This window comes from Apium graveolens, chromosome 2 (genome assembly GCF_009905375.1).
Source record: "Apium graveolens cultivar Ventura chromosome 2, ASM990537v1, whole genome shotgun sequence".
In the NCBI taxonomy this organism is placed as follows: Eukaryota; Viridiplantae; Streptophyta; class Magnoliopsida; order Apiales; family Apiaceae; genus Apium; species Apium graveolens.
The window spans coordinates 201,270,864-201,342,952 of record NC_133648.1 but is presented as its reverse complement, the minus strand read 5'-3'; the positions used below and the strand labels follow the sequence as shown (position 1 = coordinate 201,342,952).

The following is a 72,089-nucleotide window of genomic DNA, read 5'->3' as shown; positions in this document are numbered from 1 at the left end:
TGTATTACATGGTTAATCGAGTCTTACTTGCTTATATGTAATACATGAGTCAGTCATAAGCGCATGGGTAGATGTTAAGAACGGTTTGAAGTCGATTCAAGATGCAAATGAAGTACGACGTGACTTAACCAGTCTGTTTTGCCAACAGAAGCTAAGCCAGCCAGGCAAGTTGAGTCGGTAATAGTCCAAGGTGATAGACAGAAGTGATTCAATTGCAGTGAGTCGCGCAGAAGGCAAGTTTTTCCCCTATTCTAATTTCAGAATAGTGATATTGATTCAAATGCTTATCACATTTGCCTTCTCTTGCTTATTGTTCTTGATCACTGATATACACTTGCTATTCCTTTGTTCATATTTCATTTCGATTTTTGATTTCTCCGTTTCTTTGGATTCTTGATTCATATTCTATTGGTGACACATGGAGATTGATATATTCCAGTATTTGGAATATATCAAAGTATACCGATTATTCCGGTTGCTAAGTGATGGACTGGATAATGATATTTTTGGGATTGAGTGTGTCTTAATCCTGAGGACCGGGATGACTGGTGCCTCGACGTGGACTGTAGTGCCTGGGTACCCGACTGGATCTATATATTGAGATATGGATCTGCATTATATTCTGACTGATCAGCAGAATATCTGATCAGTAGAATATAGATGCGAACTTGTGTCCAGTTTAGTTCATTTGTACTCGCCAGTAATGGCCTTCTTGCTATTCTCGTGAGGTTATATCTTTGCAGATATACCTGGAATGACGAATTCATTTAAAATGCTTTAACACTGTTTATATTTTGTGGACTTGTTGAGCAATTTTTGGCTCACCCCTTTTATTGTTATTCATCTTATTGTTTTCAGTTAAGAAGGAATATGAAACCAATCAGGACTCGAGTGGTAAAGAAGCGGGTCAAGTCTCGGGATCCTCTTATACCCAAGGTGTTGATCCCAATCCAGGAAGAAAGCTTTGAATTGCCCGAGCAGGTGGAGTGTTAATAGATAGTGTGTGTGTTTGAACAAAAGTTGAACTTAGCTTCAAACGAATTAGACAATGGTTTGTAATAAAGAAAGTTTGTGAGATTTTGAATGTTTGGTTGTAATAAAAGTAGTTAGTGGTTCTTGTTTTCATACTTCAACCTAAAAAGATCCTGGTTAGTGTTAAAGGGGTTTAATTTCATTTCTTTATTAATTGTTAATCAGATTGTACAGGTTTGGTGATTAGCTAGTAACCCCCGGACTTATACCCCGGGTCTGGAGGGCGTTACACATTTACTCACCCTGTTTCAGCTTATCAAGTTCTAGCTGAACAGGACAATGTGGTTGCTGAAAGAATGCTCAACTTGGTGCACAATACTGCTTCAATGCAAAGAGCAAAGGATGTTATAACTGCCATTCCCTCCACAGCTGGTAATGACTTTGAATTGACTGAAGACTTATTTGGGGATAATGGTGAGGATGATGAAGATGAAAGCATGAGCATAGAGGGAGATGCAGAAACTGCATCATGGATGCTACACAAGGAATGCTCATATCAACATCTCCAATCCACAATATTCAAGCTTATTCATGACACCCAGACAACAATTCAAGCATCCACAAATGCTAGCACTAAAAGACTACTTTCAGCTCACCTGGTTACTCTACAATTGCATAAGATTCAAGCTCTCCAACAAAGTCAGAATATGGATGCCATCAAGCATGAAATTTCCGAAGTCAAACAAGACTTTGTAGCAAGGTTGGATGTCAGGCTTCCAGGAACCACCATGACTGAAATAGCTCAAAAGCTCATAAAGGAAGCTGATTTGAACAGGAAGGTTGATGCCATGAACTCTAGACTGACAAATATGAAGAAGTCAGTGGCCAAGATACTTGCAAATCAGGAAGCTCAAACAAGTCTGCTCCAACAGTTGGTGGCTGCACAACTCCCTACCTCTATTCAACTTGATGCTAACAAAAAGGGGGAGAAAGACTCTCGCATCCCAGTTAGCCAGGGGGAGTCAACAAGTGAGGGGGAGAAAATGCTTAAAATTCAAGTCAATAAAGTAATTGTGCCAGCAATTGCCTTCATTAAGCCACCAGCTATGGATAGCATTGATCTAATCAATCGAGCAGCAGCAAAACTGAAATCAAATGACAACCTGAAAAGGATTGATATAACAGTAGTTGAGAAAGAGCTGGATGATAAGTGGAAGAAGATTGATGAAGAAATTCAAAAGAAGTTTGGTCAAATTGAGAAGAAAGACAAGGTCTTTTCTCACTTCTCTCAATTAAGACAAATTTCAGCAAATGAAATGAGCCTAGGGAACTTAGAAAGGGGTCAACCCTCAACAATCAAGTCTCCAAAAGCCAGTGGGATTTTTAAGCCAAAAAGAAATTATCCAAGAACCTCAGACAAAAATCCACTGGACCTATCATATGAAACCCAAAGGCCAGATGAAAAGAAGCTGCTTGAAAGGTCCAAAGCTTTTTTCAAGGATACTAGAGACTCAATGCTAAAGAAAAGGATTGCTAAAATCTACAGAAATGGTAAATTGATCTGTTTAGTGGCTGGACATCCACAATTTACAGAGGACAAGAAAGAGGAAAAGGTGAGGCTCAAACAACAACAAAAGCAAGCTGCTTTAGAAGCCGAGAACCAAGCTAAGAAGCCTGTAGTCACAAAAACTGTTTTGCCAACTGAGAATCTGGGTGAAGGAAAGAAAGAAGAGCCAAAGCAGATAAAAAGGAAGTTTAGATACAAGATGCATGCAAAGAGGAAATAAATTTTGATGAAGACAAGGAAGACTACATGTCATTCCAATCTACAACCTCATGCCAATCAGCCATACCTACTGTGAAGGAAGCTAAATTCAAGGTTGATCATAACATCACCTTTCATGGCGATCCTATTGTTCCAAAGGATGAGCCTATAGATTGGGACAGCTTGCCTCTTCCTGATCTAAACCTTCCCATCTTTGCCAAACAAAGGAAGACAAAAGAAAGAGTAGTCAAAATAGTCAAGCCTACCAAGCTCAACTCCAAGCAAGTGACCAAACCCAAACCTACTGTCAACAAAGGAGATCAACTCTTCATATGTGACATCAAAGAGTTTTCAGACATAAATCTCTATCCGAATGAGCTTGAAGAAGTCAGGTCTATTGATGCCTACAAGCACCTTCTAAAGAGACTAGTCTTCAGGTACAAGGGCGGTACAGAAATTACTTGGCCACTTCACAGAATTCTCAATGAAGGCTATTCAACTTTAGTGACTGTCTTCTCCTCAATCAAGAAAAACTTTGGATTCAATATAGTAGCCAAGAAAATGGTACTAAACAAGATTGAGGAGATAAAAAATAGCTAGAGAGGATCAAATGTACTCCCAAGAGTATTGACTATTCCATTCATTGGAGATAGGGTGCATTTGAGGCCTTACTTGATTATGGAGTTCAAGGATGAAAAGAACATTTGAAGATTCTTCAGATTGGAAGATCAACTAAAGATTTCTAGCAATGAAACTCTCAAAGACATGCAAGAAAAGCTGGATCTAACAAATTAGGATGAATTAAATTTTTTCAGACAACTCCAATGTCAGATTGAAGAGAATGATGTGAAGCTGGGAAAGAAGTCAAGGCAATTAAGGAAATGATCTTAATTTGCTCAGTCTAGAGGAGCACCTTGAAAATGATCTGTAAGATACTCTACAAATCTTTCTTTGTGAAAATTTTCAATAAACTGCAGCACATGGAATTTTAATATACTTTATTTCATTCTGTATTCATAAAGTGTTTTGTTATCATCAAGTTTCTCTTAATTTATGGCTACAATTCTAGTAGACATAAATTGGGGGAGATTGTTAGGAATATATTGTGTACTTGATGATAACTTGAACAAGACACTTAGTAGATTTTAGTTAAGTGATTTTGTAACTCTCAACGGATGATCATTTTCAACATCCGTTGAAAGAGTAGCTTATGTAACAATAAGACTAGTGGCACATTTCTGCATACTTGGATAGCTTAGTGAACTAGATGTTGTAGATTGTCCAAGTTATGTTAACTACTAGATTGATATGCAAGATAGGATGGATAATTGTAAATATTAGATGTCTTGTAATCTTGTGTAAATGAAGTAGAGTTAACTATCAAGAAGACAGTCTCAACGGATGATTTACAAAGCCTCAACGGATGATCAACATAAGTCTCGATGGATGATCAACCTGAGTTTCAACGGATGATCAGACAAAGTTCCAACGGATGATCAATCTAAGTTCCAACGGATGTTCAAATTCAAAAGAGCAGTTGATAGTGACTTGATAGTCACATGCGTTGGTTGTATGTAAATGGAATGTGGCAGCCTATTTGAAGGTTTTAGAGAACAAAGAAGCATTTCCATCTCCATGCTAAATAGATGATATTCAAAGCTACTGGAAAGATAAGTGTAGCAGCATGAAGTTAGACTAGATACAGTTAGTCTTATTCTCTTGTCTTACTGTCATGTAACTTGGTGATATATAAACTAAGGGTAGCAAGTTGAAATTATTGATTCAATCCAAGTTAGCAGGAAAAACTAGAGAAATAGATAAAGCTAAATATGTAAAGAATTTCTTAGTAGTTCTTGTTGTTCAACTTGTAAGCAGTTGTGTACTATTTGTATCACAGAGTTCTCCACTTAATATTTATCTCTGGTGAAAAAGTTCAATCCACCAGAAAGTTTTTAAATACTTGTATTTAATTGCTTTGTGATTTGATTTCAGTTATATTTTTATTTCGCATCATTGCAAATCAAACACGATTATTTATTGGTAGAAGAATCATTCTTAAAATCCAAAAAGGATCTAGAATTACATTCAACCCCCCTTCTATAATTCTTGTTTAGATTTTTTGAGATAAAACCTCGGTTTAAATACTACTCATCTTTGTAGGAGACAGAGCTGCTGGGTTGACTTCAGAATCTTCCTTATGTGGTGCACTAAGGCACTTTCTCCCTCATGTTCATTCATACTTCATTTTAGTGGTAAGAGAGTGTTGGTTGGTTCTGTTTCTGTGTTTTTCTTTACAGTCTGGCATAGAAGTTGTGGGTTTTCAACCTCATGACTATCAAATGAAAGAAGGCCATTGGAGGCTGAACTTGCATCATAGAGCATATGGCAATATAGAGATAAAATGCACTTAAGATCTATAATGAATGAAAAATTATGCATTTAATCTTTTGAGAGAAATGATGTACAATAGTGATTTCAAAAATATTTTAATGAAATAAGCAATCACCACTATAAAAAGAAGTTTGATTTTTCTGTTAAAACTGTTTGAGTGCACAAGTCTGTTTATATGCATAAAAAGATAAATAATCATGTGTTTTAATGTGAAAAAGACGCAGACTCATGACCTAGCAGTATTAAGAAGAGAAAGAAAGATTTTTTCTTTCAATATGAATGAGGCTTTGTAAAAGCATTGATCAATTAGGGTAAAGTCTAAGCAATTTTCATATATGTCAAAAGCTCCATAATCTATCTTTATAAAATTATTACCAACAACATTGTTTATTGATAAATAATCTTAATAAGAATGAATATTCTGCTAATTTTAAATTATAGTGAATCTTTCAGATATAGCAACTCATATAGATTCACTAGAATTTAAAATCTCACAATTATCTGCAACAAATATTACCAATATATCATTTTTTGATACTTGTCAAGTACTTTAGATACCAATAATTATGTTGCATCCTACTTTAAAATAATTTAAATCATAAAACTGATTTGACATGGAATTGTCTAACATCATAATTCAAATATATTATAATAAGATATCAATGAATTAAATACCAACTATCTATTAAATAGACATTAGCATTCAATTTCATATACTATACAATTGTTAACTCCTAACAACTGTAATATCTCAAACAATATTGGTTCGATAAATAAAGCAACATTAACCAACATTGTCTTGTTTGCAATCTTAGAAAAACATTCTAAGTTCCATATACTTTGATCCATTGAGTATTGCAATTTTTTATCAAAGTGTTTAGGAATTGGCAAATAAGTATAAAAATTATTCTAAGTGGACAACATATGGTTACTTCTAATAAAGCATTATGTTAGGTCACACACACACTGTAGAGGGGGTGAATACAGTGTATAGTACACTCAAATCGAACTTTAAGAACTTAAGTAACAGAAAACAAACTTTATTGAAATAATAAACTCTGTTACAGTATGGAACTGTTACCTCTCAGTGATGAACAAATATCACGAGAGCTGCTAGGGTTACAATGAATAATCTTCTCTAATAATGATAACACTTATAGTGTAAACCCTATGTCTGTGTTTATATACTACACAGTTACAAGATAATCGCTAATTGATATGGAATATAATTCTGCTTCCTAAAATATATCAATCAGATATCTTTTCTTTCAAGTATTCCATTCTTTACAGAATTCCTTCTTCATGCATATCTCTTCTTATGTTTATCTTGATCTTCTTTCCTTTAATCAGCTACTGTCCTTATCTGATCGTCCTTCAGCACTTAAGTTCTGATATCTATCTTCTGATGATTATCTCCTGATAACATAAGTACTGATATCCTTAAGTCCTGACTTCCAGTATAAGTACTGATCAACAGTTAAGTACTGATTTATCCTGTTCAAGTAAGATCTGAAAGCTAAACATAAAACATATTAGCCATGACATTATCAAATATATCTAACAATCTCCCCCAACTTGTAAATTAACGTAATATACAAGTTTAACAGATATTTGATGATGTCAAAAACATTAAATACAAATGCATGAGAATTAGACTAGATAACTACAACTTACAGTCCTTAAAGCTTTTACCAATTTCAACTTCTGATAACAACTTCAGTCTGTATAAATATCAGAATTTAAGCAGTTGTAGATCTTCGACTTGGCTTCATCATTCTCTGATCTCTCTGATGTCAGGAGTTGTTCTGAGATAGTTCTTCAACAAACATTTCTCAGCATATCTGAGTTCATCAATCATTCTCCTTTTGACATCTTTAAGCTTTGCAGTATCTTCACCAGTTTGAAAGATTGCAGCTCTGAGATCATTGATCTTTGCTTTTCTCAACTCCTGATCTAGTCTTATGACATAAGCTTTGTCAGACTCTAGATTGAATTCAAGTCCCTTAATACCAAGATATGTTCTGATCTGTGCAGTATTAGGCTTCATATCAACAATATCACCATTGTGATCTCTGTACTTTGGAACATATATGCTGTCAGACTTAACAAAATAAAGCCTTTTCTGTCTCTGAATCTGTTCTTTTAAGTAGTTTGCAGCAGTCCCTGTTATTCTGTCATCCACTTGAAGTAAGAAAAGTACGTGCTCCAATTCTTCAAAATACTTCAATGGAATGGCATTTTGTCTTATATGATAAACCCTACCATCTGTCATGAACTACAACATGATGTATTCTTTCAAGTAGGTATGGTAAACCACCTGTATAGATTCCAGTTGATTCAATCTCTCAGGAGTTGCTCCAATACCTGGTTCACTCAAGGAAGTTGGATCATTGGTAGTGTTGTGTACTCTTCTTTCATCAGCACTTCCCAATCCAGTTTTATCTCTAGCTTCCTTTCCAGTAACTACTCTTGCTTCAAAACCACTTGTAGTAGTCTTCAAAGATTGAGTCTGTTTTGCTTTAGTGAATCCTGGTAGGAGTGTCTTTGATCTATTTTCTGATATCAAGTTAACTTGAGCTATGTCAGAGGTTACTTGCTTCTTCTGAATGTCAGAACTTACAATTTCTTGACTCTGGACAACTTGAGCCATGTCAGAGGTTGTTTTAAGAACTTTTCTTGAAGTCAGAGCAAGATCATCCTTTTCATCAGTAATTTCTTCTTCCTCAGGAGGTACATAAACCTTGATAGGTTCACCAACCTTTTCTTTACCCTTGGATCTTGGATCTATCTATGGTTGTGATCTAGCCAATGTTGCTTCAGTATGTGTCCTTTCTTTGATCACAATGCCTTTGAGTTTTGGAAGTGATTTTTTACCAGAAGCTTCAGATTTAGATGTGACTTTCTCTGATTTAAGTCTGGCTTCTTCTTCCTTTAAACTTTCCAAGTCCATTCCTGGATTTTCTTGAAGAAATAACTGTCTTGACATTTCCTCATCAAGATCTAGAAGTTCATCAGAACTTATCCTTTTACCAGCAGCAGGACTTATTCTTTTCCCAGTATCAGAACTTGTCATGTGACTAGCTTGTCTTGATGTATACCTTCTACCTTGACTATGACCGCTACCCATTCCAGAGTATCCTTGATCATCATTTCCATCATCCTTTCCTTGCAGTGTCTTGTTAGTTTTACATTTGGACTTAATTACCTTCTCCCCCTTTTTGGCATCAGCAGGTAGTAAAAGAGAGATAAGTAATTCCACTGAGGATTGGATTTCAGTAAGTTGCGATTGCTGAGAAGCTTGATTTGTCAGAATTTCATCAATCTGAGCTTGTTGTTTCTCTTGAGTTTTCTCAATATAAGCAATCCTGTCAATGGTAGGTTGAAAGAACTTTTTCTTATAAATTTTCCAAACTTGTTCCTGTTTGATAAAGTTCTCCTGAATCTTGTGTAGCTCTGCATGTGTAGTTGAATGAAGACCTTGTAGATGTTTAGTACTCAATGCAGTGACTCTAAGCTGGGTTTTAAAATCATCAGAATTTAACATTTCATCAGCTTTAGTCAAGTGCTCAGCAAGATGTTTTTCAGTTGGAACACATGAAACTGAGTTCCATTCCTTAGTCCACTCCTGACCTGCAGGAGTTTCACTCCAAGGTACTGGTGCTTCCCCGGTAACAAACTTCTTTACCAGTTCAGACTTAAGAAGAGTCTGTTGAGGAGTATGTCCTGAAGGACCTGCTTCATCAGCATCTACAGTTGGAGCAACATCACCAGTATCTCCAGCATTTGCAGCATCAGAACTTAAAGAATCAGTATCTTCTGATAAGACAACAGTGTGAGTAGCAATGGAGGCTTCAACATCCTCTAATTGCTGATCTGATACTAAGTTCTGATCAACAGCCATATCCTGATGCTCACCTAAAGTCTGATCATCAGCATCTTGATGCAGAGAAGGTGTTGTTGATAACTCTGGAGTTTGAACAGCATCAATAACAGGTGTTGTGGAAGGATTATTTGCTGTTGGAGCTTCTAAGAGAAATACTTTAGACACAACCAAGTGTTGAACATCAATATCAGCACTTGTGCCTGGATAAACAAGAGACACAGATGGTGAGTTAGCCTTGTTAGATATAGCTTCCTGAGATGGAGTTGATGGAGAAGAAGTGACTGGAGCAAATTCCTTGTCTTGTGAGATCAGAGATTCCTGATCCCCTTCCTTAGCTGCTTCCTCTTCATCATCTGAAAATGGCCTTTGTGCCCTCTGTTTCTTGTACTTCCTTGTTGATTTGGATTCCTTGGGAGTTTCAGGAACTGTCATTCATCTAAGCCTCTTGAGAAGCCTAGAACCCCCAATTTCAGAATCCTTCTGAGAAATCTCTTTCTCAGCTTCAGTTACAACAGGTTCTCTAGCAGGAACCGGTTCCTCAGAATCAGATTCATCTCTCAATGCAATCCTCCTTCTCTTTTGAGGTGTTTGAGGAACATTCTTTGTCCTCTTTGGCTTGGAAGATGAAGATTTCACAGTAGGTGCTGAAGATGAAGGTTGAGCAGTCTGTGAAGTGGAGAGATAGGATTTGAGATATGTTCTGAGGGTAGGTTGAGTAGAATGAGAGGTAGGTACTGAGGTTGATGGATTTTGGGTGTTTGGAGTTGGTTGGACATCAGAGTAAACAGATCTATAAGTATCAGGATCAGCATTTACTAGGATCTGTTTTACAGACTGAAGAATCTGTAATGGTCTAACCACTTTTTTCTTAGTATCAGCATTTACCAGGTCATTAAAGTATCGTTTTGCAACCTTAAAAGGTGGGGTTTGGGTGCTGACTAAATGAGGTTCATCAGTACAATAAGTGTAAATAAGTTGACAGAATCTAGCAAAATAAACAACATCTCGATCCTCTGTCATCCTATCCCCAATAAAACCAATTAAAGCAGTTGCAAAATCAAAATGAGTTTGATTGATAATTGCATACCCGATGTGCTGACTCATAATTGGAATAGCATCAAAATTCGAACATTTGTTCCCAAAAGCTTTGGTGATGCAATCAAAGAAGAAACTCCATTCTCTTCTGATATTAGCCCGTTTCAACTGTCCAAGTTTCGTCAGACTCTTTTCATATCCCAATTCAGCCATTAACTCCCGAAGGGCTGAGTCCTCTGGAATTGAGAAAGTACAATCTTCTGGAAGATGTAAAGCCCTGCGTACTGTACCAGGAGTGACTACAAAGGATGAATCACCCACTTGGAAGATAATACTGGGAGTTCCACGTTGACCACCATCATCAAAAAGTCCAGTCCTCCAAAACCTCAGAACTTGTTGGCTTGAAAAGAATTCAGGCTGTGTTAATGCATACCCAACCTCACTATGTGCAAGAAGATCTTGCACAAAGTGCAATTCAGATGGAGCTTCGGTGTGATCAAGAACTGCAGCATAGTTGTTGGGGACAAACTTAGCTCCATCAATGATTAAATCCTTTGGTGCCATGTGAAAAAAAAATTGAGATTCAAGTATGCCTGTTAGGTGTTTGATATAATGTCTGTATGAAAAACCAACGTGAGAAATAAAGAGAAAGAGAGTAAAAGTAAGGAGAGAGATAAAATATGAAGAAAATAAAAGATTAAAGAAATCTTCTCTCTGTTGTACTTATACTCTGAACAAAAATGTTATCGTTGGACACCTGTCAGACATGCAGTAATAACGGACAGTTACTGGGCTCGAGAAAACAGGAATCATTACTTACCCATTTGCCTAGTTTCAAGGAAAAACCGTTCCATTTATCAAGAGAAATAGTTTTAATTCAAAATTTAGACCGTTATCACTGATTGAATTATTTTTCACTGCATCATTAATATTCTGAAAATACATCACATGAAAATGACCAAGATAAATTAGATAAGTAAGTGCTGAAAACGAATCAGAACTTAATATAAAAAAAAATTTATATGGTCATCAGAATATCAATCAGGATTTATCAACACAAGATAAAATAACTCAGAGACAAAATCTTGAAGTAAAAATAACTTTCATTAATATATCAAGACAATACATTTATGAAATGGAAATTACATCAATACTTATACAAGATTTTCCCTAAGCTTCTAAACCGAACATCAACAGCCTTAGTCCTAGCTAGAAAGCCTGACAAAGCTGATGATGAAGAAAAACAGGAAGAAGACAAGATTAAATCATTTCTTCTTCTTCCTACTCTCGACAAACAGAATGGCGAGTCTGATGATTCGCTCTTGCTGGCGGAGAGCTTCCAGCCTTTCCTCCTCCAATCGCTCCAGATGGCGATGGTAGTGCATATAGAAGAACAGGAGGTGTGTCAGTACCTCCTGTGGGACAGAGTCCCATATCTCCTCAGGAATGGCTGTGACATGCCATTCCTGCTGCCAATCGGCACAGCTTAGCTCCATATTGAAGTTTTGGTAGTTCAAAAACATGTTGTATCTGACCATTGTGTTTTTGAAAGAAGAAGTATGAAGATAAGTGTGTGAGAAGAATTTGATGGAAAGACTGATGTGAAGTGGCTGCTTATATAGGCAAGAGAATGCCAGGAGACGCAAAGAAATTGAATGCTGACAGGTAGAATTAATTCTACCTCGTCTCCCTAGACTTTGAAAAAGAATAACATTCATTGGAAAGAGGAAACATGGTTTAAAGCGCACAAGAAACAAGTAACATTGGACTGTTCAGGTACAAATACCATTAACCCTAACCATAGTGACTATTAATCTTCCACTTCATCATATTCAATTATTAACTGAGACTGTTATCAAATTTTATTCACAGATAAGTCAAGTAAAACATTAGACTGTAATATCAGAACTTAGACTTATATCAGAACTTAACAGTCATCAGAACATAATTTCTTAACTCGGAAAAGGAATGCCCATCTTAGTAAATCCTCATACAAGTTCTGAGTTATAGACTTCAGAACAAAATCATTAGAATGTGTAACTAGAACTTGTCCTCAGAATTTGTGCAAAGTGACACAGTGACTGTTTATCTAAAATAACATAGACCACCACAGTAATTTTCATCATTCATATGGAGTGATTAGTGTGTGCATTAAGCTAAATAACAGACAAAGAGTAAAGTCTGAGTCACTTCAGTACATCTTAGAAATAAGGCATAACTAAAATGTTGCTAAAGAGCTGTCATTGTCCTGAAACCTACTGATGAATGAGTTCATGCTTGAGTCCACCTCAACTGTTTTGTGCTAATTTTATGCATCTTTTGAAATTCTATTTTACAGTGGCTTCTCAGTGTAAGTGAGTCACGACTGTTTATCAGAATTTATGCTATTATCAGAGTATTTCTCCAGTAATCATAGAGTGTGAAAAGTCACCAAGAAAATATTTTGCTTTTCTAATGCATATTTACTTAATACCAGCAATGCACTTGGGTCGTCCCTTCCACATTTTTACTCTAGATCTCAAAGGAGTACCTAATTTTATTCTTTGATCTTTTTGCTTTTTCTTTTGATAAGTGAGGTTTATCAGCACTTAGTACATTCAGCAGTTTTACTGGTATCAGAACTTAACAGATGAGTAGCATTATTCTAATTTGTGACTTAGTAATAAGATATACAAAGTAAACTTAACTAAGCTCAATTATCAGAATTTGCTAGTGTCATAAGATTTCCACTGAAATAATTACTTCTTACATGGAATCATTTGTTTATTGAAGACTACTAGGTCAGTATCTAGCACAGTTATCCTCATAGGATTGAATAGGTACTTGAACAGACATATCACTTATCAGAGTTTAGAAACATATATCAGACAACAGTCAGTACTTAAAGACATTTATCAATTAAGCACAGAATACACAATGAGATTAATTCTGTAAATACTGAGCATAAAGTCTGATAACACAGAACAAGACTAAGCAGATTTAGAGAAAGAACCTGAAACCATTCCAAGTTCATTTACCAATCTTGTAAAAGTAGCTTCACACAGTGGTTTTGTGAAGATATCTGCTAGTTGTTGATCTGTGGGAACAAAATGCAATTCCACTATACCTTCGTCCACATGTTCCCTGATGAAGTGGTACCTGATGCTGATGTGCTTTGTCATAGAGTGTTGAACTGGATTACCTGTCATAGCAATAGCACTTTGATTATCACAGTAAATAGGGATTTTGAAATATGTTAACCCATAATCCAGTAACTGATTCTTCATCCAAAGAATCTGTACACAACAGCTTCCTGCAGCAATATACTCTGCTTCTGCAGTTGATGTGGAAATTGACTTTTGTTTCTTGCTGTACCAAGAAACCAATCTGCCTCCAAGAAATTGACAGCTTCCACTTGTGCTTTTCCTGTCAATTTTGTAACCTGCAAAATCTGCATCTGTTCTAGTTCTGAAACCTGCATCAGGATTTCCAATTATCAAATCAGGTTTATGTGATTTTGTCCACTTCCTTGCAGATGGAAGGTTTTCTCTAGAACTGGATGCTCCCCCATGATCCATGCTATCTTCATTTTCATTTTCTGATGCTCCCCCTAAAACTATGCTCTCTGAGTTGGAGTCTTCAGTATTTAAATTTTCAGCACTATCAGAACTTGGCTTATCAGAACTTGACGAATCAGAATTTGAAGAGCCAGATATATATTCTGATGTTTCTTGAGCTGTGGTAGGATCTTGAGTATGCTCCCCCTGCATCGGTGCATCTTCCCTTGGCGTAGCCACCACAGTTTCAATAACATCAGAGTTTATTCCATTAGAGTTTACAGTATCAGGACTTAGACTTTCAGGATTTTCAGTATCAGAATTTGAGTCTTCATTTTCAAATCTCAGCTGATCATGGTCAATGAAATCTTCAAGACCAGTAATCTTCTTGTCATCAAAAGAGACATTGATAGATTCCATGACTACTTTTGTTCTCAAATTATAGACTCTGAAGGCTTTTGTGGAAAGTGGATATCCAACAAAGATTCCTTCATCAGCTTTTAGATCAAACTTTGATAGCTGTTCAGTATGAGTCTTGAGAACAAAACACTTGCATCCAAATACATGAAAGTATTTCAAATTTGGCTTCTTCTTCTTCACCATCTCATATGGTGTTTTTCCATGCTTGTTAATGAGTGTTGCATTTTGAGTAAAACAAGCAGTCTGCACAGCTTCAGCCCAGAAATAGGTTGGAAGATTTGCTTCTTCAAGCATTATACGTGCAGCTTCAATGAGAGTTCTATTCTTCCTTTCAACAACTCCATTTTGCTGTGGAGTTCCAGGAGCAGAAAATTCATGCTTTATTCCATGGCTTTTGCAGAACTCTTCCATTATCAAATTCTTGAACTCAGTGCCATTATCACTCCATAAAACTTTCACAGAATCTTTGACCATTTTATCCAGATGTTTGACATGATCAATCAAGATTGATGCAGTTTCACTTTTTGTATGGACCAAATAGATCAACATGTAGTAGATGATAAGGCTCAAGAATTGATGATTCAGTCTTGCTCTTGAATGAAGATTTTCTTTGTTTGGCTTTCTGACATGAATCACAAAGACCATCAGGAGCAAATACTGTGTTTGGCAATCCTCTCACAAGATCTTTCTTGACCAGTTCATTTATATTGTTGAAATTTAAATGAGAGAGTTTCTTATTCCAATTCCAGCTTTCTTCAATTGATGCTCTACTCATCAGGCAGATTGCAGAACCATCAGTACTTGTTGAAAGCTTAGCTTCATAAATGTTACCACGCCTGTATCCTTTCAGAACAACTTTGCCTTTAGATTTACTCACAATTTCACAGTGTTCTTCAAAGAAATCAACATGATAACCTCTGTCACAGATTTGACTTATACTCAGTAGGTTGTGTTTAAGTCCTGAGACCAGAGCTACTTGTTTAATTATGACATTTCCAAGATTGATGTTGCCATATCCCAATGTTTTCCCAATGTTGCCATCTCCATAAGAAACACTTGGGCCAGCTTTCTCCACAAAGTCGGATAGCAGGGCCTTATTTCCAGTAATATGTCCTGAACATCTACTGTCCAGAACTAGAATATTTTTCCTGTTGCCCTGCAATCACAAAGACCACTAATTATTAGTTTTAAGGACCCAGACTTGCTTGGATCATTTGGCCTTATTAAGTTTGTTAACATTTGCAGCGGATTTAGCATCAGAGTTTATGTTAACATTTTTCTTATCAAAACTTACACTATCAGACTTTGAATCAGAATTTACACTAGAGGAACAATGGAAACTTTCTTCAAAGAAGGTTTTATTTGATAATAATCATAGTACAAGCTATGATATTCCTTACAAGTATAAATGGAATGCAATAAACTACCACAATGAAAACAAGGATTTTGTGGTTTGTATCTAACAGACTGACTCTTAACTCCTGACTTTGAAGGTAAGGAGTTAATATTCTTATTCTTCATGCAAAAAGAAGCCAGATGGTTAGAACTTCCACAGTTATGACATGTTTTCCTAGAAGCATCAGGAACAGGTTTATAATTATTGCTTTTATTCACACCTTCCTTTCCATTCCTATTTTTCCTAGGTGATTTTACCTTGTTTGCATTCTTAACATCTTTCAGCTTATGCTTAAGCTGCTTCTTTGTCATTAAGCCTATGTTCACTTCAGCTGTCTTTTCCTGTTTTAGTTTGTCAGAAGTTAATTTCTTTGTAACTTCTGATTTTTCATTTTCAGACTTTACAGTTACAAACTTAACAGGTTTTAACTTTGGCTTTTGCTTATCAACAGACTTAATTTCTTCAGTTCCTTTATCATTCTTATCTTCTCCATAACCTAAGCCCTCTTTCCAGTTTCCACTACTTAGCCAATTTTGAGTTATTTTGCCAGAGTTAGTCCAAGTCCTGATAATCTCTCTTTCCTTTTCTAACTCAGTTTTTAGAGATTCATTTATTTTTAGCACTTCATTCCTAACATAAAAAGCATCATCTCTATCCTTCTGAGTTTGATGGAACATGACTAACTCTTTTTCTAAGAAATCATTTCTTTTCTTAAATGCAAGATTTTCAGAAGTTAATCTTTCACATGTTAAAGTTTGATCTCTATAACTAACAAACATGGTTTTAAGATATCTTCTCAACTCATTAATATCATCAGTATGAAAAGCATAAGTAGTCTGAGGTACCTTTGTTTCAGCAGCTTCAGAACTGCTCTCAGCACTTTCTTTATCAGCATTTGCCATCAATGCATAGTTTTCCTCACTTTCAGAGTCTGAGGTATCTGTCCAGCTTTTCTGCTTTGTGACAAGAGCCTTGCCTTTGTCACCCTTTACCTTCTTGCAATCAGGAGATATGTGGCATTTCTCACCACAGTTATAGCATTTAACATTGGTGTAATCTCCTCTGTCAGACTTTCCTCCTCTGCCTTCAGATCTTCTGAAATTCTTCTTATCAGAACTTATGCCTTTCCTGGAAAACTTCTTTCCCTTCCTGAACTTCCTGTATGCAATCTTTGTGATTCCTTTCACCATAAGAGCACACAGCTTCATCATCTCCTCATCAGCATCAGTCTCAGGCAAGCTTTCAGAATTTGAGTCATCATCACTCTCAGAACTTGATGACTCAGTATCAGACTTTATGAAAAGAGCTTTACCCTTGTCTTTCTTTGAGGAAGCTGCTTTGGGGAATTCTTCTTCAGCCTTAAGAGCAACTGTCCTTGACTTTCCTCCTTTCCTCTTGCTTCTTTGTTCCATCTCCAGCTCATGAGTCTTGAGCATTCCATAGATTTTGTCAAGAGTTGTTTCATCAAGATTGTAGTTGCCTATTATTGTCGTTGCCTTCAAATCCCAGCATTCAGGAAGAGAGAACATGAACTTAAGGTTTGAATCTTCAAGATAATACTCTTTATCAACCAATGACAAATCATTCAAAAGTTTGACAAATCTATCATATAAATCATTCAATGACTCATTAGTCTTTGAGTCAAAGTGTTCATACTCTTGAGTGAGTATTGTCTTCCTGTTCTTCTTAATTATGTCAGTTCCCTGACACCTTGTTTCCAGAGCATCCCATATCTCCTTAGCAGTCTTGCAGTTGATTACACTGTTTGACATTACATTATCAATGGCACTATGCAGTAAGTGTCGTACCTTAGCATCCTTAGCAATTGATGCTATGTCTTCAGCAGTATAATCACTCTTCTCCTTTGGTACGGTCTTTGCTGCTTCACCTACAACTGCAACAGCGAGCTTGGTTGGTTTGTGAGGGCCTTCCTTGATTCTATCAAGGTATTCTGGATCTGTTGCTTCCAGGAACATGGTCATCCTTAACTTCCATATGGGATATTCAGATGATCTCAGTATGGGAACTCTGATGGTCTCATACCGACTCTGAATTTGTGTCTTTGGTGGTTCCTCAGTTTTGGTAGGCTTAGTTGGAGTTTCTGTGTCCGACATGATTGTGTTTGGATCTTTAACTGTATGTATGTTAACAGATAGGCTCTGATACCAATTGTTAGGTCACACACACACTGTAGAGGGGGTGAATACAGTGTATAGTACACTCAAATCGAACTTTAAGAACTTAAGTAATAGAAAACAAACTTTATTGAAACAATAAACTCTGTTACAGTATGGAACTGTTACCTCTCAGTGATGAACAAATATCACGAGAGCTGCTAGGGTTACAATGAATAATCTTCTCTAATAATGATAACACTTATAGTGTAAACCCTATGTCTGTGTTTATATACTACACAGTTACAAGATAATCGCTAATTGATATGGAATATAATTCTGCTTCCTAAAATATATCAATCAGATATCTTTTCTTCCAAGTATTCCATTCTTTACAGAATTCCTTCTTCATGCATATCTCTTCTTATGTTTATCTTGATCTTCTTTCCTTTAATCAGCTACTGTCCTTATCTGATCGTCCTTCAGCACTTAAGTTCTGATATCTATCTTCTGATGATTATCTCCTGATAACATAAGTACTGATATCCTTAAGTCCTGACTTCCAGTATAAGTACTGATCAACAGTTAAGTACTGATTTATCCTGTTCAAGTAAGATCTGAAAGCTAAACATAAAACATATTAGCCATGACATTATCAAATATATCTAACACATTATCCACATTGACCATAGTTGTACTTAAGAAAGATTTTTACACTTTTTATATTAGTATAACTGACTGAGGATAAGCATTGATTGATTAGAGGAGTTCTAACTAATGTCATATATACTAATACGTCACAATTAGTTCATAGTTAAACTCTTAACTAGTACCATTAACTGATATAAGTCAAGAATTAGCAGACAACTAATCATGCTACAATCATGATTCTGATTTCAGTGAATTTTTGAGATATAAACATTGCTAAATTCACTAAAACCAAAATCTCATAATTGACTTATAACACATAAGTTACAATCAATATACTAGATATCAATTGTTGAAAGATTTAGTTATAATCAATCATGCTGCTTATTTATTTTAAGTTAGTTCGAATTATGAAGCAAATAAAATTATTGAATTGCTTCAATTTCCATAATCCAAACTACCCAAAATAAATATTAAATAAATAAATACTAAATATCTATGAGTTAGACACTAGCACTTAAATATTTATAATTATCCTTGAGTAATCACCAATAAGATATATGATTTATATGCATAGCAATTACTCCCTGGATAATTAGTAATTTTTAAAATACTTTCTAAGCATATAAAATATTGAGAATTTTATACACATAACTTAGAAAATACTTCAACTTTCAATATTAGTCATTTTATAAATAAGCATTGATTACTTAGAACAAATATTCTAAATAATATCACTAATACTAAAAGTATCACAATTATTCGTACATGATACAAATAACTATGCTGCATATTATTTTAATATATTTTAAATTATGAGACTGATATGGAATAGAGTTGTCTACCATCATAATTTAAATCAATTAAAATAATATTCAAACTTAATGTTATAATACTTAACTACCACAAATGTGTATGACATTGTAATCATGATAATCAAGATAGTAGCACTAAGTACGAGGTATTGGATTACTGATAAATTCACAAGTCCTTTAAATATTGAAGATTTAATACTTATGAACTTATATGAAGAATTCCTTATAGATGGATTTCCAACTAATGTGCAATGAATGATATCCCACACTTTCAAACCAGTCTTGAAAGATTAACTTTAACAAGTGATTTAATAAGTGTTTCTACAAGTGACTCTTTGACTAAAAGACATGCTCTCGAAATAAATGATACCTGGTGTGAAGGTGCACTAACTTAGAGTGTGCCACAGAGTTGTTGGAGTTGAAGTTATTTCTCATCATAACAAGAAATCCATCTTCTTCCAAGAAGTTGATAGCTTCTTGAGATGCTTCTCCTGTCAATTAAGTTGACAACTTCAGAGATACTTCTCCTGTCTTTTTTATAACCGGCGTAATCTATAACTATATAGCCAAACATGTTAAGCATAACATCTTTAGGGTACTTTACTCCAAGAGTTGATAGTCCCTTAAGATATATAATAATCTTGTTAATAGCTATAAGATTGAATTTTCTATGATCTACTTAGAACCTTACACTTTGGCATCTTGAGAACATTATATCACTACACATATATAACATTATGTTTGTACCTAGTGATAAGAGAGTTATTAATATGACAACTCTACTAATTCATATTAAATTATAGCTTCATTTAGAGTGTCATACCATGTCTTTGACGATTTCTTGAGTAGTATACTAGTTCATACCAACCTGAAGTGAGCTTGTGAAGAAGAGATATACATAGTCCAATAGATCTGCAACTGCAAAGTCCATGAACTTTTGTGCATTGACTTCCTCTTTTGACTCACCAACCAGGAGTACACTTGTACACATCTACTAGAGTCCAATTCCAAGTTTGAATGTGCATCAGGTGTCTGATATGTCGTAATATTCTCAAGTCTCGTCAGTGGTGCTTTTTGTCAGATACTACTTTCAGATAATAACCTAGCATCTAGTTTGGCCTTGTCCCTCGTAACAATGCCATAGTCATCCAGTTTTGACTTCTGGTAATCCTTGTACCAATTACAAAATTGTCATTTGGTTTGGATACCATCTTCCCTACAATTTGCTTGTTGACTAATTGAGTTCATCTTGCTTTGAAATAACCCAATCAATCCGGATCTATCAGAGCTTCTATAACTTTCTTAGTTTCTTCTTCAGATAGAAAACTAGAGAAATAATCATTCACACTCAGTAGCCTTGCTAATCATTACTCCACCATCCGGGTCACTTAAAAACTATACTCTGGGAATAATATTGACATAAAACCCTTTGTCTCAGCATATATGTTCTTTAGTGTCCTCTTAATTTTCAATGTAGTATTGTGTCTGACTAGTTGATCCTTCTATTGCTCCCCCTAAGCTGTTGTTGGGATTTTCTGAAAATACTTACCCTTACTAACTGGCTTCATTGAAGTAATGAGATGTTTATACACTTCCATTCCACTGCTTGGATATAAATCATCAATACCATTAATTTCCCATGTAACAACTTGGAGCATGAAGTTGTTAAATTATGCATTTAGACTTTCAATCATCTTCTATTAATCAACCACAAATGCCCTGGAGATTGTATACTCCACTGAGTAGCCATGGAAAATATCCTAACTAGTCTTAGATTCAAATGCCAAGATCTTCAAACAACTAAAAAAATTTCATTATTTGCTTCTATAGAACATTCTCTCCAAACATTTTCAGGTTATCCAGTGTTTGCTTCTGTTGGCCATTAACTCATTAATGGTCTTCATGTATACATCCTGATCAAGGCTTGATCTTACTTGTTGCAAACTGTATTGACTGCTCCATCCCTTTGGTATTTAGAAAGTCATTATTAGCTTGATATTTCCCTTGTAGCTTTAATCAAGTTCCGATTCTTCCTTTGTACCACTCCATTTTGATACAAAGCTCCCAGTGCTGAATATGTCTCAAAATATTCTTGTTATTACAGATATTAATCAGAACTGCTTCTTGAATTCAGTCCCATTATCTGACCACAAGATCATTTCTTTTACAGTTGCTTCTAGCTTGATTTTTTGATATGATCAATCACCATCTGTGATTTCTTGTCTTGAGAACGCACGAACAACAACTTTGTGTTAAGAGTAGTCATCAATCATCACTAAGGTATATCTTTACTTTGATGTGATGTTGTCTTTGACTTCTCTTTATGACATGCCTCACATTTATCATCCTTCTGATTTCCAGATGAGGCAGTCCTCTCACTAAACCCTTTTTACAAAAGAGTTTCTTGTGTTGATGTTCAAGGGTGAGAGCTTCTAATGCTATAGCTAAACTTTTTTCAGATGAAGCTTTACAGTAGAAACCATTGACTTCACCTTTCTTGAGATTCCAGTCTAGCCATAAGCTTTTCTTACTCTAACAAGAGCAAGTTTCTCAACCTTCATGCTTCAGATGAGATACTAATCCTTCATTGAATTGACATTTTATCCTTTGATACAGAACAGTCTGATAAGAGGATTTGTGCCTTGATTCTCTAGCAAGAAAGATACTTCAACTGTTATCAGTGACTCCAATGATTAGTTATTATCAGTGATAGCAATTGTTGAGTCCATGATGACATTCCTTTTTCTACATAGCTTGTCTCGTGATGAAAACATTTGTTGTCATCTCCAAAGATTATTGACGGAATAGCTTTTATTAATCACATTTGATTGTGAGGCTTTCTTTGATCATATTCCTTGAGTATGAATTACCAAGAATACATATGAATCACTTAACCTGTTATGTCTTGCACTCACAAATGGATTAACAGTTCTTGGTACCCAACTTATTAGTTTGGGTCCAGATGGATTAGAGATTTTATTATAACAGAGATAACAACAGCTGCAACCTTATCATACTAATTCTTATCTTTGACTGACCATTTTTTTTCCATATTAATACCCTTGACAGATTTTTCTCTAGGCTAAGGAAAAATGGTTCCAACCTTACATAAGGAGGACTAGCAGACTTTGCCCTATTGTAATCCTAAACATGTTTTTTCTACAATTAATGCAAGTACTCAGAGATGCATTCATGGAATAGAAATAATCAAGCATTGAATTAGCAGTACATGGCATTCATTCATAAATATTACACATAAGAATTAAGCAAGACATGCATGATTTGGAACAAGAAGAATTAACAAATAAATCACTCATTCGATCTATTCCAATCTTGTTGATGAATCTCATCTATCTAACTCAATCGAATTATAAACTAATACATCTTAACAAACAATTTAGATTAAATGAATAAATCTTATTGTAATAGGATACAAAGAGTAAGAAAAAACAAAGGTCTTAAGTGCTGGAAAATATATATATCACTAAAGCAATTAATCATGTTCAACAAATATTCAAACAATTATTTAAGATCATCTAAAGTAACATACACAAGTTAAACATCAATCCCAGTTACCAGAAAAATATTCTAGTGAACTAGTTCAGCATTATCTATGTGTGATGCTATCATGCTTATGCGAGTGTTAAACATTTAAACACTAAGATCTTAACATGCATTGAATATTGAGAGAAAAATATTTCAGTGGTTCAAGAAATTGAAACCTGAAATATGTGAGTTGGACCATATTCAGAGATTGATGTGAAAGCAAGATATTCATGATCTTCATTCTCGTCATCTGATCCATCCCAACTCTTTCCTGATGCACTATAATTTTTGGTTGGTTGTTTCCCTAAGAAAACATTCCACCTTTGTCACAGCTCTTCAACTGAATCCCTACTCATCCTTATTTGTCAAACTTCTTGTTCTGTTATAGCAAAAGCCCTAATAGTTACTTGACACATATTGCTTGTCATACCTGTAGCTATCAAATCTTGTTTATGTCCAGATATCAGTCTTGTAATTACCTCTTGAACTAGATCTGTAAAAGTCTTTGCTTCGGAACAGATAGGCTTGATCCTTGGATATAGCTTATGTACTCCTTGTGAATCTGATGCGGCTAAACTTCCCTGGCATGTGAAACACTGCCCTGACGTCCAGTCCTTCAAGTACTTCTACCTGAGCTTCCTCTGATTCAGCTATCAGTAAATCTTACATTCTGTCCCGAGGTTCCAACTTTACTGCATGTAACTGAGATGTTTGTATGTCCCAACTATTCTCTCTAACCTCCACAATTCCTGCCTTTATGATCTCTGTGATTCCCGAATAAATGTAGCATTGGTACAAACCACTGTGTGACTGTATAATCTGTAATCATAGAGTTGTCTTTAAAATCTTCGAGAAAAATTGAACCTGTAGAAATTTCATTCATTTGCTGCATCTGAAAATCCAGTGGTATCCTATGGAGTAAGCCTTTGAGGAAGTTCCACAATTTTCTTCTCTAGGTCTTGAAATCAACTTCATTGGAATTAGAAAACCATTATCTTCAATTTTCGTGTGCGGGAATTTTCCGTTTGAATAGCACATGATCTTTGTTTTCTTCGAAAGATTAAAATCATCTTTAAAAAACCCGGAGGGATATTGATTCTACCAATACTTTCAGTACCCTTAATTTAATATTTAAGAAATATTTAAATTTCCAAAATTTTTAATTTTTTTAAAAAATAAATTAATCAAAAATTAATATTTACGTAAAATCTAATTTTCAAGAATTTCGAATTTTCTTAAAATTAAATAAGACGTAAATTATTATCTAAGAAAAAATTAAATTTAAGAATTTTAAATTTTTCTAAAAAACAAATAAATAAAATAAAAAATTTGGGGCTCCCTAACTGGCGACTAGCAATTTGCAACCTTTAACCTGCGACTTGAGAAACAACTCCAACCTACGACCCTGCCGCTTTTTCTAACCTGCGACTCAGCCTTGTACACATTCTTTAATCGAGTAGATCCCGCAACTGAATGCAAGTCATGTGATGCTGCTTTGATTTAATATCGCGCGTGCTATTGCAGCAAACCACGTGTGTGCATCACTGGTCATGTCTGATTTGTTTTGATTCTTATCAATTAGCTGCCAAAAATCAAGGTTTGCCATTCCAATTATTTTACAAAACTGAAGCTGCCAATATACTTGTTGCCGAATATATTCAAACACTTCAACCGATCTGGAAGCCAAAATCAAGAACCGAAAAATAATTAAATTAAGAATTTTTATTAACTAAAATTTAAGTAGTAAATTAATTTAGTTAAATTTATAAAATAAATTTATTTAAATTAAGTTCATACAATGAACTTATTTAAATTAAATTTATAAAATTTTCTAAATTAAATTTACAAAATAAATTTATGTAAATGAAAAATTAATAAAATAATTTTTTTTTAACAATCCTGATTTGTCTATCAATCAGTCAGCTCTGATACCAATTGTTAGGTCTCGAAGTATTAGAGAATGGGGGTTAGATGCGATACTCACTAAATTAAAAAATTCTTTTTAATCTTTTGCGGATATAAAATTTAGTGTTCGGTTAGTGGTTTCGTGTTCTTGAGATGAATAGTGTTTGGAATAATAAAGCGAGGAACACAAGATATTCAGGGAAGTATATATTCATATATAAATCCGCGAGGGGTGTTGCTACACTCCGGTAAATAAAATTGACCGGCTATAATCTAAGAACAACAAAGTTCCTAGCTTCTACAAATATTTACAAATCAAACCCTATACAATGATCTACCTTTTGTTTGTCTAAGGATTTAATTATCGTGTAATGATTATAATGTCCCTATGAATATACAAGAGTTAAATCGGCCATTATAACGTTATTCCAGTGAGAAGTTAAATGGATATTCAAGGTGCTTGAGCTTCTCTGAAAATCTTTGCTTCGTGTTTTATCAGCTCTCTTTTTTTGGAGAAGAAGATAAACAGAACTATACAACTGAATTGCTTCTATTGCTTGAGTGTAGACTTATATTCAATTGAAACATGTGGTCAAATATTAACCACGCAAATCAATTGAACAAACCAAGAAAGTTGTGGTTGAGGAGCTTTGACTTGCTAACCTGCGACTAGATGGGGATGGCTGTTGTACTTAATATTATTCTCACAAAAACATTAACTGACGACCGGGTAACCTGCGACCTCGGGAGTATAACCTGCGACTAATAGTAGTACAGGTAACCTGCGACCTTGAATCTGTAAACCAACAAAATAAGTACAATTATTTGTACTTAACTTTCTTTTGGTTGAAAAACCAACCAGAGACCATTGGTTGCTTTTTTCTTCTTTTTTTATTTTCTTTTTTTTGTTTCCTTTATTTTCTTTTTCTTTTTTGTTTTATTTTGTTTTCTTTTTTATTTCTTTTTATTTAAGTTTAAATTATAACTAAATTAATTTATAAACTAAACTTAAATATAACTTATATAAAATAAACTAATTTAGAATTATCAAATAAACTTATTTAAAGTTTATAAAATAAATCATAATAAATCATTTTAAGTTTCTTAAATAAATTATATTAAAGTTCGTTAAATAAATTTATTTAATTTAACAATTAAACTTTGAACTAGGCCAATCCCTCTAGCTGTTTGGCTGTACCCTGTGCACCTCTTCTCGTACTTTAACAGATAAATGTTTAATATAAGTACGTTCCTCAACTTAACAATTCTTCTATAAATAATACCCAGATTCCTTTCACGAGCTATTGACGCCTAGTGCAACTGGTCTGGTTCACAGACGACTAACTCCGATTCAGGTCTTCGTATTATAGCCTTGATTGCATTGTTAAGCTTGCAACAACTTTATCGCTTCAGACACTGACTGTCAATAAATAAATGAACTTTCATTGGAATCATCTCTTATACTTTAGACAACATCATTATTGCTACTACAATCTTGAATACTTCATTCACCGTTCTTCACTGACGCTTGAACATATAAATGAATAAGTATAACTTCAAGACTGCAGCTGTCTTCTTTAACCTCTGTCTATACCATGTCTTCAATTCATTAGATTCCTATGCTTCGAACACTGTCTATCTAGAATCAATGCCAATACACTGAAATCTTCTAGTAGCACGTATACACTGAATCTTCAACATTTCTGAAACCCAAAAAGTCTTTAATCTTTGTTCTTCACTGAGGCATAATCATATTAATAAACTTCTTTCGGTGACCTGTAAACAGACTCCAAGCCTTCTTCTAATCTTTTGATTCTTTGTATTTTCCTTGTCTTCATTTCTTCTGATTTCTTGTGTAATCGTAGTATTATTAACTTGTCATGTTCTAGTGTTGTTCTCGTGTTGAGTTATCACGTAACTGTTCATACAGCTACGCAGTCTCACCAACAAACCTCCAGGGTTTATTGATCCAAAGTATCCAGATCATGTCTAAAAGCTGGATAAGGCACTCTATGGACTAAAGCAAGCTCCAAGGGCATGGTATGAAACACTTGCTCAATTCTTATTGGAAAGTGGTTTCAAAAGAGGTACAATTGATAAAACTCTATTTTATAAGTACCATGGTAAGGACTTGTTGTTAGTACAGATATATGTTGATGTTATTATTTTTGGTTCTACTAATGATAAGCTCTACGAGAGGTTTGCAAAGCTAATGCAGTCTAGATATTAAATGAGTATGACGAGACAATTGAGTTATTTTCTAGGATTACAAGTGAAGCAGACAGATGAATGAATCTTCATAGATCAAGCAAAATATACCAGGAATTTGCTCAAAAGATTTGGAATTCAAGACAGTTCAACTGCATTAACTCCCATGGCCACTGCAACCAAGTTAAACTTAAATACCGGTTCATTAGTAAAAATAACTAACTACAGAGGTATGATTGCCTCAATCCTATATTTGACTTCTAGTAGACATGATATCATGTATGCTATCTGTCAGTGTGCAAAGCAATTTTCCATTCTCCCATTGATTCCTATGAATATAGGACACTTGTTTTTCTCATTCACAAATCCCTCTTTGTTCATGCTACTCACTCTCGGTTTGGTCCCAAGCTGGTCCAAGGGAACCACATCTATTAGCTGTGAAAAGAATTTTAAAATATCTTAAAGGCACCATGAATCTTGGATTGTGATATCCTAGAAATTTAGATTTTAAGCTAATTGGATATTCAGATGCTGATTTTGCAGGATGCAAAATAGACAGGAAAAACACTTCAGTAGGCTCCCAATTTCTTGGTGGCATATTGGTTTCTCGGTTTATCAGGAAACAAAAGTCAATTTTTTCTTCAACTGCAGAAGTTGAATATATTGTTGCAGGAAGCTGTTGTGCTCAAATTTTATGGATGAAGAATCAGTTACTGGGTTATGGGTTAGAGTATTCTAAAATTCCTATATATTGTGATAATCAAGGTGCTATTACAATGACAGGTAATCCGGTACAATATTTAATGACTAAACACATCAGTATAAGGTACCATTTCATAAGGGAACATGTAATAGAAGGTACAGTGGAATTGTATTTTGCTCCAACAGATCAGGAATTAACAGACATCTTTACCAAACAACTCTGTGAAGCCTTCTTTACCATATTGGTGAATGAATTAGGAATATCTCAGGACAATTCTCAAACTGTGATGAAATGTTGTGATCTGTAATTGATAATTAGAGCGTGGTACCCTTATTTTATGAATCAGTATTTATTAAATTCTGATACTTGTGCTAAACACTAATGCCATGTATTCATGCTAATTGATATTTAAAAATTAAAGTTTAGTTTAAATCTTGATAGTTAAACTTTGACAGTAGTTGCATGATAAACTTTGATTATCTGAATAAACCCGATATTGGTCAAACTTGTGTTGACTAATAAGTCATGATAGTAGTTAATTAAATACAGACAATGATCAAACCCCGATTGACTATTATATTCTGATAATATTTTGAATTTATTCAAAATACATTTTTGGTCAATATTTTAATTAAAGTATTGAAGTAGTAATTTAGTGGGTAAATTTAAGTGCCAACAGATGTTAACTGATGGCGTGAGGATAGGAAAAATGATTCAGTAATCTACCAAACATTACTTTGGGTAACTGTACATGTATTAACTTCCATAATTACATGTTTTTATGATTATAGTTCAGTCAATAAACTTATGCCACGTGTCCCACTAAGATGAATCTTTTCTGAATATTGGAGTAAAGTGGTAAACAAAATCAATTTTTGATTTCTAATTATCACTTTATTAATTTCTAGTTATCTTCTTATTCTCTTACTCTCTTTTCTTCTCTCGAGCCTGAACTCTAAAACCCTAATCAGTAGCTCCTTACTTACAGAAAAAATCATGTTTTCACTTGCTGCTTCTAAACCCTTCAATCATGATGGTGCCAAATTTTTTAAAAACAATTATGCTACAGTTTTGGACAATAATGGAATAAATCTTGATTTTCACATTTTTCAAGATTTCTTAAGGTCGGGTGAGGTTGGGTATGCTCTTACAGCTCCAATTATTGTTTCTGGAGACCATGTTCTTGCTTTATGGAGAACTGGTGTATGATGATGGTGGAGCTTCTGGGACTCCAAGCATCGTATTTGTATTTGACAAAAAAATTAGAATTGTCGCTCCTCAAACTGTGAGAAATGTTCTTCGACTTCCCTCTCATGACACTTAGTCTACATTTATGGGAGATGCTGAAATGAGAAGATTCTTCAATAAAAATTGGCTATGATAAAGATATGAAGAATCTGGACAACTGAAAAGGAATGGGCTAAGGAAGGAGTGGAACTTCTTCTTTGATTGCATCACAAGGGCTTTGAACAACAAATGCACAAACTTTGATGCCCTTCCAATCATGACACAACAAATTGGGTACTCTCCAATTTATAGTGCAAATTATGATTTTGGTAGAGTTGTTTTATGTTTTATAGGGGATAGACTAAAATCTGACAGGATTATAGTATATTATGCTAGATTTTGTTAGTTGATTTTTAATGTTTATTTCCCTGATACCCCAATCTCTGTTAATCAAATTATAGCAGTTTTTAAGCTCACCGAGAGAGCTTTCTCTAATCAAATTTCTAAGGATTCAGAAAAGGTTGTTCTTGCACCTTTGAGGTTGCCACTGATTTCCAGGAACTTGCTAATTGCAAGGATTCCTGTGACTTATGGTCTGCAAAACCAACAGAGTGCTAAGCTGCAGGAAATAACAGTTGTAAACCCAGTTGTAGCTCACCCCAACACTGCAACCCAAACACTTCCATATACACAATTTACCTCAGGTGCTTCCCAAAAGACACATGTTGTAAAAAGAAAGAAACAAGCAGAGTTGGTTGATGGGGTTATTTTTTTAATTGAGCCTCTTGCTGCAAAGTCCATAAAGCAATTGTCAAGATTACAACTGAAACTTCCAAAATCAAGGATTTTTGAAAGCCTATTGAGAGAGATACCTTTAAGCATACACCTGGTTTCAAACTTGGAGCTGCACAAGTCAGACACTGAATCTGAGGAGAGGAGTACACAAGAACCTGAGTTTCAAAGTAATCCAGCAACTCCTGAATCTCCAGACCCACAAGAACCACTACCTCAAAGTGGTAGTGAAGGCTTGACTCCTGGTCCAGTCATCTTGGTAGTTGATACTGAAGGGAAGATACATCCATCTCCATCATCTGCTGATATTCTATTAGTACCTCCATTGGATGCTAATTTGTAAGATGAACCTTCAGAAGCACAAGGTACAAATACTGATCTTTCTTTATCAGCATTTAATTTAAATCCTGATATTGTTATGTCAGTTTCTGTTAGTTCTATAAATCCTGAAGGAATGACCATGTATAGTCCTTTACAAAAGGGTACCCCTAGTCATGTAACCACTAAAAACTCTTCTCATCCACCTCTTATTTCTGTAGAACAAAATTATATGAGCCTTTCATGTGAGAATGAGATAAAATATCTAGAAAAAAACATAATCAAGAGAGGCAGGATCCTTACCTGGAAAAAGTAGAGGTAGATGAGTGCCAGGATTTAGTTAATCCTTGTGAGGAAACTCTGACTATTAAAAGTCATAAGATGAATGGAGTGAGGAGTAGTGAGACTACTTTAAAAAGAATATAGAGATTTAAGTATTTTTGTGAAAAAATTTACAGGTGCATAAAGTACTAAAGAAACAGCTGCTGAACAACAGTCTATAGACCCTCGGATAACTCTGATGTACTAAGTACTGATAATCTCCCTGCAGGTCTAAGTATTGATACTTTCATGTAGTCCACTCAATATATCATTCCACATTCTGTTATCCTCCTTGTTCCTGCTGTTGATGTAGATGCAAAATAGTCCACTCAAGTTGAGCCCATCATTTCAGAATCACCATGGCATTGTACTGGTACTGAGGTCTTGGAGATAAATCCAGATGTTCCACCTCAAATGGCCATAATTCTTGAAGTCATAGAGCTAAATGTTGATGGTATGGCAGTTTTCGAAGCAGCTAATTCTCATATAGTGTTATTCCCAAATAATATAATAAAAATTATAGAAGGGGGGTTAAATGTAATGCTGGCTACTTTTTGAGATTTTAAAAATGTTCTAACTTAATATATATAACAGTGTTTGATTTGCAGTAATGCGGAATGGAAGAATAATAGAAATCAAAACACTAAGTAATAAAACACAAAGCTTTAAAACTTTCTGGTGGATTGGAATGTATCCACCATATATATATCAGATTGAGAACTCTGTGATGCTTTGAATAGCACACATCTATTTTATAAGTGAACAAACAAACTACAGAGAAATTCTTAACAAGTATAGCTTTATCTATCTCTCTGAAAAATGTGTTTGCTTTGTTAGTTGTTCTACTTGATACTCTTGGTTTATATATCACCAAGTTACATGATAATAAGACAAGAAAATAAAACAAAATGAATCTAGTCTAATATCATGCTGCAACATTACTCTATTCAGCATCTTTGAATATCTTCACATTTGCATGAAAATGGTAATGCTTCTTTGTTCTCAAAATCCTGCTTAACAGGCTGCCACAATCCTTTTGCAAACACCCGACGCATGTGACTGTGTTGTCACTATCAACAGCTATTTTGAATATGATCATCCGTCGGGATTATGTTGAACATCCGTTGGGATTATGTTGATCATCCGTCGGGAGCCTTGTAGATCATCCGTCGGGAGTCTATCTATCACTTGACTCCATTTCACTTTATACAGAATTACAAAACATCTCATATTTATAATTAGCCAACCTATTTTGTATATCAATCTAGTAGTCAACATGACTTAGAGAATCCTACAGAATCTACTAGACTGAAACTTTGTTGTTTGCAGAAATGTGCTACAATACTTATTGTTACATAAGATACACTCTCGATGGATGTTCAGTTATCATCCGTCGGGACTATAAAGTTATCATCCGTCGGGACTATAAAGATCATTCGTCGGGACTATAATAAAATATTCATCGAGAGCTAAAAAATTCACTAAGTTAAATCTACTAAGGTGTTTTGTTTAACTTATCATCAAGTTCACAACATATTCCTAACACATAGCTTCAATTCCTGATGATATGTTAAATATTGATGCTGAAGATAAAGTAGCTCAGTTATTTGGAGCACTAGTTGCTAATGAAGAACCTGTACATGACAGTGAGCCTAGTGATGGAGAAGATATTACTGAATCAAACATCAATGTCCAATTAGATCCTGATGAAGATCTTGATGAGATTATCTTTCCTGAAGGCATGCCAGAAAGTGAGAAAAAATTGAGATTAGCAGAGCTTGATGCTAAAAATAGTAAATAGTTTTTTGATGGAGAATGGACTTCTAAATGGAAGGATGCTTCACATCCTATCTCTGTTGCTAATGCTTCTAGACATCCAGAAACAACAGAGAAGAGCATTACAAATCCTGATATCCTGACTCATCTCAAAGCTTCTACATTGTTGATCAAAACTATTCAGAATACTTAGTCTCAAGCTAATTCTCAGATTGATAAGCTTAAAGAATCTATACTGGAAACCAAACTTACTACTTCTCATGAGATGACCAAATAATTGAGGCATATCCTTACTAGACAAGACAAACTAGAAGTTAATCAAGCTAGATTGGAGGAAACTCAGAAGAAGATGTCTGGTTAGTTGGATGAGGTACATCAGTCAATGGAGCTTATAGTTTCCCTCCTACTTGGTGATGATGCCAAAAATGGGGAGAAAGTGCTGAAATCTAAATGCAAGCAGCTCAAACTGACAAATGCTGATAAGGATGATCCTGATGGTGATAGCAAAGCCAGTAAGAAGGAGTTACTTTTGAAGAAATAAGATGGAGATCTGATTGGTACTAGTGGTATATCTAAAACCACTAGTCAATCTAGACAAGGTGGAGAGATGAGGAGATCTGGAAGGCAAGTCTCAAAGACTGCGCAAAATAAGGAGCTGAGTGTGACTAAATCTCAATAAATTCCGAAAGTTACAAATGCTGATAATCACTAAGGCATTCTGAAGAAAGAAGATAATATTAAAGCAAGTCAGTATCTACGAACACTGAAGGTGAAAGGGAAGAAAATAACTCTCTTCTATAAAAATCCAAAGATTCAAGCTTTTGATTCTGAGGTGAGTGGAAGAATATTTGAGAGAGAGAATTCCGGAGTTGATATGGAAAAACTTGGGCTTTTGGAGGATGAATTCAAATCAATGAGATCAGCAAATATTGATGTTATTTCACCTTATGAAGATGTTCCTGGTAGTATACCTACAAAAGGAGTAGTAATCAAGGAGGACAGTCAAACTGATACTGAAAGGCCTTTAAGGTCTCAAGCAATTTTAAATGCTGACAGGATTATAAGAGGAAAGAGAATATTGGTGACAAATTAAAGCCAAAGCCTAAAGCAAAATCCAAGAAGAAATCAACATCTAAAGTTTCAAAATCTCAAATACTGATAGATCCAATCTATTCAGTAGTTGTAATTCATGATGATGTCGATGAAGAGAAGATTCAAGAAGAAGAAGGCAATCAGTTAAACAAGAAAAGAAAGATGATTCCTGGAGCTGATTGAGCTGAAAATTTACAATTGATGCCAACCTCTAACAATGCTCAAGTTGATAAAGAAATAATTGCTGAAGCTCAACAGTCACAACCACTGATACTACTCAAGTTGTTGACAGTTCAAGTCAAATACAAGATAATTTCATAAATCCTAATTCAGAAAATATAAACTCTGATATGCCAGAATTGACCTTAGAAGAAAAAAAGAAGTTACTATGGGGAAGCAAAAATCATGTGTTAGGAATATGTTCTGAACTTGATGATAATTCACACAAAACACATTAGTAGATTTAACTTAGTGTATTTTATAGCACTCGACGGATGATCAAATACAGTCCCGACGGATGATTCAATATAGTCCCGATGGATGATGATTTGATATCCATCGAGTGAGTAACTTATGTAAGAATAAGTATAGCAGCACATTTCTGCAAACAACTTTGTGTAGATTCTGTAGTGGCATATGAGTCATGTTGACTACTAGTATATATGCAGAATAGGTTGATTAATTGTAAATATAAGATGTCTTGTAATTCTGTATAGGTGAAATGGAGTCAAGTGTCAAATAGCTACCTGACGGATGATCAACAAAGCTACCCGACGGATGAGCAACAAAGCTACCCGACGGATGTCAAGAAAGTACCCGACGGATGCTCAATTCAAATATATGTTGACAGTGACAACACAGTCACATGCGTTGGGTGTTTGCAAAAGGAATGTGGCAGCCTGTTTAGCAGGAAAATGAGAACAAAGAAGTATTACCATTTCCATGCAAGTTATGAAGATTTTCAAAGATGCTGGAATAGAGTAGTGAAGCACCATGAAGTTAAACTTGATAGGTTTTGTTTTATTATCCTGTCTTATTACCATGTAAACTTGGTGATATATAAACCAAGTGTAGCAAGTAGAACAACTAACTAAGCAAACACATTTTAGGAGAGAAATAGAAAAAGTTGTAACTGTTAAGAATTTCTCTGTAGTTTGTTTGTTCACTTGTAAAAGCAGCTGTGAGCTATTCAAGCTTCACAGGGTTTTCTCGATATATATATATATCTGGTGCATACATTCAAATCCACCAGAAAGTTTTAAAGATTTGTGTTTTTATTACTTGTGTTTTGATTTATATAATTCTTTCATTCTGCACTCTGCAAATCAAACACTTACATGTTATTGAGTTAGAACAGTTTTAAAAATCTCAAAAAGAAGCCAGAATTACATTCAACCCCCCTTCTGTAATTCTTGTTGTATTGTTAGGGAATAACAATTGGTATCAGAGCGAGCTCTTGAAGTACAAAGAGTTTAAAGATCATAACAAACAGCAAGATGAACAAGAAGGATGTTGGAGTTAAGATTCCATTTCTGGACAAAGACAATTATCACCACTGGAAGGTGAAGATGCACCTACATCTTCTTTCTCAAGATGAGGCCTGTGTGGATTGCATAGAGAGAGGTCCTCATGTACCAATGGGAGCTGCAACAGGAAATGAACCAGCTATTCCCAAGCCTAGGCATGAATGGTCAGATCCTGATATTGAGCAAGTCAGGATAGACAAGTAGGTCGTGAATATATTGTTCAATGGAGTTGATGGTGATATGTTTGATAACATCATCAACTGCAAAATAGCCGAGGTTTGGGACACAATTCAGATTATCTGTGATGGTACTGAGCAAGTAAGGGAGAATAAGATGCAGCTACTACTTCAGCAATATTAGCACTTTCATTGTGAAGATAGTGAGTCTCTCACTGATATTTTTAGTAGATCAAAAACTACTAAATTCTCTATAGTTGCATGGAAGAGTCTATCAAACAAAAGACTCCAATCTCAAGTTCCTTAGATCTCTTCCAAAGGAATAGAAACCAATGACAGTCTCATTGAGAAATTCTCAAGACTACAAGGAGTTTACCTTGGAGAGACTGTACGGCATCCTGAAAACTTATGAGCTTGAAAGAGAGCAAGATGAGAGGATGGAGAAAGGAAGGAAGAAAGGAGGGTCCATAGCACTGGTTGCTGAGTTTGAGAAAGAGAAAGAGATGAAGGTAGAAGTTGTTGAGTCTACTTCAAAGGCCTGTGAGAACAAGGGTAAAGGGCTGGTAGCTGAAAATGAAGACAATTTGAGCCAAGATGACATGGATGATATTGATAAGCATTTAGTTTTTCTTTCCAGAAGATTTGCCGAGCTCAAGTTCAAAAAGAACTTTGGAGCAGCCAAGCCAAATAGAAACATGGTGGACAAATCTAAATTCAAATGTTTCAAATGTGGCTTGGCAGGGCACTTTGCCAGTGAGTGTAGAAAGTTAGATTCCAGCAAAAAGAAGTTTGAGCCTGTTGATTATAAACAGAAGTATTTTGAGTTGCTCAAGCAAAAGGAAAGGGCTTTCATTACATAGGAAAATGACTGAACAACTGATGGTTTGGATGAAGATGAGGATGTCAGCTATGTCAATCTAGCCCTAATGGCCAAGTCTGATGAAACAGAAACTAGTTCTTCAAGTAATTAGGTAATCACCACTAACCTAGCACATTTATCTAAAGCTGAGTGTAATGATGCAATTAATGACATGTCTACAGAATTATATCACTTGCGTGTTACACTTAAGTCACTCACTAAAGAAAATGCTAAACTTAAAGAAAACAATTTGTTTTTAAGTGAGAGGAATAATGTGCTAGAATCTCTGTTTATTGAATTTGAAAAATTGAGAATTGAGTGTAAGATTGCTAAGGATGAATTAACTGAGTCCTTGAAGAAAGAAGAGATTTTGAAGAAGCAACTTGAACGAGAACAAGAGGTGATTAAGGCATGGAAATCATCCAGAGATGTTCATGCTCAAATCACTAAAGTTCAAGGTATTGAGTCCTTTTGTGATGCAGCCTAGAAAAAGAGTAAGGAGAACCTGGAATCCAATTTGGTTGAAGGATTTCTAACAGATGTGGACTCGACGGATGATGAGAGTCATCCGTCGGATAATCAAAAGGATTATCTGTCGAGTGACATAAATCCTCATCTGTCGGCTGTAAGCAAACCTGTGAGCAAAGCCAAGATGGCCAAGCTGAATGAGAAATATGGATCAGTTTCCAAAAACTTTGTTTCAGGAGAATCAAGTCAAGTGAAGAAGGAGAAGAAAGTTAATGTTGGTCATATTTCTATCAAGCAATTGAATGACAGATTGGAGAAGATTGAGATTAAAACAGAAGCTAAAAGGAAAAACAATATAAATGAGAAAGTAGGGATTAACAAACATAACAACTACACACCTGATAAATATGCTCCAAGAAAAATCTGTGTTAAGTGTGGTAGTGTTAATAATTTGTCTGTTAATTACAAACTTTCCATGCCAACTCCCCTATCTGTACCCTCTTCTTTTCCAAACATGATTGCCATGCCCTTTATGCCTATGAATGCTATGTCTGCTCATAATATGAATGCACAATTTGCTAGTATGCCATTTGCACTTGATTCTTATTATGCTGCATTTAGTATGCCTCAAATGCCATTTCGCATGCCTTACTGGAATAACATGTTTGTAAATAACATGTCTTTCCCTGTTAATCAAAGTGTGCATGATAATTCTGTATTAATGACTGGTTTCAAAGGTCCAACTCAAATGACTAAGGATGAATCAGAAATTTCCAAGTCAAATGAGATCAAACCAAAGAAGAAGGCTAACAAGGCAGGACCCAAGGAAACTTGGGTACTAAAATCAACTTGATTTGGTTCTGATGTGTGCAAGGAAACATAAAGAATCTTTGGTACCTGGATAGTGGTTGTTCAAGGCATATGACGGGAGATTCTACCCTGCTCATAAAATTCAAGGAGAGAGCTGGCCCAAGTATTACCTTTGGAGATGACAGCAAAGGTTATACTGTGGGACATGTCTTGATTTCAAAAGACAATGTCATCATTGAGGAGGTTGCCCTAGTGGATGGTCTCAAGCATAATTTGTTGAGTATCAGCCAGCTTTGTGATAAGGGCAATTCAGTAACCTTCAACTCAGAAGCCTGTGTTGTGACAAACAAAAGGAGCAACAAAGTGGTTCTCACGGGTGTGAGAAGAGGAAATGTGTATCTAGCTGACTTCAACTCATCAAATGCAGAATCTGTTACTTGTCTTCTCAGTAAAGCAAGTCAAGATGAAACTTGGCTATGGCACAAGAAGTTGTCCCATCTAAAATTCAAGACCATGAATGAGTTTGTCAAGAAAGAACTGGTTAGAGGTATTCCTCAAGTGGAGTTTTCTAAGGATGGACTGTGTGATGCTTGCCAAAAGGGAAAGCAGATTAAAGCATCATTCAGAAAGAAGCTTGATTCAACAATTGAAGAACCTTTGCTATTGTTACACATGGATTTGTTTGGACCAGTCAATGTGTTGTCCATCTCAAGGAAAAGACTTTGCTTAGTAATTGTAAATGATTTCTCAAAGTTCTCTTGGTCATATTTCCTAAAGTCTAAAGATGAGGCTAGTGAAATCAATATCAATCACATAAGGCAAGTCAACAATCATCCTGATTTTAAAGTAAGAAGAATCAGGAGTGACAATGGAACTGAGTTCAAGAATTCTGTGATAAGATCATTTTGTGAAGATAATGGGATAATGCATGAGTTTTCTGCAGCAAGAACTCCACAACAAAATGGAGTAGTGGAAAGAAAGAACAAATCTCTTATTGAAGCTGCAAGGAAAATGCTTGAAGAATCAAAGTTACCAACATATTTCTAGGTTGAAGCTGTGAATACTTCCTGCTACACTCAGAACATTTCTTTGATTAATCAAGCAAAGTGTATGACACCCTACCAATTGTTCAAGAACAAGAAACCAACTCTAAATTTTCTTCATGTTTTTGGCTGCAAATGTTATATCTTGAGAAATCAAACTGATCAACATGGGAAGTTTGATGCTAAAGCAGATGAAGGAATTTTTGTTGGATATGTTGTGGGAAAAACATATAGAGCCTACAATCTGAGAACCAACATTGTTATGGAATCAATACATGTTGTGTTTGATGATAAAAAGATTGAAGGACTGCAAGATGAAGATTCTCATGAAAGCCTCAAGTTTGATAATGTGGAGATAGTTAGTGATGACAGTGATGATGAAAGTGATCAAGAAACGGTGAATAAGGATAATGCAGAAAATCTACAACTAATGAAGCATATAATTCAACATCTGTCGAGTTGCAAAATGCTTCATCCGTCGGGAGACAATTTGCCTTATCTGTCGAGAGACAATCAGCTTCATCCGTCGGAACACAAAATGCACCATCTGTCGGGTCATTAAGAGAAGCTGAAAGTCAGAATAGATTACTAACAGAAAATTCCCCTTTCTCAAGTCAAAGATTCACAAACTCAGGGGGAGTTTCTAATAATCAAAACTCAGTCACACATCAAGACAACAATGAGTCCTCTTCATCTAGAGCTAATCTACCTCAACAAAGAAAATGGACAAAAGATCACCCCTTTGAGCTCATCATTGGTGATGTGTCTTCTAGAGTTCAAACAAGGAGAGCAACTCAAGAAGAATGTCTATATAACAGCTTTCTATCTAAGGAAGAACCAAAGAAGATAGAAGAAGCTTTGTTGGATCTTGATTGGATTTTAGCTATGTAGGAGGAGCTTAACCAATTTGAAAGGAATAAAGTATGGAAGCTGGTACTCAAGCCTAAAGGAAAGAATCTAATTGACACCAAATGGGTATTCAGAAACAAGATGGATGAAAATGGCATAGTGTAAGTCATATGTCATAGACCTATTTGTATATTCGAGGATTCAACTCAACTCAAATAAGAATATAATAAGTAAATAGTGGATCGACCGTCAGAGAGATCTCGCAAAGTAATATCTGTCAAAGGATTCAGAAACAAGGTTCATCTACAGACTTGAGGAGGTAATTCACTGGAAGAAGTTCAAGAAGTTGATCATGCCTCAGTGATATAAATCAAGATCGTGGATTTAATCAAGTGACAGAGATCTCGTCAGAGTATCATTAATTACAAGGATTTAGTCTGAAGAAAATCAAGAGTATCAAGGTCAAGACTTGAAGAAACGTCACGGAAGTTAGTCACTCATGAACCAGACAGTACATCGAGTGTCAACATTGAAGTGGTGGAATTGATTCATACTTGACAGTAATTTTCAGAAGATTTTCAGAAGAATGGTTGTTGCTCAAGATTAGTATTAATTCTCTATTAATTAATTAAGACATATAATTTAATTAAGAAAATAAATTATATCTGCAAAGATTAATTTATTGATTAATTGAATTAATTGATTAATTAATTCTGAATTAATATTAATGATTTTCAGAATTTTAATTGGATTAAAATCTGCATTAAATCAGCAAGACTATTGAAAATGAACTAGCATGACAATCAGGATTGTCATACCGATTGTCATGCTAGGCCATTTTCAATAGTCTCACCGAAAGTTACACTAGGAAGGAGATTGTCATGCTAGTTCATTCTGATTGTCATGCTAGTTCATTCAGATTGTCTTGCTAGTTCAATCCATTGTCCTACCGATTGTCTTGCTGAGCTCAGGATTGTCTTGCCAGTTCAATTCTATTCTGTTGATTAAAAAGAAGCAGACAAGCAGCAGTTAATCATTATCCATCCAATACACAAGTCAAAAACAAGAACACAGCAGCCGCAGCAAATATTTCATTTTTCATCTGCTTACTTCAAGATTAAATTTCTAGTTTTTAAAGTTAAATCCAATCAACTAGAAATCATTCTCTTGTTCTTGTGTAACAATCTAGCGGATTAAAATCCCTAGAACTTAATCTCAAATCGCGTTTAGCATTTGATTCTAATTATTGCAAAAATAGAAAAAGTTCATGTCGAATTTATTCTAAATTTGTGATAATTAATTTGAGATTAATTCCTTGTAATCGATACAGTTGTTGTAACACCTTTCAAGTTTAATAAAAGTTTTATTTAACTTGAATTTTGTTTCACATTTTTTATTCCGCATTTAATTCGATTATTCGGTACTGTTTGTATTCAACCCCCCTTCTACAAACACATTGGGACCTAACAATTGGTATCAGAGCCTTCTGATTAACGAACAAATCAAGATCCTAGACTTTTGTGATTTTTCAACTCCTTGAATTTTTATTTATTCAAAAATTCATAATGACTTCACATAAAGTTGGAACCGTTAAAATTCCACAATTTGATAAAGAGAATTATATCATGTGGAAGAAGAAGATGCTATTATTTTTACAAGTTGCAAATCCCAAATATTCAAACTTGTTAAAGAAGGGTATAAAAACTCCGATGGTTATTGAACCGGAGGTAATAATAGATGGTGTGGTGACTACTGAAGCTAGAACCTATCCAAAAGAGCCTGAAGATTTTACTCCTGCTGAGAAGGAAGAAGCCTCCTTGGATGCCAGCCTTCAATTAATATTAATTGATTCCCTTGATCCCTTGATGAACAGACATGTGATGAACTGTAAAAATTCCAAACACATGTGGGAAACTATTGAGGTGATTAATGAAGGCACAGAGGAAGTTAGGGAGAACAAGTTGGAAATCCTAACCTCTGAATATGAACATTTCAAATCAAATCCAGGAGAAGGAATTACTGAAGTGTTTGAGAGGTACAATGCGTTGATCAACAACCTGAACATCAATGGAAAGTATTATTCAATCAGGGAGGTCAACAAAAAGTTCCTTTTAACACTGCCAGCTCATCTTGAACATAGAATCACTGCCATTAGAGAAGCTAGAGATCTGAGTGAGATTTCTTTGGACAGGCTCTATGGAGTGTTAAAAACCTATGAGTTGGAGCAGATTCAACAGAAGGAAGTCTACGGGAAGGATAGAATGGTCAGCACATCTACTGCACTTGTAGCTGAAGGTCAACAACAACAACAATCTCAACAGTTAGAAAGAATGGTACAGTTTTCCAAGGGTGAGGAAAATGAGTTAGTAGCAGAATATGATCCTCCTACTACAAATCAATCAAGTGATGATTTTTATTCCTTGGAAGAGCTGGAGCAATTGGAAGATGAATCAATGGCCCAAATTGTCAAGAGATTCTCCCATGTCAGATTCAGGAGGAATCCCAAGCTTAAGTACAAGTCCAACTACAACAAATTCCAGAAAGGTGGATCTTCATCCTCTAACACCAGCAGTGGTGGGTACAAAACAGGGATGGTTGATCGAAGCACCATTAGATGCTATAACTGCAATGAGTTGGGACACTTTGCCACAGAATGTAGGAAGCCAAAGCAAGTAAGAAAGAACTCTGAAAGGGCTTATCTGGCAAAGGGAAGAAGCTGGGATGATACTGACAGTGAAGATGAAGATGAAGGAAATCTTGCTCTTATGGCTATTGATGGAAAAGCTTCATCGTCAAGAATAGAGGTAAAACTTTCTGATGCTGAAATGGTTTATCATCTAAGAGGTAACTTAGATTGTGCACGTCGTGATAATGAACTGTTAAGTTTACAGATCAAAGACCTTGAGAAAGAGGTCAATGAATTAAGACTTGTGCACATTAATCAAGACAAATTAAAAGAACAGGTATCTTTTCTAGAGAATAGAGTTGACTGTTATAGAAAACTCAAAACTATTCTCAAAGACAAGATCACCGGTCTTGAGACTAAGGTTAGAGCCTACTTCAATTCTTGTTCGAAGGCTAAAGAGTTCTACAGTAAGCAAGCTGTTAATCAAACATCTGGAATAGGTTATGATTACAATGCTGCTATTGGAGAATTAGGCATAAACTCCCCTCCTCATGTCTGTGCTAAAGGGAGGGAAGTACCACATGTGCTTAAGGGTGTTGATGAACCCCTCTATAAAGCATCAATTGCTGAACCATTTGATGCGACCTCTTCTGTTATTCATGAAGAAATACGTGCTGAAGATCTTGCTAATGAGAAGGTTGTTTCCAAGTCAAGTGTGTCGAAAGTTCCAGTCAAAGTTGTGAAAGCAACTGAGACTAACTCAGACACACATGAGTTGGATAACAAAAATGCCATGTCTACCATGCATAAATTGCCTGCTGTTAATCACTCTCATAAAGCATGTGGTGTTTCTAATTGTATGTCTTGTGCTTTTAATATGATGTATGCTTATTTTAATGGTAAGCATGTGTCTAATGATAAGACTACTCCTCGTCAGCATGTGAATAACAAGAAGCATGATAGGTCTAAGACTGTCAGTCCTTCTAAGGCTAGAAAGGAGACATTTGTGCCTAAGCTTAAACAGAAATTTGTTAAGGCTGTTTACAAGGTCAAATGTTCAGTCATTGAGAAAGTTGAGACAATTAAAATTAAAAATGTTGTTTTGCCTGACAAAGGACAGTTCTACAAGTATGCCGGGCCCAACCAAGTTTGGGTTCCGAAGAAGGTCTAATCCATTTGTAGTGCAGGGCATTAAACAGGTGTAACCGGTAGTGTGGATTCTTGACAGTGGATCATCAAGACATATGACCGGAGATAGAGCCCTGCTATCAAATGTGGATTGAGAAAGGTGGCCCCCTGGTTACCTTTGAAGATAACATCAAAGGTTTATCTGAGGGATATGGCTGTTTGCAAGCTGGGAATGTTATCATTGTAATTTTGTATATTGTGCTAGGTTATTATCAGGAAGCAATATCCAACATATAGCACCAGTGACGAGACTTGGGAATATTACGACATATCAAGCACCTGCTGCACATTACACTTGGAATTGGACTCTAGTAAGATGTGTACAAGTGTACTCCTGGTTGGTAAGTCAAAAGAGGAAGTCAATGCACCACAGTTCATGGACTTTGCAGCTGCAGATCTATTGGACTACGCAATTTCTTCTTCACAATCTCACTTCAGGTTGGTATGAACTAGTATACTGCTCAAGCAATCGTCAAGGACATGGTATGGCACTCTAACAGAAGTTATAATTTTATATGAATAAGTAGAGTCGTCATATTATTAACTATCTTATCACTAAGCACAATCATATTGTTTTATATGTGCAGTGATATATTGGTAATGCAACATAACAATTAGTATCTAAAGTACTTGACAAGTATCGGTCAATGATATCTTGTTAACATTATGTTGCAGATATTTGTAAGCTTTTGACATGAATGAGAATTACTTAGACTTTACCCTAAGTGATCAATGTTTTATCAAAAACTCATTCATATTGAAAAATAAAATCAAACTTCTTTCTACATTAGTGATTTCTTATGTCATGTAAAATCTTTTGAAATCACTATTGTAAATCATTTTCTCTCTATTACCATATGTTCTATGATACAGGTTCAGTCTCCAATGACTTTCTTTCATTGACAGTCATGAGGTTGAAAACCCACAACGTCTATCCCAGAATGTAAAGACAAACACAAAAACAGAACCAACCAACACTCTTTTACCACTAAAAGTAGTATGAATGAGCGTGAGGGAGATAGTGCCTAGTGCACCACATAAGGAAGGTTCTGTAGTCAACCCAGTAGCTCTGTCTCCTACATAGATGAGTAGTATTTAAACCGAGACAACTGCTAGCCCCCATACATCTTCTCAAAAAGATGTAATGGCTGAAAAGGCACAAAAACAGTTACTAGATTCATTCTCTCAACAGGGTGAGTCTATTGAATTTTTCCTGTCGGCCAAGGTATCCGATGTAGTGTCACCACTTCAAACATAATCAATTCTTGATGCACAAGGAGAGGTTACACACACAAAGGATGAGTTGACGGAAACAAGAGTTTCGACCATTTTAAGGTCAGATTCGATTGTTCAAGGTTCGTTAGTGGACCAATTGCCTTTACAGGTGTTAGGAGAGGATACTGATCCAAAAGCCATATGTCAGTGGTCAGTGTCTACCTCCCCAGGCTTAAATCCCCTGGATGCATCTGCGGATAGTGGATCTGACATAGGCGCAGATCGGCAACTTGTTGACAATGATTCAGATATTACCTGATAAGTCACAAGGAAATGTCTTCACAGACATTAGAAGGGAACTTTGATCTTTATGCTAAATTCGTTGGATCATTGTTTACCTTCCCAGAATTCAAATCTGGAATCCTAAAAGGGAAACTAGCAACTTGTAGATTATGACTCAGATTTATCTGACGAGTTTAACAAGGACGGGGATTTGTGAACTCCCATTGCACCACCTATGACCTCCTTAAGGATGGCTAAGGTGATTTTCCTTGCAGGTACAGCTGGAATATGGAGCTATGAGAGGAGTGATACACTTGTGAGAAAGAGTGTAAACACGAGTAGAGAGAAGAGTGAAACACATGTGAGTTACACTAAACAGAATCACACACTCACAGTGAGGAAGAAAGAAAACTACTTGTTATTTCTTTTCCAACCAAGTGAAATATGAGAACTTCTTCAGACGACGGCATACATTCCTTCACTAAGGGGGAGATAAAAGCTTAAGTAATAGTTTGGAGGATTCCTCAACTAAGGGGGAGAAATAGCAGGGAGGAAGAAAAAGATCCTAAAAATGTACACTACACCACACCATTGTTGTTTGTAACTACGGATCCTATTGTACGGGAGAGGTGGTAAACACAAGGTGATTTCCTAGTAAGGGAAGAAGCTGTTAGGGGAGTACCATTGGTTTTTATCTGCGGATCCTATTGTACGGGAGAGGTGGTAAAACAAAGGTGATCTTCTTTAATCAGTTGATTCTCATAGGGGGAGAAGCAAGAGAGATATGTGCTTCTCAACAGGAAATGTGGTTGTACAAAAGAAGATGAAACTACTTGAAGATATGTTCAGTCTAGAGGAACATCTACTTGGAATCTGGAAAATGTTAAATCTAGTCCAGAACTTTTCTACTATTTACTTTGCATGTATATTTATATCTTTTTCTTATTTGTTAGTTGAGTTATCCTCTAGGTATTTGTGTGTTATTGTCTAACAAACAAATAGGGGGAGATTGTAAGTCATATGTCATAGACCTATTTGTATATTCGAGGATTCAACTCAACTCAAATAAGAATATAATAAGTAAATAGTGGATCGACCGTCAGAGAGATCTCGCAAAGTAATATCTGTCAAAGGATTCAGAAACAAGGTTCATCTACAGACTTGAGGAGGTAATTCACTGGAAGAAGTTCAAGAAGTTCATCATGCCTCAGTGATATAAATCAAGATCGTGGATTTAATCAAGTGACAGAGATCTCGTCAGAGTATCATTAATTACAAGGATTTAGTCTGAAGAAAATCAAGAGTATCAAGGTCAAGACTTGAAGAAACGTCACGGAAGTTAGTCACTCATGAACCAGACAGTACATCGAGTGTCAACATTGAAGTGGTGGAATTGATTCATACTTGACAGTAATTTTCAGAAGATTTTCAGAAGAATGGTTGCTGCTCAAGATTAGTATTAATTCTCTATTAATTAATTAAGACATATAATTTAATTAAGAAAATAAATTATATCTGCAAAGATTAATTTATTGATTAATTGAATTAATTGATTAATTAATTCTGAATTAATATTAATGATTTTCAGAATTTTAATTGGATTAAAATCTGCATTAAATCAGCAAGACTATTGAAAATGAACTAGCATGACAATCAGGATTGTCATACCGATTGTCATGCTAGGCCATTTTCAATAGTCTCACCGAAAGTTACACTAGGAAGGAGATTGTCATGCTAGTTCATTCTGATTGTCATGCTAGTTCATTCAGATTGTCTTGCTAGTTCAATCCATTGTCCTACCGATTGTCTTGCTGAGCTCAGGATTGTCTTGCCAGTTCAATTCTATTCTGTTGATTAAAAAGAAGCAGACAAGCAGCAGTTAATCATTATCCATCCAATACACAAGTCAAAAACAAGAACACAGCAGCCGCAACAAATATTTCATTTTTCATCTGCTTACTTCAAGATTAAATTTCTAGTTTTTAAAGTTAAATCCAATCAACTAGAAATCATTCTCTTGTTCTTGTGTAACAATCTAGCGGATTAAAATCCCTAGAACTTAATCTCAAATCGCGTTTAGCATTTGATTCTAATTATTGCAAAAATAGAAAAAGTTCATGTCGAATTTATTCTAAATTTGTGATAATTAATTTGAGATTAATTCCTTGTAATCGATACAGTTGTTGTAACACCTTTCAAGTTTAATAAAAGTTTTATTTAACTTGAATTTTGTTTCACATTTTTTATTCCGCATTTAATTCGATTATTCGGTACTGTTTGTATTCAACCCCCCTTCTACAAACACATTGGGACCTAACACATAGTAGTAAGGAACAAAGCTAGATTGGTTGCTAAGGGCTATTGTCAACAAGAAGGAATAGATTTTGATGAAATTTTTGCTCCTGTTGCAAGACTTGAAGCCATCAGAATTTTCTTAGCCTATGCAGCTCATGCCAATTTCAAGGTCTATCAAATGAATGTCAAAAGTGCATTTCTGAATGGAGATTTGGAGGAGGAAGTCTATGTTAGTCAGCCTCCCGGTTTTGAAGATCTAAATTTCCCAAATCATGCTTATTACCTTTTAAAAGCACTTTATGGACTAAAGCAAACACCTGGAGCCTGGTATGACACTTTATCAAAGTTTCTTTTGGAAAATCACTTCACAAGAGGTACTGTTGATAAAACTTTATTCTTTAGAAATGTTAATGGCTCTAGTATACTTGTTCAAATTTATGTAGATGATATTATATTTGGCTCTATAGATGAAAAACTTTACAAAAAGTTTGCCAAATTGATGCAAAGTAAGTATGAAATGAGCATGATGGGAGAACTAACTTACTTTCTTGGGTTGCAAGTTAAGCAAGTTAGTAATGGAATATTCATTAGTCAAACTAATTCATTATCTTTTAAAGAAGTTTGAACTAATGGATTGCACATCTGCAAAAACTCACATGGCCACTGTAACTAAGCTTGAATTAAATACTACTGAAAAGTCTGTGGATATTTCAAGCTATAGGGGCATGGTTGGCTCACTTCTGTACTTAACAGCTAGTAGGCCATATATAATATTTGCTACTTGTCTTTGTGCTAGATTTCAGGCTGATCCTAGAGAATCTCATTTAGTAGATATAGGAGAATTTTCAGATATCTCAAGGGAACACCAAAACTTGGCATTTGGTACCCTAGAGATTCTGGTTTTGATCTAACTGGTTATTCAGAAGCAGATTATGCAGGTTGTAAAATAGACAGAAAGAGTACAACAGGAATCTGTCAATTTCTAGGGAACAAGCTTGTGTCCTGGTTCAGTAAAAAGCAAAATTCAGTTTCTACTTCTACAGTTGAAGCTGAATATATTGCTGTTGGTAGTTGTTGTGCACATATTTTATGGATGAAAAACCAATTGTTGGACTATGGTCTACAAGTGGATAGGATTCCTATTTTCTGTGATAACACAAGTGCAATTGCCATCACTGAAAATCCAGTACAACATTCAAGAACAAAGCACATAGACATCAAGTATCACTTCATAAGGGAACATGTGATGAATGGTACTGTGGAACTGCATTTTGTTCCAAGTGAAAAGCAGCTTGCAGATATATTTACCAAGCCACTTGATGAATCCACATTTTCAAGGTTGGTAAATGAGTTAGGTTTGCTTAATTTTTCTTGAATCATTTCATATTTTTTTGCAAGTTTCAATGTAGCCAGAAATTTAATTGATTTTTCTGTTTTGGATGAAATTTTGGCTAAGTCAAAATTTACATGCCGACGGATGATCACTATCCATCGAGTTTGATCATCCGCCGGAATACAATTTATCAATAAAAATCAATTATTTTTCTGGAATATTTTATAACTCGAAGGATAACTGTTTTATCTTCATCCGTCGAATTGTCTCAATCCTAGCCGTTAATTATCTGAACATTATCCATCGAGTATACTTACAGTTTGTAAGCATGACACGACGGATAAATGACGGAATTTTTACGGTTTATTCATTTTTAAATGGCTATTTTGGGCAATTTTTATTTCACTTTATTCGATTTGAACTTAATTCGATTTGTTTACATAAACTGTATTCACCTCCCTCTAGAATTGTATTAAGGACCTAACATCACATACACACAGAAACATTCCACGAAACAAAAACTTTCTCTAGATATTTGCTGTAACTTAAACTCCGTTTACTGATTATCATGCCGGAAGTGTTTGACAACCACCATCGCCGATAAGTACAATTTTGCAAAACCCCACAACAGGTAAGAATCACCCGAAGCGATAATTACATGACAAACATGATTTTAGCACCTATCAATAATATACCAAATTAAGGCTCTGTTTGGGATTTCTGTTAAAGAATTGATGTGCTGTTAGAAAAAGTGAAAAGTGGTGGTGAAAAAAAATGATGTTGAAAAATTCAGATGACTGCTTGATAATATTTTTAATTTGTGTATTGATGTAAAAAATTATATAAAATAACGCTTTTGATGAGATTTGAAGGTAATATCAGCATCTGTTTCCTACAAAAGCTGAAAACAGCTTTTACGAAAAGCCCGGGACCTTACTTTTTCTAACAACACCTTTTACGCTAAAAATATTTTTCACAAAAATAATTTTTAATTTTACCTAACAATTTTATAACTATTTTTCAACAAATTACTGCCGTTGATATCTGCAAAAACAATGTCAAACACACTCTCAACCAAGCCAACCGAGACCAAACTAAAAATAGCGATTGCGCACACTTTGCACTCTGATTAGAAACAAAGCCCGCTTCCAATATATAAACAAACAAAATACAGTATTATATAATAAAAATAATTAAAAACACATGAATGCTGGCATAAATAATTCACATTCCGAATAAAAATAATGGAGGGGAGAAGTGGTGAGATCCACAAATTTGTTCACCACTTTTTGATGAATCCCCTCCCTTTTCAGCATCTGCTAAAACTCTAGTGATTGTTTCAAATAATAATCATATTATTGTTATTTTCTATGTCTATTTCAGTTGATGAAGATTTGTTTGATTCAAGAACTTGTACCTCTTATCCTAAATCAAAACTTGTAAATCTCATCAAACACCATGTTTATCACACTTCAAACACTATGATGGTTGGTCTTAAGCTCAAAGATCGATGCAAAACTACTCAAGTTCATGCTCTCAACAACCCCTCTGATTCCAACACTACAGTAAAGTCAAATCCTTTACTTACAATCAACTCTATTTTATCAAACACTTGTGACCAAGAACAGCTAGTCAAGTTTCCAACTTTAGGTGATTCTAGTGAGATTTTGTTTGATGGGTTTCCAAGAAGTGATCTTTTTGAGCCACCCATTGAGTTTTTTCTCAAGAATGTTGATTTTGTTGCCACGATTGCTGAGTTGTATAGGAGGATTGAGAGTTCTTTTGAGTCCAGTAAGTGTTTGATGTTTGTTGAGCAGTATGCTTTGTTGTGTAGTTTGGGTGATTCGAAATTGCTCAGGAGGTGTCTTCAGTCTGCTCGTCAACACGCGGTTGATCCGATTTCAAAGGTTGTGGTTTCAGCTTGGTTGAGGTATGAGAGAAGGGAAGATGAACTTGTGGGTGTTTCGGGATTCGATTGTGTTGGTCGAGTTCTTGAATGCCCGAAAGCTGCTTTGGTTGATGGGTATGATCCTAATTTAGCATTTGATCATTGTAAATGTGATGAATTGTGTGATGGTATGTTGAGTTTTCATTGTACAACAAGTAATGGTGAGTGCTCGACTTCGGAAGAGGTTGAAAATGTTTGCTTTTGCATTGACAATGAGGATATTTGTTGTGTTAGGGATAGAATTGCTAGTTTATCTACTCCACTTAGAGTAATGTTGTATGGTAAATTTGCGGAGTCGAAAAAAGATAAGATTGATTTTTCACACATAGGAATATCGGCAGAAGGAATGTTGGCTGTGGAATTGTTTAGCAGGACAAGAAGGTTTGGCAGTTCTTCTCCAAAAGTAGTTTTGGAAGTCCTTGCATTTGCTAATAGGTTCTGTTGTGAGGAAATGAAGTCTGGATGTGATGTTTATTTAGCATCATTTGTTTGTAGTTTAGAAGATGCATTACTTCTTATAGATTATGGTATTGAGGAAGGGGCAAAGCTTCTTTTGGCATCTTGTTTGCAAGTTTTGCTAAGAGAGCTTCCAAGTGCTTTGAATAATCCAAGAGTCATGGGCATATTTTGTAGTTCAGAGGCTAGAGAGAGACTAGCAGTGGTGGGGAATGCATCTTTTTTGTTGTATTATTTTCTTAGTCAGGTGGCTATAGAGGAGAAGACTACATCAGATGTGATATTAATGTTGCTACAGAATTTAAGAGAGTGTGCTGTGGAAAGATGGCAAAAGGTGCTTGCATTCCATCAACTAGGCTGTGTATTGCTGGAAAGAAATGAGTATAAAGATGCTGAGTGCTACTTTGACGCAGCAGCTGAGAATGGTCATGTTTATTCTTTGGCTGGTGTTGCTAGGATCAAGTATAAGCAAGGGCAAAGATTTTCAGCATTTGAGATTCTTAACAGGCTTATTTCTGACTATGGATCGATCGGATGGATGTATCAGGAGCGATCTTTGTATAGCGTGGGAAGAAAGAAGATGTTGGATCTAAACGAGGCTAGTAAATTAGATCCGACACTTTCTTTTCCGTACAAGTACAGGGCTGTTGCAATGGCAGAAGAAAATGAAGTAGAGGATGCAATATTAGAGATAAACAAAATTATCAGATTTAAGCTCTCTCCGGATTGCCTAGAACTACGAGCCTGGTTTTACATGGCTCTCAAGGATTATGATGCCGCTCTAAGGGACATTAGAGCATTGTTAACATTAGAGCCTGATTACAAATTATTTCATAGGAAAATGAGAGGTGATCACTTGGTTGACCTCCTGAATCAACTTGTACAACAATGGAGTCCTGCAGATTGCTGGTTACAACTATATGACAGATGGTCTTCTATTGATGATATTGGCTCTCTGGCCGTCATACATCAGATGCTACTAAATGACCCTGGAAAGAGCCTGTTACTCTTTCGACAATCTTTGCTTCTTTTAAGGTACACTTTTATGCAGAAATGCTTACTGTCTTGTGTTATATTTAACAATGTAATCAGTTTCTTATGTTCTCAATGGTAATCGTGTAGAATTGATAATTTTCCGTAGTGGTGGAGCAATCTCATGATGTTATGTAGTTATAGTAGCAGAGGAAATATCAAGTCAGTTCACAAGTTACAAGTAAACCTAAATTCTTTGAAATATTTGAGATGTTATTAAATTCACTTCATAAACATATCTATCTCGAAGGCCGTGCTTCTTTCTATCTAATTTACTTCTACTAGTGTATCTAATTTAACTGACGACTTGAGGTAATAATTTCTCCCTCGGTCCCAACCAATTCTTTACATTTGGGTTGGGCACGGAGGTTAAGAAATAGTGTAAATTAGTGGAGAAAATAAGAAGGGTTAAGAAATAAAGTAAATTTGTGGAGAAACTAAGAAAAGTGAGTGAAGTGGTGAGACCGATTAATTTTTAATGTATAAAGTGAGTATTGTGGAGGAAAGTAGTGAATGTAATTAATTGTTATATTGTAAAATTTACTACTTTTGGAATGTAAATAGTTGAGAGGACATCCAAAAAGGGAAAGTGTAAAGAAATGAATGGGACAGACTACAGAGGGAGTAAAATTCTCTAGTGTGTGAGTTGTGGAGGACTGAGGAAGAGGGGGGGGGGGAGGTCTACAGTAAGTAACGACATTTTGTACTCTGTTTTAGTGTGAAGTACTTAACTAACATATATCTAAATTGATAAAAAAATCAAAGTAAAGTAGGATACCTGAATTACCATCGGTAACCATACTATTGTCTTATTATTTGTTGCAGGTTAAACTGTCAAAAGGCTGCAATGCGCAGTCTGCGGTTAGCTCGTAATCACTCCAGCTCTGAATATGAAAGGCTTGTCTATGAAGGATGGATTCTGTATGACACTGGCCATCGTGAAGAAGCTCTCTCCAAAGCTGAGAAGTCAATTTCTCTTCAGAGGTCATTTGAAGCTTTTTTCCTAAAAGCTTACACACTGGCTGATTCAACTCTTGATCCTGATGCTTCATCTTATGTAATTCAACTATTAAAGGATGCTTTAGGATGTCCTTCAGATGGTCTTCGGAAAGGGCAAGTAAGTATTAACTTTCGTGGATAAACCCTCAATTGGCGTTCATTTGATGATGGTTTGTTCTTATAATGATGTGATTCTTTATAGGCATTGAATAACCTTGGAAGTATATATGTGGATTGTGGCAAGTTGGATCTTGCTGCAGATTGCTACATAAATGCCCTTGACATCAAACATACAAGAGCACATCAAGGGTTGGCACGCGTTTATTATCTTAAAAATGAGAAGAAAGCCGCTTTCGAGGAAATGACAAAGCTGATCGACAAGGCACCAAACAATGCATCAGCTTATGAAAAGCGATCTGAGTACGGTGAACGCGAAATGGCTAGCAATGATCTCAGTACTGCTACACAATTGGATCCTTTAAGGACTTATCCGTACAGATATAGGGCAGCAGGTACTTTTGGAATCTTTTATTAGCAATCTTATAAACTGACATAATTACCACTTACCACTGAGGAATGATGACACTTGCCATATTAAAAGTGAAGTTGTAACTGTTTATATTTACATTCTGGTATCTGGATTGTGGAAGATGTTATTATCTTCTTTTGAAATAGCAATGTCACTTGAATTAATATTAAGCGTGACTGGGTTGTGATGCTAGCAGAAGCTCATCAAACTTGTCCCATCTTTCTGGTCAATAGACTTCTATGATTGGTTACTGAAAGTAGACCTCAATTGCGTCATGGCATTTACCTTTTCGTGTCATGTATCTAAAAGCCCAAACCCATACACCACACTGAATGGATCTGTGTATGTTTGTGTTGTGTTTTTGTGTACACTAAGAAAGGGTATTTTTAAATCTAATTAAAATTATCTTAATTTAACTAGTTAGGTTGTTAGTTTCGCAAACTATCGTGTTAGTCCATTCAATAATCTGGGGAAGCCATGACTTCAACATACGTTCTTTGTCGTTAATGTGTTTAGTCCTTAAAAATTACAATGACAGATCTCTCAACCTAAGTGTTTTTTTAAATTTTCAATTTTCTTCTAAATTAATATCTAAACCAGACCATAGTATTATGACATGAAAATCTACAACCCTGCATACTGCACCCAACAACCATCACATGGCAGTCCAAAAGAGCTAGCAACTTTGGTATACATTACTTATTGACTTGTGTTTATAGAGGTTATAGAGGTCCCAACTCCCAAACATTCTTATTCTAAAAGATGTGGGATGCTAAACACCCTAGGGTTGATGTCCTCGTCGAACACACAAAACAAATCTATGTCTGATACCATTTCACAATCAATCCGGCCTCTATGTTTTCTACCAAGTTCATTATATATAAGCAAGTATGCTCTTCCCTCGAGTCATTTGTCTCATTGTTTTCCTCTTGTAAATAAAATCTGCGGAAAGGACTTTCTATGTTGAAATTAGAAAATTCACTGCTCCAGTCAAGTGGTTATTTGTTAAAAGAAATTCACTTGTCTGTGCACTTGCTATACTAGGATCTGAACTCTTTGGAAGGTACCAGTTAATTAAACATAAAGTATGAACAAAATTTGTAATAGACATATAAAAGACTTGCACGGAATGATGGGCCTAATTTATACTTCTCAGAGGAACATGTCCCTTCTACTCCAGGTCTCGTTTCCTAAAAAATTCCATGCAATTATTCTTGCAGTATATTTTTCTTGTCTGCTGCATGTGAATATATTATCTCTTGAATGTGGAGATATTACTAGTATATAGATTTGTATATACTAACATGCGCAATCGCGTCACCAGTACTGATGGATGACCAGAAAGAATCTGAGGCAGTAGATGAACTTAACAAAGCAATATCTTTCAAGCCCGACTTGCAAATGCTTCATCTTCGATCGGCATTCCATGAGTCAATGGGCGATGTTGTTACTGCGCTTATAGATTGTGAGGCAGCATTATGCTTGGATCCCAACCACAAGGATACTCTTGATCTGTATAGTCGAACACGAGGTGAAGCCAACCATCAGCAGAAGTAAAGTCACAGCGACACCGGCACAAGGAAACAATGTTATTGCCAATCTGTACAGAACTGTTTGGACTCTACCCACCTATGTTTCCTGAAGAGCATCTAGTGAACATTGATAGTAGCAGTGCTGCTGAAGCAAAGCGTGAGGAAAATTGTATATATGCTTTATGTTGCTGGTGATCCTTCAACAACAGGTTAGGCAGTTCTATGACAGTTCAAAACAAATTATATGAATCCATCAACAGTGAATTGTTGACTCAGGATTTTGCATTTTTTTGTGCTCTGTATCTTTATTCCATTCTTGAGAATTAAGGACCACAGAACTTTTCCTTAAATGAAGACTGGTTCTTTACCGCTTAAAAAATCTCTTGTATAAAGATGATAAATTAAATCAAAACATGGTTCTGATGAAAGATCATATGTAATTTAGTTTTTTTTAGCATGTTCAATCAACAACATTCTGTAATTAAACTCACAAAACAAACCCTTGTAAGCAGGTAGCGACTCCACCTTCTAGTAAACAGCTATGACTTGTTAAAGAAGATTCCTTCTCAGAATGTTGTGGGTGATTCTGTTTCTCTTTGTTGTGGGTGATTTTAGGGTTGTGTTGTTCGTCGTGTCGTTCTATTGAAATATGTATATAAAGGGTCACTCTCTTCGGGAACATTTTAGCGTGATAACACGCTAAATGTGTTTTTCATGGAGCATGATCCAAATAAAATAAATACATATATTTAAAGGGATAAAATTTGAAACTTCTATAAACAGTCATTTTCGGTATAAAAAAAGAGGCGTTTCACATCTATTATTATTTCCATGTTATTTGCTACAGTGAAAAAATAACAATTGAATACCAAACATGCCAGTTTATCTACAAGACATTTGACAGACAAAATAATCAAACTGACAGACAAAATAACCAAACAAGAAAATATAAACTTTTAGACATCAATATTCAATCGCACAACTGGCTTGGGCATAAAGCAAATGAAAAAACACTCGAGGAAGTTGAAGAAAAATTTAGAATGTAAAAAAATTGTAAATAGAACAATAATTTTGTACTTTGTCACAGGAATGAAGCACCTTCTAAGTTGAACTTGTGGACAAAATCTCTAGTTCTGCCCACCAAAGAGGTGATAATCTAGGTGTTGCTCCATCAGGGCCAATGGCTGTTATCTCTTTTAGAATCTCTGTGACTTGTGTGATAGTTAATCGCTGCTTCGGGTCTGGATGGACACAAACTTTTATCACTTCACACAGCTTCTGAAGTTGCTCTTCATCAAAAGACGCTAGAGTTGGATCAACCATTTCTCCAAGTGGTTCTTTCCGTGTACCACTCAAATAACCTGTTGCCCAGTTCACAAAAGAGTAATCACCTCCGGAGTTTGGAAGCCTACCTGTAATCATTTCATACAAAATTACCCCAAAATTGTACACATTGCTTTCAGGATCTGACACTGAGGTCTCCAACAGTTCTGTGCTAACTGATCCCATTTTTCCTGCTGTTGCATCATTCCAGAAGCTGAAATCTGATATTTTGGCTGCATAATCTTCGGTAAGATATACAGAAGAAGATTGCAGATTTGCATGCGCTGTGGGTGGGTTGAGCTGGTGCATATACTCAAGGCAATATGCCATGCCCATAGCTATTCTCAGTCGCATTCTCCAGTCCAAGTGTTCTGATTCTTTTACTACATGAATTAAGCATCAACAGGAATAATAGTGAGGTACTTCACTTTACTTGAACATATGTCTCATGCAAGCAAATGGTCTCTTTAGTGTGTAGGTATAATTGAGTTTGTTTGCCCAAGTGGTCATGAATTCACAAGAAGTGTGTCAAAACCAAAACTCATGTAAATATGTGAAATTTTAGAGAGTATTCTTTTTTTCAACCAATACCAAATTTCTATAAAGCAATCTCAGAGCTTACTGTGTAGATGCTCAAATAGTGTTCCATTTGTTGCATATTCAAAAACCATCATTCTTGTGAAAGGCTTCTTTTCTTCGCAGAATCCAATAAGATTCACAAAGTTTTTGTGATTCATCTTACATAGTTTGTCAATCTGAAAAATGAAGAAAAAGAAATTTTGTTACTGGAAACAGATCGAAGCTAGAGCAATGAGAATAATAGGGATAGGCGGATAGCCTAGTCGCGGTAAAGACTCATCCCCTAGCACCCCCCCCCAAGCAAAAGGGTCCAGGGATACAAATACTCCCCCCCCCCCCATGTACTTCAAAAGAAACTGTTTGCTAAAAAAACAAAAGCAAATCATGCCTTTTTCCTGAATTGGGTTTCTGAACTCTTTGACCAGTCTTCAACTGATTTTACTGCCGTAGATGTCACTGCTATTTCAACTCCAGTTGACAGAGTCCCTTTGTACACTGTGCCATCTGACAAAGAGCCGATTATATTACTGAAGTCTTCACAGGCTATTTCAAGCTCTGAACGCTGGAGTTTTGGTACACCTATCATGTAACTTCTCAAATATTAATACACATGTACACAAAAAATCATACATTCATAAAAGCACTGATACATATTAAACATGATCTGAATGAAGTATGTTCTAAAGATCGACCAAGTGTGCTCTAGGGTGAGAGGTAATGAAATTACCATTAGTTTTATACAGTTTCAAGAACTAGCAGTAACTTAACAGAAAGCTTTGTGAGAAAGGGAAATGACCTGATATAAATGCTTTCTGCAGCTGCCCGCTTAATCCAGTCGCCCATGGTCTTACAGTAATCACTTTATGTCTTCGACATAAACCAATGCCAAGTGCTGATAAGAAAAGGAATACGGAACCACCAACCACTCCAGACACTATCATAACTGTATGATGCTTTGATTTCTTTACTGTGTGGCTGGGAGTTGAAGCCGGGGAAGGTGATGAAGCAGGTTGGTTCCCTGGATGGGAAACACCAACTGGTGGAGGAGTTGTAGATGAAGGAGCAGGACTGGGAGGTAGAATAGGTGAAGGAGACGGAGAACCAAATGGAGGCAAAAATGATGTTAAGGGAGGTTCAGATATAGATGAGACTGGTAAACCTGAAGGGGCTATAGATGGAAATGGTGCCAAGGAAGGTGACAGGAATCCTGAATCCTCATTCGGTCCATTGAAAGTTGGTTCTGTGGCACCTCTCACTTGGTGCAGCTTTCTCTGAGCTATGTGTCCAGGATGCACAATGCTCCTGATTTAAATCCAACAAAAGAACAATCATCAATTTTGATATTCGTTTCATGATTCTACATCACAAGAAACAAATTTAAACACTAACACATGCACCCTTACCAAGAATCATATATGTTACTACAACTATCTCGAGAACCATAATGATTTAACTGCTTCTCATCTACTTGGAGTTCAGAAAGCATCTTCAGATCATTAAGTTCAGGAGACAGTCTACCAAGGAACTTGTTGTTGTCCAACAAGCTGAAACAGTTGTGAGATCAGGGAAGCGAAAGCTTGGTTAACATGGTAATCATTATTTTCAAATTCAAAAGGGATATGATATACTCACAGAATTGAAAGGGAATGGTTGTCGCCAAGTTTAGAGGTAAACGGCCCGCTAAAATTATTATATCCCAAATCCAACTGTTCCAATTCCCTCAATTGACCAATATCTTCAGGAAGATTTCCATAGAAAGAGTTGTTGCGTAAAATACTGCACTAATATCAAACACCAATACATGAAAAAGGAATAAATGAAATCAAATTAGGACTGAAACAATGGTTCATGATATGCTCACATAGACTTTATTTTGGCCAGCTTGAAAACTTCAGGAGCTAGAGTTCCTCCTAGACAAAGACCTTTCAAATTTCTGCACAGTCAAATGTACCATTACCAAACTAGGCTTTGTAAAGAAAGTTCTTGAGGATCTAGAGATCCTAGTTCCAAGTAACATATCTTCCACACCCTTATACTAAATAGATTCTAGGTAAATTATCAACAAAAAAGTTTCTAAGAATATTTTTTTTCACGCTCAGATACAATCATAAAATTACACCTGCCAATTACAAGTAAAGAAAAACACTCAAATATGATCTCATGAGTAAATTTTAAAGAAATATCTGAAATATGGTTCAAAATATCTCATAATATAACTGGAAATTTAGATGCTCATATACTAAAATATCATTGTAATAGCTCAGTTCCAAAATAACACAGAAAATATGCTATTAGAAAACGTTACAAGTCCAGACTCTAATATGAGGATATTTTTATCTCCTTACTGGAGAATGTTCAAATGGGATGATTCATGTATGCATGAACTAAAGACCACAACTGAACAGCCTAACAGACACCTTTCTTTCTCATGGTCAACTGCAGAAATGTAAGTACTATCAAACACATGCCTCCGTTAAGGCTTGAACCCTCGACTTTTTGTTACCATGAGAATATGAAAATCTACTTGGCATACAATATTAGGAATAACAACGTAACAGAACAACATGCCCTTGCCGGACTCTCTACTAATGCGATTGTGTACTGAGTAGGACCAAAACACCAAAAGTGGTATTACAGTAAAAGAAATGTCTGATGAAATCGTTCAAAACCAAATAAACCAATGATCATAGACATACAGTAGATGAGTTTGAGATCAGAAAGGTCCAAAAAACAAGCATGAAATCAGTAATCATAAAAGTAGCATTGTCCTAACTAATCACTCACAAACTTATGACATGCCCTTGAGAGCATTCGATTCCGAACCAAGAACAAGGGCCAAAATCCCCTTGAACAGTACTATTCCAGTTAGATAAAGCCCCAAATGGATCATTCTCAACTCTGTCACGAAACCGCAACAACGCCACACCTGTATCCAATATCACATTTTAACATCAAACACATTTCCTTCTCAAAACTAATAGAAAAAATAAAAGAACCAAAGAAAAGTGAAAATCTCCTGCCTTCAGAATTAAGAGACCAACAAAAACTCAAATTCAGTTGAAAAACCAACACAACAGCCAGAATCATTGTCATTACAAGTTTATGATCACAAAATCTCCACATTGCACTCATTGTAGGCCGTAGCCTAATTCAAAACCACCCTGGTCAACAAAGTGAATGTCAAAAACAAACACATAAATTTGTTGAAGAAGATAAATAAAGGGGGGGGGGGTCAGAAAAGTAGAATGAGTAAACTTAATTTATAAGTATTTAAGCAAGGATGGATATGAACATATACATAATGCATACAACAAATATAAAAAAAAATGGATGATAGGATGGAGGGTGTGCATGTGGAAGCTAATAGTTTAGCCGAATACAGAAGAAACGCGCAAATACTAAATGATAAATGTGATTTATTTATTTATTTATTAAGCAATAGCCAAGTCTCAGTACTTGGGTTTCGAAAGTACAAGGAAACAGCAATGTAGATTAATTAATTAATGTAATGTCACAGGGGACAAAGAGTTCGAGTTAAAAAAACGGCGGCCATCGTCATTTCGCGCACTTCTGACCGTACGTATTTCTTTACAAATATTGATTACTTCCTCTCTTTTTTCATATTTTTTTGCTTGTTTTTTTTTAATAAATATTTTAATATTTTAAGAATGATCCGTTTTACATAAAGTACCTTTATTTTAATTATTGCTCTCTTATTATATTTTTTATATTTATAATTCTGACAATCTTATGATACGGCAACAAAACTGGAAATAGTCCAGATTTTATTTATATATTTTAGTCCGAAACAGAATTATCTCACAATTCCGGAGCTATTAAATTAGTTAGATTTTGGGGTTACAATTCTTGTTGGTTGAGTCGTCGCTTACCTTTGGGCCCGACTTGTTTGTTCTTTTGTTGTACCAACTTATAACTTTGGTGGGAAACTAGCGTTACAATTTATTTATTTATTTATTATGATAATTTAGTATTACCTTTATTAGATATACTTTTATTTATATTAACTACTTAGATATGGAGGAGATTAGGCACGGTCTAAATTTGAGTGCGTGTGAAAATTTTGATCGATTTATTAATCATGAATTGAATTTTTAGTATTGTTTATTAGAATTAGGACTCTTTTATTTCAATATAAATCAACTATGTAACTTGAAATTTCTTAAATTATGAAATAGTTATACTATCTGATTTAATGTTTTTTAAATTGGATAAAAAAAAGTTAAAATTTAATAATATTTATAGTTCCTACAAAATATAGGAATTTGGTTATCAAACTCACGGACACTAAAAGTTGTAGTCCATAGCTAATAAGTATAAAATCACTTAAAACTTACAAAAATTAGCTACATAATCACTAGTTACATAATAATAAACCAAACACATACGTTTCTAATTATGGCGTAATTTATAAAAGTAATTTAATTTTAAAGAAGTTCAAGTTCTCATATAATTATAAAATTGACAAAATAAACTAGACTTTAGACAGAGTAAATTTTCAGTTTTGTATTATTAGAAAATGCAATATACCCCGCCTTATGTCAATGAACTAAATTACTACATACAGAGTTACTCACATGTAAATGAATTTATATTATACTATAATCTATATTATCTATACTATATACTATATTATATCATAATAATTAAAATGAGGTATAATTTATAATTTGGTTAACCTTCATTTTGGTTATTCTTTTTCACTAGGACGATCAGATCTTTTTCATCAAATAACCAGAGCCGGTAAATCTAAATACTAAAAAAATACACTCCACAACTTCTCAATTCGAATCACATCAATAATAAACCTTTATATTAATATTTATAAAAATACATATAATTTCTGAGTTTCGGATCCCCTTAACAACAAATATTTATATTATTTATAAAGATACATATAAATTTTCAAGTTCGAATCTCAATCACCAACAATAAACATTTATTTTATTATTTATGAATAAAATTTCATCAATCATATATTATTTATACTATTTGAACTTAACTTGAAAATATACACAATTAAAGTATAATTATATAATCATTATTTAGTATTTTATTATTTATATAGAATTTTAATAAAATTATAAAAATAGAAATGAAAATATATAAATATTAACCAAAATCCGTGCCTCTATACTATACTATAATAACCAAAATGAGCTATAATTTGTAATTTGGTTAACCCCTCGTTTCAGTTATCACTTTCGATTATTACCGTCGGATCTTCAATAAATAACAAGATCCGTTAAATCTAAATACTAAAAAAAATGCACCCCATAAGTTCTCTGGTTCGAATTTCGTCAACAACAAATATTTATATTATTATTTATAAAGATAAATATAAGTTCTCATGTTCGAATCCCCTTAACGACAAACATTTATATTATTTATAAAAAAAATATATAAATTTTCAGGTTCGAATCTCAATCACTAACAACAAATATATATTATTGTATATGAATAAGATCTCATCAATCATATACTCCCTCTGTCCCTCCCATTTGTTTACACTTTCCTTTTTGGGATGTCCCATCCAATTGTTTACATTTCAAAACTTTCCAAAAATAGTAAAGCTTTTATAGTTTTTAAATTAACTACATCCACTATTTTCCTCCACTATAACCACTTTATACATATAATATTAATCGGTCCCACTACTTTACTCATTTTTTCAACTTTTCTCCACTACTTTATCATTTTTCTTAAACTCCGCGCCCCACCCAAATGTAAACATTTGGGAGGGACGGAGGGAGTACTATTTATACTATTTGAACCTAACCTCAAACTATATACAATTAAATTGTAATTATATAATCATTATTTAGTATTTAATTATTTATATAAAATTTTAATAAAATTATACAAAATAAAAATGAAAATATATAAATTTAAACCAAGATCCGTGCATCACACGTGACCCTCAAAGGATCATTTGTTTTGCTCTTAATCATTCTTAATCCTTCCGATAGTTCTTTTTTATTCATTAAGATTGCTTGGATCTTCTTTATTTCTTCTTAATGGTTTTTGCTCTTAATCATTCTTAATCCTTCCGATAGTTCTTTTTTATTCATTAAGATTGCTTGGATCTTCTTTATTTCTTCTTAATGGTTAAAAATCTTCTTAATCACTATTACGCTAATATAAAAAACTCCAGCTTAAGCGTTAAGAATTTAACAGCGATCAGAGTTAACTTCAGTGTGGACGCATTCTACTGTATAAGTCATGGTACATGCATTCGTATTACCGTTAAACTCCAAAAGCACCAGAACATCTACTAGTTTACTATAATATGTTTTTACAAACTAATGTACATCATGAGTTTTTAAATACACATATATTGAGCCTGTTTTTATCTATTACGCATCCGAATGATAGGGATTACCTATGATAAAAAAATATACCTATATGCAAAATAACAGTTTGTCTTAATTTTTGACAAAGGATATTATATGCCATTGACGAGATAGAAATATGCATATGATTACTTGGGGATTTTTAACAATATAATTTTGGTCTTATTAATTTTTTGGTTACGTAATTGGTCTCTTTCACATTTTTTTAATAATTAATAGGATATCATTCAAATAAAGGATAACATAATTTTATCAAATAATAATATTTATTAATAAAAATAAAATAAAAAATCAGTATATTCATACATTTTAAAAACTAATTTACCAAATAATATTATTATTGAAAATTCAGATTACTAATTATTCAAAAAATTTAGTCATTCATAAAATGTTATTATCTGTCAAATGACCCTTAACTCCTTACTTTTGAATTTTAAAAATGAAGGAAACTAAGTTAAAACTAAGTAACGTTGTTTCAATTTTCTTCGTAATTATATTCCCGGTTTTAAAAATACTGAAAACAAGTGTTAATTAATATAAATCTGACAAAATTTTACTTTAAAGTGGAATAAAATTACTTTACCTCCTAATCAATTACTTGCTTCCCATTTATTTTTTTAAAAATAAAATAATTTTATTTTTGAATCACTTACTTCCCTTTAATTTAAAAATATAAGAATAAGGCCTAAAACTCTTTGATCGCTAAAGAGGCTGTAGCTTTACTTATAGCAACACAAATAAAACTTAAATATTGCAGTAAGGGGTTTAGTTTAATTCACGTGTTTTATAAGCCATCGTGTGAGATTATAGGACTACACACTTGGAGGATAGTAAGTGCGAGTTCTTACGATAAAAGAGAACAAAAAATATTGTACTAATATACGGTGTGACGTCCTTACATTGAAAACAAAAGTTCATCCCTCCTCAAGTTACAGTGTCTTTGTCTTACCCTACTCCAGAGCCTCCATCATTGTCCCCAACCAAAAAAATCTGATAGTTAATTAGGACATGATTAACATTGTTCCCCTAATGGCTAATTAACATTCTGCGAAAATTATATTAAACTAGCATTCATATCCGTGTGAGGCACGTACTTCATATACAATCCCATATAACATTGTTATTTTTTTAATTATATTATTAATTTTCAGGTAATTTTTAGATGAAGAGTGTAAATTATTCCCTACGTCCCTATAAACGTTTCTTGTTTATCTTGAACACGTTTGCCAATACACATTTTTAATTGTTAATATCTTTAATTTCGTATTAGTATTAAATATAAAATTTTATTGTATTAAATTACTCATAAATAGGAATCCAACAACATCATTCATGACTATATTTGATCTTATAGATTAGACTTAAATTAATAGTCAATCGCTTACCATGAATAGTGTAAAAAGTCAAAATGGGAGATGTTTTTTGAGACGGATGGAATATTATGCTAATAAGAAATTTTGTAATTCTAGGACAAAAAAGTAAAACTTTTACTTAATATTTTGTTATAAAATAAGTTAACTTTAAAGGTACAATAGGGGTGCACCAAACTACGTATAACGGTTTTCTTAAATATCCAACCTCAGTCGCATTTGCGGTTGCGGTTAATCGCGACTTTTTTAACCGCGCGGTTGCGGTTGGTGCGGATCGACTTGCAGTTCAACCATCGACTTGTACGATTAATGACAAATAAAAAAAGTTCATTACAATTATACTTATTAAATTTTAGAAATTTATAAAAATAAAATGTACTGCAAGGGTACAAGTGGTTACTGCAAATTATATATGGCTGTTTCTGCGTTTGATGATATATATTATATCCCAAAACCCAAAATTCTTTATCTTATAATTTTTATATATGGTTGTTTCTGCGTTTGATAGATATATATATATATATTATATATTAGGGTTGATATATATATATATATATATATATATATATATATATATATATTATATTATAAATATATAGCGGTTTGCAGTTGCGGTTTGACTTTTGCGATTATTTAAAAATCAAACCCGCAGTCAATCCACAGATATGATGTTCCTGTAATTTTAATTCGTATTCGATCCGCATTTTGCGGTTATCCGCAAAGAGCGATGTGATTACGAGCGGTGCGAGCGATTTGTGTGATTGAGCGGATTACTTGTACAACCCTAAAGTATAGTAACGAATACTAGCAATAAAACCCATTACTCATTTTTTCGGGAATCTATTTAATTTTTCGAAGTTCACAAAGTAAGAAAACAAGATCTGAGATCGGCTGCCAAGTCATGATATCATACTAATGTTCTATACTATCAAAATTTTCCTGCTTTAAACAGTTTCAAAGAAGGGCTTTTATAGCATGCATGATAATAACCCATATTAGTTTAGGCCCAGTGAGAGGAGCCCAGGGCCCAATTAACAAATCAATGAAGGACGTCCGGACACGTGGCAACATCCCCACCGTCCTGGTGGCCCAGATCTGGAACCTTCCAACAGTCAGGATCTGGGGACATGTTGGCCCATCACAGTCGTCCACGCGTTCCTCAATCCAAAACTCACCAACGGTCCAGATCCAAGGTATAAATCCCTAAACCCCAATGGTAAGCCTATAAAAGGCTGATCAAAAGGTGCATTAGGGGATACTTAATCTTTATTACCTGCACACCTATACACACACCAATACTATCTGTTTAATTCCTATTTTACCCTTTCTTTTCCGATACCCTTCTCATTCTTACGCCGGAGGTGCCGCGGGGACGCTACCCTCCTCCGACTTTATTTTGTAGGAGTCCATCCTACAACCATACCATAAACACGGTCAATTCTACACAAATGGAGGTTGAGTCCGGGTAGAAGAAGGAGGAGACCCCAGGGTGATTTGAAATTATCATTGGCTCTAGAAGGAGGGTCGAACCTCCGACCAGTGGTGGTGTTTGTTAGGGCGAAAACACGCGCTAATATTCACGCAAGTATACGCGTTCGCAAGTAGTATAAGATATAAATCAGATTCGTTCCCACAGAGACTGGTTTATGTTAAGTTCAATTTATGCACCTATGCAACAATGTATGGTTATCGCTCAATGCTAAGACAAATAACAAATTGAGATTGTTTATAACTAAGAATTAAACTAATAATTATAACTAAGAGAATAAGAATGGTTGAATTAATATATATGACAAATATGGGATTCTAACTTCATTAAATACTTCATTCAAAGTCATTGTTCTTAACCTTAGCATGTAATGGTGATGACACTAATCAGATAACACGAAACTGGTTGTAAGAACCCAAAATTTTGACATCGGTAAAAGACCTTTATAATTAGTAATATAATAACTCGAATTTTTGAGACCTTGTAAAACGCTTAATGAATAGTAACCTTGATAGACGGGAAAAAAACTTTTTAGCCCACACTATGTTGTGCATGAGAAATTGAGTTTCGGAGTTGATAACATGATTATACGTACCAAATGAGTGTATGTAAACGCTATTAGTTTTCGAAGAAAACAAACTTTGAAAAATGACCGTATCTACGAACCATCAAGGATTACGGGAATCACAACATAATTACTAATTTAAAATCCTACGACTTTATATCCAAGAACGATACTTCAAAACATAAATGTTAGATATATTTGAGATGTCATGTCTAATCTGTTGTGTTTAGTTTCACAACTTAATATCAGGACTTACTGGAAATCAGAACTTATATCAGAACTTAAGGCCGTCAGGATTTATATCAGGACTTAAGTGCGGGTACTTCAGATAAGGAATGCAGCTGATTTACAAGAAAGGATCATGACTAAAACTGTAATAACCCCAATTTTTGGAATTTTTGAAACCCCTATGAATAGTGTTTTGCTGATTATGCTGAATAAGAAAATTTTTCATGCCACACTATGTAGGGGTTCTTTTATTGATCTTCTGGGATATTATTAGTACTCTATGTGGTATATAAGTGTATGTAAAGATCGTCAGAATTCAAATCTGAACACTTTGATTTTTTTCCCGAAAATCCACCAGATACCGAAAGAATTGAGTATAAGGTAACAGGATAAAAAAGGATTTAAATTCAAGGATTATAAGAGAGGATCATAAAAGGGATATAATGTATTGAGAAAGGTTAAGGAAACCCAAGTAATAAGATCCCGGGTATGATCCCTCAAACGATAAACGAAAACGAAAGTTAAGCGAACCGCATAACAGATCAGCGGTCATTAGCCAAGTAATTAGGAGTTAATCAAGGGGTTAGTGGATGATGATGTCATCACACCAACAAGAGGAAGACAAGTGTAATAAGATGACATAGGAAATGTGACATAAGTATGACATAAGGGAAGGAGGTGTGGTTGATTAATAACCACACAATTTTTCATGGGTAAAAAGGTAATTAATCAAAAACAAAAGCTAGCAACCAAGCAAAAAAATTAAAAAACACAAAACACTCCATTTTCTTCATCAAGCTCTCGGCTTTCCTTCATTTTCAAGGATAAGAAAATCCAAATTCAAGCTCCAAGCATTGTTAAATCGTGAGGTAATTATCCAAGGTTCCTTGTACTTAGATATAGTTATCCTATGAATCTAAGCTCCAAATTCCTTCACAATCTCTTCCTAAAAATCATGGAAGAAGATGGTGAATAGTGTTTTTCAAGAACTAAAATTTTTGTTCTTGAGTTTTTGTTTAGATTAAGCTTGGATAAGGACTTTTAAGGGTGATTCCAAGCTAATTACTTGATTCTCCACTCTCCAAGGAAGGTATAACCCCTCCAAACCCTAACTTTATTTGAGTAATTAGGTTTAGTTTTATTGTTATAATTCATGAGAGGCTTGTTTGTTGTGAATGTAGAGATTAGTTGGTTTTGTGAAGTTTTTGGAGTGGTAATTCTTGGATTGTTGATTAATGAACTTAAGTGTAGTTTAAATTCATGTTTAAGAATAGTATAAATTGATAATGTTGAGTTGTTGGGGCTGTTATGGTGAATTATGGATGGTGTTTTGATTGGGTTGTGATTGTGAGTTGATTGTGAGATGATTTGGAGTGGTTTAAATTTGGGTAATCGCGTAAACATAGCCGTCGTAATGTCCGATTTACTTTAGGCTGTTTTTGTTCTTAACATTAGGACCCGTGAACTCACTGCTAGGTTTTGACCATTGCCATGATTAGATAGTTCATGTTATGAGCTTCGTTTTGATATGTAGTTCGTTTGATTCCGATGTACGGTTTAGGAGAAACGACCGTTTTAAGTAACGGCGTTTCGCGAACGAACCGTTACCCCTCGCCTTACTTTGAAACCTTGGTTAAGGACCTTAAATGACTAATTGGGATATGAAACAATTATGTTAAGTGTATTAGGCAGTTGGTAAGGTACTCGCGAAAGAATCTCCTTAAAACTCTTAATGGTCAATTTATTAAAAATGGTGGAACCGAGGGTACTCGAGCGACTTAAGTGAATCGTTAAGCGCGAAAGCGAACGTTAGGACTCTAAATGGTTAAAGTCTAGTTTCTTAAGCGACCGGGGTTTAATTCCGACTTATGTTGTTGTTCATAGGTTATCGGACCTACTCTAAGCTTAAGTCTATCCGGGAGCACTCAGGCAAGTTTTCTATCCGTTATATTGTTGTTGTGATGTATACATATGTATATGCATTATCTTGTGATAGATGCATGATGGTTAATTAGCAAATTCTTGCGATATATTGTAGCATGTGATATGGTATATATGCATGCCTGTTTCGTATTCTTGATACATATATCTGTTGATTCAGTTGATAATACCTATACTAGAGATAAGCGGTAATTTGCATATACCCTTAGTATAGTGGATCCAAAGGTGAACTTTTTTCTAAAACTGGGAGTCGATGCTCCCGAGTATAATATATATTTATATATATATATGAATAGTTTTTAAAACTATGAATCAAATAAGGTTTATTCGATAACCTTATTTTATTAATGAATATTATTTTGAATATTCATTCGAGGGCTTATGACCCCGTTTATTTTATTATTGAATATTATTTTGAATATTCATTCGAGGGCTTATGACCCCGTTTATTTTATTATTGAATATTATTTTGAATATTCATTCGAGGGGTTATGACCCCGTTTATTTTATTATTGAATATTATTTTGAATATTCATTCGAGGGCTTATGACCCCGTTTATTTTATTATTGAATATTATTTTGAATATTCATTCGAGGGCTTATGACCCCATTTATTTTATTACTGAATATTATTTTGAATATTCATTCAAGGGCTTATGACCCCGTTTATTTTATTATTGAATATTATTTTGAATATTCATTCGAGGGCTTATGACTCCGTTGATTTTATTAATGAATATTATTATTTGAATATTCATTCGAGGACTTATGACTCCGATTATTTACTAATTATTATTCTTTATTTTATTAAGGAATAATGTGTCGATAATCAAACTCACTTTTGATTATTTCAATAAAGATAGTACTTTCGTATAAGTATATCTTTGGTTATTTAATATTCATTGCAAGTATAAGTTTTAAAACTTCTACTTCAATTATTTTTATAAAGATTATTCTTTATGAGGATATTATTAAGATAATAATATTAAGATATTTCCTAATATATCGGGACTGATTTATTTTAGTAAATCAGCATCACTCCAAACATTCCTAAAAATGTTTTGCGAGTCTTCAAAATGATTTTAAAAGTTAGAGCGGATCCCAAAACTCATTTAATATTTAAATCTTCCTTTCAAAGGGGATTTAAATATTCGCTCAAAACCTGAGGGATCCGGCTCTGTGGTGTGTTTTATATTCGCAACAAGGTTGCTATTTCGATAAAAGAGTTTTTGATTACTTACCCAACACTCGGGACGTAAAATTCTTGGAACAAGTTAATCCATTAACAGGCATCGCCTGGGAAATATTGGTAAGCTTTCCTTTCCAACTAGATACGACTTCTTGGTGGAGCTGTATCAACAAGTTTCTACTTGGGGAAAGGGGGGACGAGCTTTACGTTTCAGAGTCATGGATTTCATCTGAACTAGGGGTGGCGTAAGTGGTCGAGTTGCGCCGGCCCAGCCTTATTATATTGGCCCAAATGGCCCGGAAGTTCCGCTAAGACGGTCCATTCCTTAGGAGTCCAGTGTTCGGTTGACAAGTAAATCCGACAGGTTCTCCTCTACATGTAGAAAATGGTGGGGTTGCACTACTACGACTGATCATCGTAAGTGGTCTTCCTGGCGCGGCAAACTCCCGTAATGAGTTCATCATCCAATTGGATATTTCTGCAACACTACCCAGAGCACTTCGATAGAAAGGCTACGGTTGGGCGATTGTTGAGTGTTGGCAGGGTCAAGTTTTCAAAATGATGTTTGCATCAAATGAAGTATCTCATAACTTCATTTTATTTTGATGATATTTTAAAGATTGATTCTCTACAAGTTTTGTCTTGTAGCTTAATCAATGGGATGAACTATTTATACATTGAACGGTGGTAGTTCAAGTAGTATTCGGAAAAGATATAAGTATATTGGAGTATCTTGTAACTTCATCTTTTAAACTTATATCTAGTTAATGATTGTCTTATGAATGACAAAGGTTTCATAAAAACGTTGAGACAAGGTTAGATATATGAGATCACCTTGCAACGATATTTTTATACAGTTATACACTAGAACTCTGTGTGTATTATGCATGGAAGATGACTTCCAAGATTTTGAAAAGTATATATGTATATATACTGAATATTTTGCGACTTCATCGCATTAAGATATCAACTCGGTTCATTTCTTCTTGACCTAGACTTTCATGAGTACTATGAGAATGCTCATATATTGTTAATTATTATACATATTATTTCGGTGGGCTTGTTGCTCACCCTTGCTTTCTTCTTTCATCACACAATATCAGATAGACAAGATGAACAGGACCAAGCTCCCAATTCATGAGCGGATAGAAAACGTTCCGCAGTTTCCTATAGGTGTTGTGTTGGATTTTTAACGCAGCGGGGGCATGGCAAAACACTTTTACACATACAAAATCCAAATAAAAGCATACAAATCGTGAATAAAAATTCGAGGGATCGAATCTAACCTTTAAAAAATAATTCGGAGACAACGATCAGAGATCCTTAGCAGTTGCTCCTCAAGTGTGAAGTACTCCACCGGTATCCACCAAGAAAACGATGTTAAGGAGGAGGAAGGAGGTGGAGAGAATTGGGTTTTCCAAACTTTTTGGGTTTTCGGGTTCTAATGGGGTTTTGAATAAAATAGGGTCTATAATAGTGTATTTATTGGCAAAATTTTCAGCTGAAATTTTCCCATAAATAATATTATTATTATCCCAATTATTATTCTCATTAATAATTAAAACACCTTTTAATTATTAATCCTTTTTCTAAACACTTTAGAAATAATTCTCTCTCTTGATTTAATTTCCAAAAATTAAATCCTTAATTAATAATATTAAGAACTTTTCTTAATTAATTTATAATCAATTAAATCTCATTTAATCAATTATTAAATTTTCCAATTAATTATTTATTTCATAAATAAATAATTATTAGCCATTATTAATTAATTCCTCCACCATTAAATCATTCTCCTTTTATGGTGTGACCCTGTAGGTTCAATATTAAGCCGGTAGTAGAAATAAATAATAATAAAACTATTTTATCATTATTTATATAAATTTTCTAATTTATTAAATATGATTAATTAATTAATCACATTTATTCTACATCGTGAGTGATGCTTCTCAACATATCGCGACTATCCGGATAATATGAATTCACTGCTTAGAATACCAAGAACCTGTCAGTGAATAGTTACCGTACAATAAACTCCTTCTACCCTACAATGTCCCGATTAAATACAAGGTATAGATCTCGTGTCAAGCCTATCTAATTCAATCACTTTGCTTACCATTTACTATGCGTAGTTCTATGCAAATTATAAACTCCTTTCTAATTTCATTTACTCTGGCCAGAGATTCCTGAACTAGCATAAGTGGATCAGCCTTGAACATTCACTTCCTTCACTGGAAGGGGTAGATCCTTTATTGATGATACACTATCTTCGTGTACAAATTCCTATACCCAGAAGAGCCCTAACAATTGTCCCTGGAGACTAAGAACTAAACCAAAGCATTGTTCAGTGTACACAAGATGACTATGATGACCTCAAGTCTAAGGATACTTGTACAACTATCACTATGTGAACAACTGCTGACACGTGAGTGAACTCCATTAGTTGTTCAGCTGTGCGAGTCATGTTCAGTGAACTTATTCCATAATAAGCACCTACATACTAGCTATAGTGTCACCACACAAATGTCTATGAGAACAGACATCCTTCATAATGAAGCAAGCATAGTATGTACCGATCTCTGCGGATTATTAATTACCAGTTAGTAATCCTACGACCAGGAACTATTTAAGTTTAGAGTTATCATCTTTTTAGGTCTCACTATTATGATCTCATCATAATCCATAAAAAGCTTTACTCTAAACTATGGTATATCTTATTTAAACACTTAAATAGATAGAGCCCGTAATAAAAACAAAACAAGTCTTTTATTAATATCAATGAAATCAAAACAGATTACATAAAAGATATTCCTAAATCCTCATACATGATTGGACTTAGGACATATTCCTTTCAATCTCCCACTTGTACTAAAGCCAATCACTCTGGTATCTAATACCCATCTGTCTTTATGACGATCAAAGTGACTTTCATAAAGTAGCTTTGTGAGTGGGTCTGCTATGTTGTTATGTGTGTCAACTCTAATTTAATACAATACAAGAAATGT

General features: G+C 34.8%; 2 protein-coding genes across 2 annotated transcripts; one reads left to right on the top strand and one right to left on the bottom strand.

Annotated features, from left to right (window-relative positions):
* Positions 1 to 48,744: 48,744 nt before the first annotated feature.
* On the top strand, positions 48,745 to 54,473 carry LOC141708064 (ethylene-overproduction protein 1-like). Its single transcript, XM_074511535.1, has 4 exons — positions 48,745 to 50,972; positions 51,795 to 52,086; positions 52,171 to 52,480; positions 53,822 to 54,473. Exons 1-4 carry the CDS (start codon positions 48,904 to 48,906, stop codon positions 54,052 to 54,054), a joined length of 2,904 nt encoding a protein of 967 aa, XP_074367636.1. The 5' UTR covers positions 48,745 to 48,903; the 3' UTR covers positions 54,055 to 54,473.
* Positions 54,474 to 54,960: 487 nt separating this feature from the next.
* On the bottom strand, positions 54,961 to 59,324 carry LOC141708065 (inactive receptor-like serine/threonine-protein kinase At2g40270). The gene is made up of 10 exons (XM_074511536.1): positions 59,230 to 59,324; positions 58,952 to 59,092; positions 58,716 to 58,857; positions 57,793 to 57,864; positions 57,564 to 57,707; positions 57,335 to 57,475; positions 56,728 to 57,233; positions 56,320 to 56,510; positions 55,975 to 56,107; positions 54,961 to 55,735 (listed from the first exon to the last, which is right to left on the bottom strand). The coding sequence occupies exons 2-10, from the start codon at positions 59,061 to 59,063 to the stop codon at positions 55,131 to 55,133; spliced, it is 2,046 nt and encodes a 681-aa protein (XP_074367637.1). The 5' UTR covers positions 59,064 to 59,092; positions 59,230 to 59,324; the 3' UTR covers positions 54,961 to 55,130.
* Between the last annotated feature and the right edge of the window lie 12,765 nt (positions 59,325 to 72,089).

Coding starts and splice junctions, on each gene's coding strand:
- LOC141708064 (XM_074511535.1), top strand. CDS start 48,904: ATGTCTATTTCAGTTGATGAAGATTTGTTTGATTCAAGAACTTGTACC. Junction 50,973..51,794: donor CAATCTTTGCTTCTTTTAAG/GTACACTTTTAT, acceptor TATTTGTTGCAG/GTTAAACTGTCAAAAGGCTG. Junction 52,481..53,821: donor GTACAGATATAGGGCAGCAG/GTACTTTTGGAA, acceptor TCGCGTCACCAG/TACTGATGGATGACCAGAAA.
- LOC141708065 (XM_074511536.1), bottom strand. CDS start 59,063: ATGAGTGCAATGTGGAGATTTTGTGATCATAAACTTGTAATGACAATG. Junction 57,476..57,563: donor AACCATTCCCTTTCAATTCT/GTGAGTATATCA, acceptor CAACTGTTTCAG/CTTGTTGGACAACAACAAGT. Junction 56,108..56,319: donor AAACCCAATTCAGGAAAAAG/GCATGATTTGCT, acceptor TTCATTTTTCAG/ATTGACAAACTATGTAAGAT.